Below are 55,171 nucleotides of genomic sequence, written 5' to 3'. Positions count from 1 at the left end.
CCAAATGGAATGACGAAAAATAAAATGTTATTTTATCTACATACCTAAAGCAATGTGGCTCAGTTTGGACGGGTATTGAACGGAAGAAATTGAGAATATCAACTTATAAATTCGCGTATCCAACAAAGTGTTAAGCAAAACCGGCACTCTTAAGGCTCTGCTGCCATCTCTAGCATGAATGTATGTATTTCAATTAACTGCACCCCCCAAAAGAAGTCTTGGCGTCATAGTTATTTGGTGCTTATGTAACACCAAGAAGGACGTCATCAAGGTAGTTAATGCCCACTTTCTTGCATCGCCGTCGCATCTTAATCGCATCCACCAGGTCGCGACCTTCAATTACGATGTCCTGGTCTCACCTGAATGTGTTTATGTCTTAATGATCACTGACGTTTTCTGATTGTGCATACGAAGACCCATGAGGCCTGCATCCATACTTGGATAGTATCTTAGCGACTTGCATGTTCAATCGTCGGGTGTGTTCGAGATTAAGCACAGAGCCAACAAATATCGAAACTACTTCTGCGATTATAGCTAATGACCTTTTACCAGAATTCCCCACTACTGCAACAATGTTTTCGTGTTGTCAATCTCGCAAGTCGCGACACGGCGAAACCCAACCACTTCTCCCCCAACATGATGCCAACACCAATTTGCAGCGAGAGCTGCAGGATAAATTGCACCACTACGAAATGGTTCGGGCGATGTATTCGGGCTTCATGCCATCATCTACTCAGATCGTTTCACATCTCCGTGCCTTACTGGTTTCAGATTTGCTGAACCCAAACAATCTGACTCTGAGCTCGGCGGGCCGGCAGCTAGCCAGGGATTGCAGGGCCTGGATTAGGGTTTTCATCGAATTCCTGCGCCAGAAAAATGGAGAAGATCAGCTGCAAGAAGCCATCTGGAATTTTTCAAGGTCAACTGCATCCGTTGATACTTCTGATCTTGCTCAGAGGGTCTCGTTTGCAAAGGCGCGGGCAGACAGTACAGCTGGTACTTGATATCACTCTAACCGCAAAGTCCCTTATAGGGCATAATGCGTTGTTAGAAATAGACTGATTATTCAAGTAGCATACGAAAGCCTGCGCACTATAACGGGTCTTTTAATGACAAACGCTGATTTCCGTTTATTAGTGGGTGACCTGACGACAGTCTCTCGCCAGATATTTGCGGACACGGCTGCCTCTGTATCTGCAGCTGCAGCAGAAGTTTCACAACAGGTGGAACCCTCCGAAGCCCAGAAAGATGCTATTGGCGGAGATTCTTCTAACGAAGAGCCACCTACGACTGAAGACGTTGCTGAGGAAGCAGAGAGAGTTGCAGACATAACCATACAAGGAGTTAGCCAGGCAAGCCGGGACGCTGTGGATAGCACGATGAGCAATTTTTCTGGGAAACAGAGGAAGGCTATCCTGCACCGTATCAAACAAACAGTGGACAACCTGCGAAAAAGGGAAGATTATTCAAACTCTGCCAACACAATTTCACAAATTATTCAGCATTACTTAATGATATATTATCGGCTTATGGGCTCAACCGTTACTGACCTCGGAGAAGATATCGAGGTGAACAAAGAGCTCAATCAAGCTATTCGGAGCTTGTGGGCCTTTCTATCGTCATTTGGCGAACGGGAAGACTGGGAAATCTTAGAGCAAAATTTTTCGAAGCTGCTCAAAAACTACCAAGATGATGAAGAGTATCAGGAGCTTTTTAACAATATTGGATCCACCCTCTTCAGTTTATTGACTGACCCTGACTTTTATAACTCAGCTGAAGAATCTATCGATTCATTAAAGGAAAAGTTAAAGGTAGCCAGTACTGATTCAAACCAAGAGCTAGCCAACTTTTTCGATCAATTAAAACAGACACTGCTATCTGTTTCTCAAGACAAAAGTGTTGTTAAAATTATCGCTGCCTCCAAAGTTCTTATGACGCATTTGGTGGCAGCGTTCCGTGACGATCGCAGTCGGTTACCAGCCGATATATTGCACATATTTTTGCCAATTCTGATTCGAGCCGTGCAGCATATCCCGATTCCAAGATTGGAGGTTTCTGTCCCCGAAATGGATCTTCTGCTTGAGAATGTGATTCTGGAGCCTGGCCATACCATCCACGCATCTTCATTCCTTCCATATCGCCTGCTCTTCACGGCCACAAATAACTTTGAGCTTCGAAAGACCCACTCTAAGGAAACCACCTCTGCAATGACAAATATAATAAATATTACATTGAATGGACTTAATATTAGCGCGCAGGAATTTGGGTATTGGGTTCGCGTGCACTCGCCCCCTTACCTTCCATACTTTGGTGATGAAGGAATAGCAAGTTTTGCGCTCGACAAGCGTGGAATTGACATATCTCTTGAGATTGCTATCGGCAAACAACGTTTAGAACAAGTGTTCTCTCTGCGAGCTGTTCGTGTTTGCATCCACAAACTCGATTACACCATCAAAAAGAGCAGCTGGTCCTATCTCTGGTGGATTGTCAAACCGTTCGTCAAGCATATGGTTCGCCGCACCCTGGAGAAGAAGATTGCAGAGCAAATCGTGGCTGCAGCGCATGTCATCAATCGCGAGCTTGTGTTTGTGCGAGAGCGTTTGAGAGCGGCGAGAATTGCCGACCCTGATAATTTCCTGACCTTTGTCAAAGCTGTGATAACAAGAATGACACCTACCCAGGAACCAGACGTGTACACCAGGGTGGGAGTCGATGCGCCACGCCAAGGCGTATTTGAAAATGTGTATACGCCTGCCAGCTTGATGAAAATCTGGCATGAAGAGGGAGAAAGAGCTGACGAACTTGTTGATGGTGGAGATGAAAGTGGTGTGAGGCTTACTTGGAGAAATCGGATTTTCGATTATTTGTCGTCCAGACGCCCTTCCCAACAGCCCCTTCGAACGGTTTGAAGTAGTATTAGGTATTGATTTCGGGTGTTCTCAAGGTGTTTTACGAGCCAGTTGAATTCAAAATATATCTTGGGGTTTTCCAAACCTACTTCATTAAATATGAAATCCCACAATAATATAATATCATTTGATCTGGGTGCCTGTATCTCAGTAAAGGTGTTCAGGGGCTTTACGCGGATTACTAACAGACGTTACGTAATCGTATCGCCGATCGGTGAAACAATAATCCGTGATAAGTGTCAGCTTATCGCAAAAGCTGCCACCTTAGCAATTCTGAGCCTGCGACTCAACAAACAGACTCGCGCAATTATAATTGCCCTCTCTCTTGTGCCTTATGCCCCCTAATCCATAGACTAAAACTTTTATAAATCAAACAACGGCATCCGCCACCCCTTGCCTTCCCTACGAAATGTTGCTTCCTTCTATAAGACTATACCTCCAGTGATTTCTCATCCGAGATCTCGCGGTTAAGACTTCCCACGCCTCGGGTTCTGGGGGATTCTCCTACAATATCTCGCCTTAATAGACGCTCTTTCCTTTTCCAAAGGTCACAATGCTACCACTTTCCTTGCTAGTGGGGATATCGATTCTCCTACTTGTCCCATTTACGTTATGCGCTGAAGACTATTATAAAATACTGGGGGTGGACAAGTCGGCTTCAGAACGTGATATAAAGAGGGCATATAGAACATTGAGTAAAAAGTTCCATCCAGATAAGAATCCGTAAGTTCCAGATTAGTTTCGCGATTACTTATTTTTTATCTTCTTTTAATCGTAAATACATGCTGGGCCCTATCATCTGTTAACTGACTGTTTATCTCTATGGTTAGTGGAAATGAATCAGCGCATCAAAAGTTTGTTGACATAGCCGAAGCATATGAGATTCTATCAACCGCTTCTACGAGGAAGATCTATGATAAATACGGCCATGAAGGTCTGAAACAAAATCAACAAGGCGGGGGGGCGACGCACGACCCGTTCGATTTATTTTCGCGTTTTTTTGGCGGTGGTGGGCAAAACGGCCAGCGACGCGGTCATGATATGGAAGTCCGACTACAAGGACCACTTCGGGATTTTTACAACGGCAGAGAAGCCGAATTTCAGATCGAAAAACAGCAGATCTGTGATACATGTGAAGGCTCGGGATCTGCTGATGGGAAAGTGGAGACCTGCTCACAATGTGGCGGCCATGGGATCGTTTTAAAGAAACATATGTTAGCACCTGGCATATTCCAACAAGTGCAAATGCATTGCGATAAATGCGGCGGGAAAGGGAAAACGATATTACACCCTTGCCCTACTTGCCAGGGCAATCGCGTTGTGCGAAAAGTAGTCTCGCTGACGGCCAACATAGAACGAGGAATGGGCAAGGGCTCAAGGATAGTGTTCGAAAACGAAGCCGATGAAAGCCCAGACTGGGTTGCGGGCGACCTAATAGTCGTTCTAGCAGAAGCAGAGCCGAAGCTTGGTGATAGCGATGAGGAGAGGACCGACGGCGTTTTCTTCCGTCGTAAAGGCAAGGACTTGTTCTGGAAAGAAGTTCTTAGCCTTCGGGAAGCTTGGATGGGGGATTGGACCCGGAACATCACCCATCTTGATGGACATATTGTTCAGCTTGGTCGAAAGCGAGGCGAGACTGTTCAACCACTGACAGTGGAAACAGTGAAGGGTGAAGGGATGCCGATTTGGCACGGAGGTCATATGCACGAACACGGCGGTGAAGAATTTGGAAATCTTTACGTTGAATATACTGTGGTACTACCTGATGAAATGGAAAAGGGGATGGAGAAGGATTTCTTCTCTTTGTTTGAGAAATGGAGAAAGAAGGGTGGGGTGGACTTGCAAAAGGATTCTGGCCGGCCTATTCCTTCGAAGGACGAATTGTAACATTGCATACCTATTCTTTCTCTAGCATAAGAGATACTATATATTACCCTCTGCTATATTTTAGGTTTTGGAAGTAATACCCTTCCAGGACCAAAGTTCACCGAATGCAAAACGCAACAATATATTATTACACAACCTCCACTAAGTTTGAACTCTCGCTGTACGGATCCAATCACCCTAGCAAAAACTCTTCCACACGGTTATCTATCACCTTCACTAGCAAGACAACTAACTACCAGAGGTGACCATAGCAGAATACTACCGTTGTGATCAGTCCCAGCCCCAAATATTGATGTTATTGGCTCCATAACTTTACATATCTCTGGAAAATCTTGGATATCTATTACCTGATTACTCCATATCAAGTGTCGTATGCCTTTATATGAAAAACACTGAAACTCCCCATGCCTGTAAAATAAAGAACAATTAAAAAAAAGAGCGGGAAATTAATATTTCTATAGCTTCATCCCTTCAGCATGGTCTTTACAGGTGGATGTTAGCAGACAAAGAATTAAGCAGAATCTCATAACATCGTATATTAATCATTATTCTACAGCAACATTCTACTCTATACAGCCGTCGACGTGATGTAGACATGAAATGCGATACTATCCAAAAACATTCAAAACATTCACAAATGGCAGGGCTCCGAAATTCATTACAGAGGAGACATCTAACTTGCATTGCCGCCCCAGTTCACCTTGCGAATAGAAGCATCAGTCAGGCGAATTCTTCTCTTTTGCTCATATCTGCGATACCCAAGAATAGCCATTACAAATAATGCTAGCCCACCGACAACCCCGAGAGTAATTCCAGCAATTGCTCCATCCGAAAGCCCGTTGGCTGCCTTGGAAGCAGGAGAAGGATTACTTGGCGAGGGAGTACCTGACGGTTTGGCCTTGGGGTGGCCACCGAATTCACCCTTTGTGGCATTGAAACAGGGCACTTGAGTCTTAAACTTGCTCGCAGAGACATATCTAATATCTGCACAAGCGTAGAAGGTCTCAGTTCTATTGGAGTCGAATTCAGAGAGATATTTTAGCTGTATGGTAGCATTTGAACCGTCTTCAATGTCCCTAGGGGGTGGAGGAAGCGGATAACACCCGTGGCCAGGGTCAAGCTTGTCAATTTGCTTAGGTTCAGGAAGAGCTACAAAGTCATCGCTTGACCGGGGCTCTAGATCGTAGTATATATGTGAGAAAGATTCTATTCTGAGAAATTGGGTGATCAACTAGATACCATCTTTGTATGATACGGAAATATGTATGTTTGAAGAATTATCTTGTATGACAAGAGCAATGGCGCCGTTGACTACGAAATATTTGTCAGTATACAGACAGTATGGCAAGAGGTACAGGCAGAAAAAACCAAGATTCAACAGGGACACCAACTTAATGGAAAGTCTGTCCTATTTGTTACACCTTGATGAGAGCCACATGGAGCAGTGTTGTCGTGTGCGGCCCCCCATTCGCGATCTGGTGGCCACATAAAAGCAACGGGCCCCATTTTCTTCGACGCCTCTTCACCATGGGCTTTTTGTGCAGTCGCAAATGGCACTTTTGCTGTCATAACAGCCAAAATGAACGTAAAAGTAAGCATATCTGAGTACACCGGAGATTTAAAAAGATATTGCTTAGCAGTTTAAAAGCAATCTGGCAAAAGTAGACGGATTGGCCTACAGAAGTGGGGAAAGAGCGATAGTTATGTGGTTTTCAAAGGATTCCCAACAAGCTAGAGGGTAGCATACTGAAGGTGCCATCAAACACCTGGGTATTGATCAAATGATCTGAGCTTGGCCGGGAAAAAAAAAACCGAGCGGCTGCAGGATTGGCAAAAACTCTCCGTTTCCAAAGCTCAGATGTCGCGGGTGCAAAGAAAGGGGTATCACAGGGATTCTAAAGTCACTACTCGCCTGATACGACACAAAGGCTTGAGATTTCTTGAGCGCGGAACAAAACCAAGATCTTTCACATGCCATTGTTCTTCCTCTAGGGTGACATTCTTTTGAGCTCAAGTGTGTTGCGACTTGCACTTCAGATCAAAATACTAGACTATCAACAGAGTTGTTGAGGAGACTGTAATCGTGTATATCAATGACCGAATTGAATGCAATAAGACGCTGTCTGCTGAGCCATAAGCATTTGCGGACGAGGTGTCAAGTTGATGTGAAGAGCAAAACTCTAACTGATCAGATAATTTTAAAGGCTGGGCATTTTTGGAGCTTCGCGCTTCTATTGGCTAGGACTCAGCCGGTGAAAACTCTAGATCCCAGTTATCTTATCAATCTCTGGAGCAAATGCCTCAGTTTTCATTTCTCTTCTCGCAACTTGTTCATCCAGCATACTGCTTAAAGCGCTGCTTTTGCTAAACAAGTGGCCAATATATGCGCTCTAAAAATCATTATTAGGGTGTGCCAGGGCTTTCTTATCTTTAACCTTGCTTCTAACATTGATCTACTTATGCATAGTGCACGTTAAGCATCAAGTTGGAAATCACTCCCTAATCAAGTGGCTCAGTGTGGAATAAACCTTCCGTTATCCCGCTGATATTCTACCATGATTTTCTCATAGTTAGGGCTTGAGTGGAGTTTTGCAGCTTTGGTTTCAAGCGCGTTCTTTCGGGTGGATGATGATAGTGACAGTCACAAACTTGAAAAGGAAATATCCTTTCATGTAGAAGAGGATACCAAAAAGCTGTCAGTTGAAATTCAGCATGCCTGATCACGCCTTATGTAATGCTACTAGGTGTAACTCGGGCGCTAGATGGTCAGCAAATTGAAGTCGCCGAGTGAATTCCAAAATATCTCCGAATATTCGTTCGTTTTGATTGGGGGTTCCCTTTCCCAAGTTTCAACCACTAGAGTGGACGAACTAGCGCCGAAGCTGGTTCCATACGTCATTTGCTTTTCCTTTTTTCCTTTTTTTCTTATTTTGGCGGCGCACATACTCCGGCTCCGTATCTCCAGATGCACTATTATGAACACTGTTGGACATTTCGCCACTGTGGACCAAACAAAATTTGAGATTGAAAATGAACAGTGCGGAAAACCCTTGGAAAGTCAGGTTTGGACAGATAATTGAAAAGATTGGCCTCGTCCGCCCCACAAGGAGGCAAAGAGTACAAAGATGTGTCAAAGGAGGTATAGAGATTCCTTTGCTAGGGCTCCATCTACACGGTTATACCAGAAGGATGAAGCAAGAAAATTTTTCGGGTCGCACATACACGTATCCCCTGGCAACTTTTTGAAGAGTCACGAGAGCCTTTTAACAGCTGGGAAAGATATGTGTAACCAATGAAATGCTCCTAACAATAATGTGCGAAAAAGTGGCACAAAGAATGGAGCGACAGCAGAAATTTTGGAAAGAGAGCAAAGAAAAGCTCGGGGTACTCTGGAGTCTCAATAAGTGCTTTTCAAAAAAGGCGCCAAACGCTCAGGAATCGCTAGAAGGAAAGTAAAGACACATATGCAGTGCGAAGCAAAGTGAGGATTAGAATCATAATGGTTGTAGTCAAACGCGACGGCCAATATCTCAACGCTGTGCCAATAGCTAAGCACCAAAACACCGAAAAGAAGAAAGAAAAAAAAAATTGAGCAGCGGTGGAATGAGCCGAACAAGCCCGCAATATCATCCAAATTCATCTGTCACACTGTAGGATTCGGCTTTTGCGTCGGGCCTTTAGGCGGTGTTCAGTGTCCATCAGCCGATTCTGTACCCATCGTCGCACCTCCTGGTCGGATTTGATATCGGAGCAGTTGAGTAGATCGGTGAGGGCAAGTTTGAGCTGATAGTCGCTGTCGATTGACTTATCCACGTCTTGCTGGAGGAGGGAGGATATTTTAGCATCGATGGAGCCGAAGCACAGAGCAGATGTAGGTGGTGTTGACGCGTATCGAGCAGAGGGGTGAGGTCGAGCGCTTATGGCAGATTGTGTGGGAGAGTTGCAGCGAGTGGAGGGCTGCGTGAGGGAGTGGTTCGAGCCAGGCAGCCCCCAGCGGGTCTGTGAAGAAAGCATCGAAGAGATTGCAAGTGTAAGGTCTGGAGTGCGGGTTACGGAGATGTCTCTGGTGTTGGATTGTAGATTTGCGGTGCTCTCAGGGGCGGCGGGCAAGAAGCCAAGGGGGTAGTTAAGCGATCGGTAGGATCTAGTAGGTAGGAGGCGGTGGATTCTGAGAGAGTGGCCTGCCGATGGAAATGGCACGGCATGGAGGAGCTTGACGAGAGTATCTCAGGAGCGAGAACGGTGGCCGGCCAGTCAACTAAATATGAAATACAAGCGGGAGCGAAGCGACGCCCAGGCGACCCCCGGAGAAGCCCCTAAACCGCGCGGGCTTAAGGTTGCTCAACTGTCAGAGTCCAGGCCCGTGCGTGACGTAACTGCGCGCCGCGAAATTTGCCGCCGCAGAGATTGTTTCGTCCATCCTTTCCTGACCCCAGAAAAGCCACGCCCGCCAACGCAGACGGGGTCATCGATGGCGCTCAAGGCTGGCTGGCACCATGCAGCACGTTTCCTGCCCACAGGCCTGCACCCCGGGCGGCGTTCCTGGGACGGTCGCGGCGGTACATGACGGCTATCATGATACGTGCTGCTCAACAAACCTGCAGCGGTGATGCAATTCAGCGCTTTTTTCTGGCCAAATCAGGTTGTGCGAGTTTTAGATTCTCCGGTGATGGCCATTCACAGCGGCGTGCTGGCTTGGAGCCAGGCCGTGCCGGGAAGGTCTTTGCCTCCAGCGAATTTTATTCTCTGTTAGTTCCGTTCCAGACCGATTCATCCCAGTCAGAACGCTTTTAATGTTGCATTGGATTCCTCCAGGCTGGAACATTTTTCGGGCATGATCGTGCATTGACAAGTTCGCCCTGCAGAGACGAGATCGATCGCTGTAACCGTTTCGACCCCGATTGCGGTGTTGCGCAAGCCCTCGCGTATGACCAGACGCAAAAGAATGCGAGCGAATTGACTTCAGGGGGGTACTCGCAGTGTATCAAGGGACATTTCCAGGACCCGAAGTCGCGTTACGAGCCTCCAACTTCCCCCGAGATCCAATTCGCCCGGAAACGTGTCATACGGCGGCATTATTGATAACAGCACTGCTGCGCTGGTAACGCTCTTTGTGCGAACTCTCCAACCAATCGTGGCTTGCTCGCCCCGCATCTTTTGCGTTCGTCCAAAAAGCTTGGGGGGCTAGAGGCGTCGTTTGGCTTCGGCGATCCGCGATGCAGGCCTTAGATATGACATACGCGAGTACGCGACGATAAGCTTACTCTAGTTTATGATGCGACTGAGGTTGCCCGGCAAGGCGGAGCCTTCTACTTCAGGCGTGCAGTTAGTTGGCTTCTGGAGCTTGGTACAGTCTAAGGGCTTTCGAGTGTTTGAAGCAGAGCAGGTCTGAGAACAGCCAGCGCAGGAGGCCCGCCGAGTGCACGCCAGGACGACCGGAATAGTCCGTAGGTAACTACACCAAGCGCCTCGTCGCGCCCAAAGTGATGAAGTAGGTTTGCTGCCCAACATGTTCTGAGCACAGAAGGCCGAGAAGCGGACTTTCGGTGTACCTCGAAGTAGCCAAGGATGGACTATATCACTTGCGCTGCCGATTACTTAGAGGAATTATGGGCCTGTGCTATTTTTGAATCCTAGAGCGATGGCCCCCCTGGCTCTTAGTCGCCGTCGCTTCAACCCTTCGTTCTTCATTGCAGCTTGCCTAGCCCTGCTGCAGTTGGAATATCAACCCAGCCGATAACGACCGGATATTCTGGACGCAGCGGAACATGCAAGGGCGAATATCTTACCTAATTCCCAGCTCCAGCTCCGGTCAAATCAGAGGAGATCTGAATGCTCCTGGCACAATTGCAAGTGGTGATACGGTCGCCACTGACCAATCAGCCTAGTGGATGCGAGTCGGCGATTCTAAGTACCCATGGTTTTCCAAAAGTCAGCCTTGAGTTGTGCTTCGATATCCAACCGGATCACAACGAAACTCTTCGGGTGCAGTTTTCTAGCCTAATAATTTTCTCGGACTGGTGACTTGGGCAAGCAACAATGCAATGCACGGAATCTGTGAACAGTCACACCAGGCAGGGTTGTGAGCTATATTCAATAATGAGTACTCGTAAGCCAACGAAGCCGGAGGTGGCAGGTCTAGTATGACTCATTGAAGAGGATATATTCTGTATTGCAATCGCGGAGCACATTTATTACTCGGGCCTTGAGACGGGATTACTAGACAAAAAGCGCGAGAAGGGTTAAGCCTATGTTCGAAATGATAACAGGATATCGCTTTTTTTTAAAAAAAATTTTTGCTCAACCTTCTTCTGTGTCTATACTATACGGAGTACAAGGGCATAGAAATTGATTTGGAACGAATCCACCAGGCACGTCAGCGTCGACTGACTCGCAAATCAAGGTTATGTACAGGGTTCAAAGGCGAACTCAGCTAAGGGTGAAGGGAACAAGGAGGGGTTGTATAAATTTCTGGCCCCGGCTAACACTGACAGATTGGGAGGGGAAAACACTCTCCCATCCTCCGTATTTAATATTAATATTCGGTAGAAAGATGGCCTGTTATTTTTTCCAGAGGCGATGAGCCTTGATCATCTGGGCAAGGCTCGGCATGCAGATTGCGAGCGGACCGTCCCGCCCAGAGTCGGGGGGGGGGAGGCGAGTCGGAACAATATCGGGCCGAAGGTCAATCTATGCCAAGGAATTCCCAGTCTCGCCGCCTTTCTGAACTGCCAAAAATAATTTTCGATCAACCAGATATCAGCAAAGTCGCGAATGTCCATTTCCCGCCACACGCAGGCGCTGATTCTTTCACCATGGTCCGTAAATTAAAGCATCATGAAAAGAAGTAAGACGATACCCGAATCTGCTCGATTTTCCTCGTACTTACCAGACCAACCTTGCTCAGACTCCTCCGAAAAGTCGACCTCTACACATACAAATCCGACAACAACCACCGCGAAACCACCATCCGCCAACGCTACCACCTCCAAGACCCACTAGACTACAGAAAATATAATGCCCTTTGTGGCTCCCTCCGCCAACTTGCCCACAAGCTCTCCGCCATGGACCCAGAGTCGCCTTTCCGCAAGGAGATCGAGAGCCAGATGCTCGAGAAACTATGGTCGGTGGGGATATTAAAACAGAGCCGCGAGCAAGGCGCGGGCTTGAGCAAAGTGGAAAACGACGTCACCGTGAGCGCATTCGCGAGACGGAGACTGGGGGTTGTCATGACGAGGAATGGAATGGTGCAGCATGTGTCGGCGGTATGTCTCAATTTTTTTTTCCTCCTATGGCAGCACAACTAATTTTTTTCCTCTAGGCCGTCAAGTTTATTGAACAAGGCCACGTACGAGTAGGTACAGACGTCGTAACCGACCCAGCATTCCTGGTCACAAGGAACATGGAGGATTTTATTACATGGGTCGATTCGAGCAAGATAAAACGGAATATTCTACAATATCGGGAGAAGATGGACGATTTCGACCTTTTATAATGATATTTCACATTATGATCCGACACAACGACACATTCTATTTTTTGCCAACTGGCCCAAACTTCGCAAACCGACTCATGAAACCTGTTTGACTTGAGAGCACGATGTTACGACGAGCGCTCATTAAAAAGTATGCTCAGCAAGGTTCAAGGAACAGGCGAATTAACATCTGATATATGTATATCATTACTGTATCAAATATTCCAACCAAAATTGTTCCTGCTAGGTGTGGGGGTAAATGAAGGAGAGGAACTGTGTTATGAACTCCAAATAGGCAATATTGTGATAAATAATGCACTGCACACTATTCGGGGAGGGGGTCTCCAAGGAACACTGCTGAGACAGTATAGAAAGCGGGGAGGAGGAAAATGGAGAAATAACTGTGATAAAACTATCTGACAGGTTTTCATCAGATTAAGAACACTGAAAATGAAGATCTATTTTGAATCACCATTAAAAAAGTTTGATAGCGCTAAATCTGGGTATCTCATGCTGGTGAAAACTAAAAAAAGTAAAGGGGAGTGTTTGGCGGAAATTAATACAGCGTCAGACGTTCTGAGGTCCGGCTGAATCGCCATTGGTAGTTGTTTTTATGTTAGTATCAACTCTGCCATTCTGTGATAGGGGATGGTGGCTTATTGCGCCTTTTCGGAATTATCTGTAGGAATATCCATTCGGAAACGTCTGACACTGCTTTCGTATAGCCTCTTGTCTTTTGTTGTGTCGTTAAAGAATGAGAGACGCTGGCTTTTGCTCTGACACCATTTTGGGGCCAGTCTTCGCCACATTCCGCGGATGCCTCGACTTGAACGATCGATTTTCTCATATTCACGCTTTCTAGTAGACGGGGAAGTCCAATCAATAACAGTTGGCGGAATTCTCTCATACGCTGGTATTCTCTCAGGAATTTGCTGGCCATCTGAGTCTTGAGATCTAGTGGCAGCGAGGGGGCTATCCGGGCCTTCCAAGTCTAAAGAAACCGTTTCTGAGTGTGCTGGTAGTATTGCGCCACGGTCAAGCTGAGAGTGCAAATGTGTGTAATTGGATGGTAAGTCAGCGGAACTTCTCCGAGTAATAATTTTCGATCTTGTGATATTACTGCTATGGGAGGGTTCAGTCGAGGCGCGAGTGGGGCGAATTCCTGGCTCTTGCATTGTATCGAGAGACAAAGCGGGGTTATGTTTAGTTGGGTGGCTGAATGATTGAAAGAGCCGGCAGCTTTCACGGTGAAGTGTAATAAGGTCTCGATCCTCACGGTACGACCTGGAAGGATATTCCGAAACGGCGTTTCGTTGTAACTGGAACTGGTGATATGGACTAGCGCGACTACTATTTCTCGTAGACTTAGAGCCCGATATGGAGGAAGACCTGGATGTAGTGGGGGTCTGGGATTTTCGTCGACGAGCTTTTGGGGATGGAGATTCTTGCTGAGCTGTATTGCTGTTCACTTGTTCCTCAAGTGAAGTTTGTAATGCTGGCAGCGAGGCATCATTGGTGGACTGGGATCTCTGGCCCGAACCCCCAGCCATACCTTGAATTTTGTTCCCATTCACCATCCTATCTTCGACAGAGCTCTGTTGTGGGGGTTTAGGATCTGGTGGGCTACGTGGTTGGGTCGCCTTAACGTCGATGTCGGTGACCGTAAGAGCAGTACAAAACGACTTGCTATCGGACACAAAGCTCAGGGAAGAAATTGAACGGGCTACGACTCGTAGAGAGGACACAGCGATATCGAACTTGGGGCTTGCGGGACCATCGTGCTGAGGAGTGGGAGAGACGCGGAGGAAGGGCGATGTAACAGATATGTCAGTGAGTGTCGAGCCAGAATCATGCCGGTGTTTGTCGTTGTCAGGACATGTGAGGGTTGCCATAGCCATTCACTGCTGGCACATAGTGAAGCCAGGTAGAAGACTGCCGTCCATACAGTCAGCAGACAGATCACATGTGACTTCCTTTTTCAAAGAAACGCCGGCAAACATACGCAGGTGAGGGCTTTGGACGGCTTTTTGCGCACTTACAGGCAAATGTGAATCATAGGAAGAGTCTAAGAGATCAACTGATTCCTGTTTCAGAAGTCCTTGGGGCCAGCGCAGAACTGCTTCACTTTTAATATCTGATGCAACACTGGCAGGTCCCAACCCAGCGGCAGACAATCAGACACAAAGGAAGCGCTTGTCCGGCCAGGGACAGCCCAACCATAGGTGGTTCTCAGGAAAGCGCAAATATAGGTGAAACAGAGGATTGCAAACGCTCTGGCGCTTCGCAGGCCGGCAAATCAGACATGCTGGGCGGGCGGTTTATAAAAATAGCGAAAGAGCGGTGACGCGGGCCCCATCCTCCTCGTCCTCCAGCTACTCTTAGTACTAGGGCAACCAGCCGGCTGTCAGAGCGAGGCGGCAGGCGGGGTATGGCGCCGCGGCGTGACTTGACGGAGATCCATAGCCTGGCGTGTTGTTTGGCAGCGGGTGGAGGGCGGTTGCAGGCCAGCAAGCCAGCAAGCCGATCCACGTTCCGCCGCCTGGCGGAGCATACACATGACCGGCCCGCCAATCCCAGCCGTGACAGCAGCCACACGGGCGGGTCTGCAGTGCGACCCGCCAATCAGCACCCGCGATGCAGCCGAGCGCCGCGCGTGATTGGCCAGTACCGAACGGGGCTGGATCGCCCGTTGCCGCCCGTGCCCGCTGACTCAGCGCACCACGCTCGATCGTCGCGCAAACGATCCCCGACGTCCATCCCCAGGCCATATCCCGGCGTCCAGCACCCTGCGCACGGTCAGGCCGGGCCACCGTCGGAGCATTCGAGCAACACAAGACGAGAACCCGCAGGAGTTCCTTTTTCGCGTTGTCCTGCGCAGAGTTTCGAGGCTCCCACGGCGGATTGGCAAAATTCAATCCCGGCGCTAGTGCAGAGCTTGCTCCTGGATTCTGCTGCAGGCTCGGAGTATACGGCACTGGCGGAGAAATGCAAAAAACCCGGCAGGGACAAGACTTTGCGGCGCCATCTAGCCAGCCAGCAAGGCAGATTTGCGGTTGACCACCTGACAACCCACCAGCCCTCAAGCCACTGACTGAAATAATAAATAATAATGGGCCGCCGCGAGCAAGAAGCTGCATCTGAGCGCTGGAATTTGCACTCTGGTCATTGGAGAGTTACCCCGGGCTCCGCAGCTGCCCACTGCACGATGCAACACGCCCCTTTTCTCAGCTTGCGTGCGTAGCCTGAGTTGAAAACGCAGATGCTGCGAGGGAAGCCTGTTTCGAGGTTGGATTTTTTGTACTCCCTACGGAGTACGAAAAAGTTAGCTAACTACCCCATCGCACTTCATTTAATGACCCGTCGATCGCGTTTCGAACAACTCCCCTTGATGAATGTGAATTGTTCAAATTTTTTTGAGTACCAGTTTTGCAAATAATACATACATAACTCTTCTCGATGCCGTCCGCATGCCATTATTATTTAGGTTATTGAACCCCCAACTGTGGAGACATCCCGCTCTTAACTCCTTCGGTTCGCTTCATGTTGGCGGTATGTAAGCCCATCCCCGATATCGGGTGGATTCGTGGGTCAACGGGTGCGAGTGGCTCGACTAACCTTGAGGAGTGGAAGCGGCCCCCCCACCGTTCTACGTACTCCGTACTTACTACCTTGAGGTCAACATAATGAGCCCACGGTATGGAAACACTTCGGGCATACGGTTGAGTAATTGCGTCCATTCTACACCGCTCAATGGCGTGTCGTGTAGTTATTAGCCACCTGTTTGCGGCAATGCTTCTCTGCACGAAAACTACGCAGAGGTTCGAGACTCGATCGGCAAAACCAGATTATTATTATTGTTGAGATCTACGGCGCACATGGTGGACTCCATACCTCGCATTCCATGCTTGGCATATATCTTCTTTTTAAATTGTTGTGTGAGGGAGAAAAAGTTAAACCTGATGGAAAATAAACCTCCCGGAGCAATCAAATCTCAAATGACTCACTTTTCAAAAGGTTCGTCCTCATAGGATACGTACCCTGGATGACAATTTTTGATATGCCCAACATGATGTCATGGGCAGTACTGCATGGGAGCCACATATACCGTACATGTGGCATTCCCCAATGATACTCCGTACTTCGAAGGAATGTCCTTACAGCGATCCCTATTCATCGGTTAGGAAATACATAGGTCCTTTTAGGGAAATATTTATAGGAGCAGCGGCTCCATTGAAAATAAGAGTTAACTTGAAAATTTATCATTTAGTAACTCTATCGGTAGAAGCCGTCAAGATAACCCTTCCCCAACCCTCTAGGCTTCCCGGCCGTTGCTACCATATTTCAGGGTTTCGGCTCGGCATTTGAAGGTGGGCAACTGCAAATGGTATCTAAAAATTTTTCTCATAACGGTCTATTTAAAGTAATAGCTTTCTAAGAAGTCTAGTTTTCGAATACATCATTTGCACGTGAGGTCCGAGAAGCAGGAACGTACCTCTATGTTGAGGGAATGCTTTCGAATGAATGCAGTTCATCTCACAGCTGCTGTTTAAGAGGTTGTGGTGCGGGTACCATTTTTAAGCGTGGAGGATTTGTGCGAACGGCGAGCTTTATGACTCACACTGCATCAGAAAGTAGGTACGTCGCATGACGACCCGAGATTCTCGAATACTCCTCGTGAATCCCACCATATCACAGTTGATTCGAGGTTGCTGTTGGTTTCGGGGCGCGGGTTTGAACCATAATACCTAGATATCTATAGGGAAAATGTTAGTGAGAAACCATATGAACCAGAGCTACTTATCATCTACGTGTTATATATTTTCACTGCTGAGTGCGACATCTTCTTTGAGTCGCTCTCACCAGCGGGTGGTGGGGAAGGATTACAAGAAGCCTGAGAGATAGATATGAAATGACACTTCATAGAGGATGGTGAACCGTGCATATTTCCTCTCAGAGACTGGGTCATTTCCTGCACAGAGATGTCTATTTTATATACCACATATAACCGTATCCTTAAATAGTGGACATGCACAACAATATACTAGTCACAGAAGAATGCCTAGCCATGATCTAAACCTCCCAACTCTGCCACATTGTGCTCTGCTTCTCAAAGAAAAAGCCATGTATGTAGCTATGTACTAGGATGCTAGTCAGTCATCAGTCAGAAATATGGCAGGTCCTTACGGTTTCTGGTAGGATACGGGAAACCGACTGCCAGGCCACTAAGACCAATTAGGATTAGCCGATTAGTTCCCGTGACTTTGCCAAGTTGGAAGGCTTAGTCATATCTCCGTCGTCGAGGAAACTGTATAAACAATGACGGATCGCCACAACGGCTTCAAAAGTTGCTCCAGATGAGAGATATGCGTAATTTTGGAGCCATCAATCGCATCTCTAAGCCATGGAAAAACGGACAACTGAGTCCCCTATGGACTTTGAATGGCAATCCAGCGCCCCTGGGGACTGCACATCACCGTTTTACCAGCTTGCGAAGGAAGGAAAGAAACGTGAGCACATGTGTCCGTTAAGATCACCTCTAGTACTGACGGTATTTATTTTAGGGCCATTTGGCGTATTCGATTCTCCGTCAAAACCATTAAACTCGCCCTCGAAACAATCTTTCTTTTCCCAGCCGCGCTCCACATTTCAGGGCTTCTCCCATGACCCGGCATTTGCAACTCCACGCAAGTTGGACTTTGATTTCTCGTCGGGCGTAGAAAACTCGCCTGATGCAAACGCCGACAGCGAGGATACACCTGATAAGCCGTCAAATAATACTGGGCGACGGAATAGCTTGTTTAATTTCTACGGCAGGTTTGCGCCCAGCCCTGGCCGAGGTGAAATTCCTCGCTCAAATAAATTGTCAAATGTGGTCATCAACAGGGTACACAAGCAAAGAAAAAAAGAGAGGGAAATGAGGAGGCATTTTCATAAAACTAGTGAGACAAGTTTAAGATCCGCAAGCCAGGAGCGGTATGCGAAAAGCGAAAGCGTACCCAACGTTCCTCAGAAATCGCAAGATATACCGTTTTTTTCCCGGTTTTTTACCTTCCTAGAAGCTCACCCTCATATTCCTCGAATTCTGTCTTATTATGCTCAATTTACTTTTAATCTCATCCTTGCCTTCTTGACCCTCTATGTTATTATAACGTTTTTACTTGCAATCCAACACGACGTAACTCGTGCGAGTGAGGAAGTGTCGGCGGATATATTGGCTGAGATGGCAACGTGTGCAAAGAACTATGTCGAAAATCGATGCAGTGGAACAGACGGGAAGAGGTTACCGGCCTTAGAAACCGTTTGTGACAACTGGGAACGTTGTATGAATCGGGATCCCGCAAAGGTTGGAAGAGCAAAGGTCTCTGCGCAGACCCTCGCGGAAATTTTCAATGGTTTCATTGAACCCATAAGCTTTAAAACCATGGTTTGTTCATTTCACATGCCCCCTAAATTGCATGACAAGGTGCTTACAAGTTTTTTATAGATCTTCTTCCTTGCTTCCGTTACTTCATGCGTTGCTGTCTCGAATTTAACATTTTCCTTCTTTCGCAATAAATCCAATAACCCCCCCGAGCCCGTCCCTCACTACAGACCATTCACACCTCCCGGACAACACTCTCGCTCCTCGCAGGTTGTTTTTGCCACGGGCCCAGGCTTTGGAATGAGTACTCCATGTCCTCGTTTCCCCGACCATAACTCGAATTCAAGCCAAGCCTTTTATAATCTTCGTGCGAGAGATGATATGAGTAATGGCCAAGACCACAGATCGCTGCTCAAGATGGGAGACGTTAAAAACCCCATTCCGTTAAAACGATATAAATTTTCTGGGGAGATGGGTTCATAAAATTGGTTGGCGTTCTGAGAGTTTGAATTTGGTATGGCGTTTTGAATCTCGTTTAGGCATCTCTATAACAGTGGCAATGTCATGTAATTGTTTCGTCTTGTACATTGTTTTTATATAGGTTACTTTAAGCGGTAGCATGCCATGTTGGCTGTGTAGGCATCACGCAGATAACATTGAGAAGACTCACGGTTACAGAATACCGATGGACTTGATTTATCTCAAATTTCTACCCCTGACTTGAGAATTTTGAATTGCCCATCAATGTTTCTGCATTTGTATTTATTGGGTCAACAGAAAGAAAGCAAAATCACATAGGTCACCATATAAAAAACAACTTAACACCTGGATTGCATAATTAGTATACAAGTAGTAGGCTGTGTGGAATGGAGGGCCATTCTAATTGCTAGTAACTCTATTTAGGACTTTATAAGAATTTTTATACTAAAAACGATAAAGCTTTTTTAGTCGAGATATTGGCAGTGATAAGGAACTGGGAGGCTAATGAAAGGGGTTCATCACTGCATTAAAAGAGTCACAATACGGACCCTCGATCATAGCTCAAGATTTCCGGTAGACCCTATTAAGATATGCATTCCATCCAGCTTTCTGATACTGCTGAACAGCCCTAAGCGGATCTGCAGCACCATATATACCACGGCCAGCAATTATAAAATCAGCACCACCTGCGATAGCCGATTCAGGAACTTGGTATTGCTGGCCTAAAGGGTCACCTTTCGAAACAAGATTCACCCCTGTGGTGAAAAGGATAAAATCTTCATCGTCTGCTCTTCCGGCTGTTTCGATGAAACCCAGAGATTTGGTAGCCACGAAACCCAAAACAAAACCTTTATGTTTCCGGGCCAATTCAACGGACAGTTCTGTGTATTTTCCACTTGCCAGAGATCCTTTTGACGTCATCTCAGCTAGAATCAAGAGCCCTCTGTCTTTTGGATCGGGAAAATCTGGAGCTGTAGCAGTCTGTGCCAGCGCGTCAATGATCCCCGGCCCAGGTAGGACAGTTGCATTCACGATATGGGCCCATTTGGAAATCTGCAAGGCACCACCATGGTATTGCTTCTGCACTGTGTTGCCAATGTCGACAAACTTACGGTCCTCAAAAATGAGGAAATTGTGCTTTTGGGCGAGAGATTGGAGGCCGATGATAGTGTCCGGGGAGAAATCGCAAAGAATATCGATATGTGTTTTTAATACAGCCATATAAGGGCCCAGTTCTATTCGTCATTTCTCCCCCGCTATCAGCATGACTGCGCATTTTCCGTTGAAGGGACGGTAGTTGGCGGAGACAAGGATCGCGTAGATTAGATCTAATTGGAGCACGTACGGTCAGCCAAGTTTAGAAGTTCCTTCGTCGATGTGAGGTCTGCTGAAACTACAATGTTCGATTGTTTCTCTGTTGCAATTTGGAAAAGACGTCGAGCTAAGGGATTGGGGTGGTTCTGTGCGCGTTGTTCATAGGACATCTGAGATTTGGATGCCATGACCGCTGTGTAACAAGGGTAAACCAATATAAAGAAAAATATCAAAGGCTCCAATCAATAGATATGTATGTTTCTTCTCTTAGGCGGAATGGGGAACAGTAGAACATATGTATTGCTGATACGCACGGAGTAGCCTTTTTTCATCTCTATGGTGGGGCTCTTTCATCATCTTGACCAGGGATCATCTTTTATCCACCACAGGCTTTTGAGCAGCTATAGCTGCCATCACAACTCTTCTGATACTCAGTATTATCCTCAAGTGCTTTTACTAACTGGTCCATGTACTTAAGCCTACGAATAAGAATTTCAAGCTAACTAATGCACTGTATATGGTTCAATTATACTACTCCATATTGTTCTCCAATCCGTGGGAGATGTATAACCATATCAATGCAATGTCCAGTATCCTAATATATAGGAAGTTCGTGAAACTTCAAATTCATTTCTAATTGTAAAAATCGTATCCTGGAAAACCCATGCCAAAGACACTGAGACCCCAGAGTGCACCCTGCACAAGCCAGAATGGAGCACCCAAAAGTCGCCCGTTACCCTTCTTTTGTCCAGAGTAGACATAGCCGGCAAGATATAGTGCTCGCAGAGCTACCCATGTGGAACCTAGAACCGTAGCCAGGCGTGGGTGGGTAAGACCGGCAACGAGAATGGATATCATGGTCTGGGGCATGTTTTCGAGATAGTTTGCATGAGCGCGTTGGGCGCAGTTAAACTTGTGAGCATCAGGCTATGGAAGATATACGTGAGCTTTCCTCATCTTTAAGTATGCGTGGGGAAGATATGGTTGTTACATTTTTAGCGCACTGCTCCGGGGTGGCGTAGGCATGAGGGTACTGTACTCCGGCACGCTTACGGCAGCCCGTCGTGATAACGCCGTGAGCAAAAGCAAGGAAGGGAATTGCACCTAGGGCGACGGCAGCGACGTTACTAGGGAGATATGTTAGCAGGGCAGTCGGTGTATTTGATGTAAGAGGCGAGTATGGGAGAGAGATACACACCCGTAGTCATTGGGAACTGTGAATGTCAACGCCATTATGCTGGTATTGATGTTAGATTATTAAGAAGTGAAGAAGGATAGTGGATATCAGCTCTCGTCCAGATTTAAATAAAGAATAGTGGCCAATTTGGCTGACTTTATATGTAATCGCTCCCGATGGCCGGCAAAGATGTTTAGGCTGGGAGTTCTAGCACGTTCGAATGAAAGTTGGGTGCACGACTTAGTTGTGATGATGGTATTAGCTACATATTTAAGTTAGTCTTGCCAGCATGCTTTGCTGGCCTCTCTTATGGTGCTCGTGTCAGCTCCTCAGCTTGCGGAGTACTGCCTCGGGTGACAAGAGCATGTTTCGGAGTTTTGCTGGGAACGGGCGAATGGGTTCCTCCGATCGGCATAACCCCATGCCATTTATGCCGGTCGAGCACGTTTGAAACCACTACATGGAAGAATTGCTCATGTTTGAAATGTTCCTATGCATGTGTTTATGTACGTATTACAATTCTTTTTGCTCTACACGGCGGTTCTAGAGCATATCTCACTATGGGTTGTTCCAAAGCTGTGACAATCTACCCCAGGTCTATTCCGCTATAGACACTCGATAGTAATTACCTGGGAGCCATCTTGCTGATGCTACCATACTTGCCTTGCCAGGCAAAAAAGTACAGCAAAGCTCCCAACGGCTGACCGACCAAACAGAAACTCAACCAGAAGAGTGCATTGCCCAAGATCTTACCACTTGGGCTGTTCATTTTCTCCAGCGGCACAGTTACGGCTATCAGAGGTAGCTGCAGCAACATACCGCCGAATGCGACACCTAGTCAGGTATTAGGTCAGATATTAGAAGGACTCTAACATACAGAAAGAAGAAAATGTCTCACCGATAATATTGTGTGTAGGAATACCAACGGCCATTTCATGCAATACCCCTGAGAAGGTGAAGACCATCGCACTGGCCGCAAACGGTGACCAGCCTCGCCCAACAAGGGGAGAGAAGATGTGGCGCTTCATAAAATGATACACAGGAATGTTCCACGTTCGCCAATATCTACCCACACTGGGGCTGTTCCACCAATCCGTATAAAACTGACGATCGCCGAACTGCAGCACCTCTGCCAACGCATTCAGGAACGACTGGAACATGGCATAGAAACCAGCAAGCCAGATTATCAGAGATATTGTGGATAGTTTCATAACTCGTTCGGCGATTGACGTCCAATCCCGGGCTGCGATTTTTTGAAGAGCATTGATGAGCGTCGGAGAAGCGTATTGGGCTGAGATAATCCACATGAACACAGCCAACCCGCAGAATTCTGCAACCCGTTTTGCGACAAAGTGCCAGCGAATATGACTTGTTCTGGGATATACTGGCTGGTAAACTAAAGTGGGTGCTAGCCAAAAGTATGTTAAGTTTTCGATGCTGATGTTTTGCGGATATGGAAGAGCGTTATAGATTTTCGGAAGATGATTGTCCGGCGATGTATGCAATAGCGCATGACGAAGATCTCGGTTTGTAAAGGCGTATGAGCAGTTTTTTAGCCATACGACAATGGCATGCATTTGACACACGGTCCCGATGCCTGGGTGATTGATATAGAAATAAACAGCATATGATGTGACAAAAAGGCACAGGCTCGAATTGAGCGTGTGCGCAATAGCAATGCAGTACCAAGCAAGCCGAAAAGATAGCTGTGCCTGTGCATTTGTATCTTTTGTATTCTCGGCTTTCTTCTCACGGCCAATTGCACCCTTTACACGCTGGGCGGCAACGAGCTCGATCAGGTAGGCAATATATAAATGGCAAGGAACAAGTAAAAACAGTATTCCTCCAAGAACAAGGTCTTGTTTTCGATAATCGTGGCAGCGGAGGCAGATCAGGACTCCGTACTATCCACTGATCAGCAATCAAGTACCATCTAGGTAGCGCAGCGGGAACTGACTTTCATAAAATTCTCAATAATTAACCGCAGGTTCATGACGACTGTAGCGGAGAAACACAATTAGTATGGTCTGAAGTAGGGGTGAACGGAGATCTCCGACGCACTGAGCACAATCACCATGAGGTTGCGAAAGCCGAAGAAGCTGGGGGGAGTATTCGACTCGCGACTTAGACATGATGGCCTCACGATGGAATGGTACGCGGCGACATGAAGGTATTTGCTCCTCTGCTTCGCCTCGGGGGGAGGTTTTTCAGAGTCATCGGCGGACGGGTCGCGCGAGAATGTCTCTCCTTCCGAGGATGTCTGAGGCGTGAGAGAATCCTCGCTGCCGCTCGAGGCTGCCGGAGCAGCAGGGTTCACAAGAGCCATTTGCTACAATAGCAATTGGGCGATGAACAGGTGAAAATGAAAACTTTTCAGGTTGATAGGAATTCACTCCACTTGGTATTCAGACACTTGGGGATCCACGGCCATTGCAGATAGCGGCGCTGATAAGGACGGCAAGAGATGGGCGCGAGGGCTGGAGCGCCGGCTGGACCGTGTTGTAGAGTAGGCAAACTGAACGATGCGTGAAAAGTGCGCTTCCAGCCGATCATCAAGTCATGATTGACGGCGGCTTGCCGGGCTGGATCTGGAAGCTTGGAAGGTCGAGCGGGCGGGCGCCGGGCGGGCGCCAACTAGGTTCACAAGTCGAAAACTCAAGGAGATCGCGGCAGATTCGTGATGCTTCAAGCTCGGCATTATCAGCGGACAATTTATAAGGCTGGAGGGTCTTAACCTAGTTGGTTGTCACGCGCCAAAACCGCGTTTAAGGTGCCTGACTTTGAGAAATGAATTCTGTCTGTTGTCCATGCGTTTGTCGCTAATGTGGCCGTGAATCCCGCGGAGGATAACAAGTTGTGCGAGATTCTATTCTTCGAACAACCGAGCAAGCCACCGCCACCGCCGTGCTTATCCCAAAAAGCGAATATATTCTTCCGGCTTGAATAGCAAATATGGCATTTTACGATGAAGGCACAACAGACGCCCAATTTCTACCTCGAGCGCTGGGGCCGCGCCGACCAAGTCCGTAGCCTTTGCGCGTCTGCGTTTTTGTGCCGGATACTGATGAATAACAGGACCTGTCACGGATTACAGCTCGTCCCTAGTCCAATGGATGCGTGTGCGGCAACCGAAATATAAGGGAGGTAATAGGTTAGAATGGGAGCGACCCAGTGGGAGTTATGCGGTGGATGTAAGACACAAACAAGAATCCTTTCTCGCCGATAGAACTTGAGATTAACTGGATACATCCATAGATGCTTCCCCCTTTCGCCGCAATACATTCTGCTGCAGCTACTATTCCTGTTCGTCATTTGCACCAATCAATCGGAAAGTCCAAAAAACCTATTACAGTGGTGAGATGGACGCCGGAGGGCCGACGTTTACTGACGGGGGGGCACACTGGAGAGTTTATGCTATGGAACGGCACTGCGTTCAATTTTGAAACTGTTATGGATGTAAGGCACTATAAAACTGATATAACCCGGAGTGTGATGTATCTGACAGCACCCTTGCCCTGCAGGCTCACTACGACCAATATCAGGCGGGCGTCACATCGGCGGAATGGTCGTATAGCCACGACTGGTTGATATCTGGAGGACAGAAAGGCGATATTAAATACTGGAGACCAAACTTCAACAACGTGGAGACTGTGGATGATGCGCATCACGATGCTGTGCGAGATCTGGCGTGGTCCCCAAACGACACTAAGTTTTTGTCCGCGTCAGACGATACCATGCTTAAGATTTTTGATTTCAATGCTAGAACGTGCGAAATGGTTTTGACAGGACACGGTTGGGACGCGAAGTCGTGCGATTGGCACCCAACAAAAGGCCTGCTGGTATCAGGCTCGAAGGATCATCAAGTCAAATTCTGGGATCCGAGAACGGGAAGATGCCTGACTACCCTCCATAGCCACAAAAACACTGTCACAACAACGAAATTTTCGCGAGTCAATAATAATCTACTTGCTACTTCTTCGCGTGACCAAACTGGGCGAATTTTTGATTTGCGGATGATGCGAGATATCTGTATCCTCCGAGGACATGAGAAGCCAATCTCTTCGCTGACCTGGCACCCTATTCACAGTAAACTTGTGTCAACGGGAAGTGAAGATGGGTCGTTATACCACTATTTATTGGATGAACCGAATGTGCCAGCAGGACAGGCTCCCACCCTTGCTCCCTATGATACAACAGACCCAGCCAACACCCCCGCACAAACAATATTTCCTGCGCATCGCATACAATTTGCGCACAGTTCGACCATATGGTCACTTGATTGGCATCCGCTTGGGCACATCCTTGCCTCCGGGTCTAAAGATAATTTTACTCGGTTTTGGTCCAGGGCCCGACCTGGCGAGACCACTCATTTGAAAGATAGGTTCCACATAGGCGAAGAAGCTGCAGAGGCCCAAGGGACATGGAATCGCGGATTTGGCCGTCGACAGATGCGGGAAGAAGAGGAGCAAGAGATTCAAGACGAGGCCGAAGGTCTTGTGGACCAAATACGGCCAATGGAATCCTTATTGCCTGGAATTCAAGCCATGCCGCCTGCTGACGGCCTGCCAGGCTTGATTCCTGGAATAGGTGGCTCATATCCACCACCGCCGCCGCCACCGCCCCCAATAGATCTCGCGTCATCGATGCCACATATAGACCCTGGCCGCCTGGCCGCTATGCTATCCTCTGGAGCAATACCCCCGCCTCCCCCACAAAATCCGGGTCAGATGCCCTTCTCACTGCCAGGCATAATGGGCGCCTTCCCGCCTAACCCCGCATTTCCTCCGTTTTCTAACCAAATGTTCCCTCCACAATTCGCTCCTCAGCAGCCAAAATAGAGTATCGATGCCCACGGCATATGCTAAATTGACGCGGCCTTCCTATTATGGGGTCTCGGTTGTGCGTGAAAGGTGGGGATTTAAAACGGGTATACGAAAGCGTTGCAGGTTGTGCAACTCTCGGAACGTAAACTATTCAGAATCGGTGTAGAAGGCACGGTTTGGGCACTTGTACTTCAATATCAGGGTTGTGAGGCGTTAAGCTGGCGACCTGCACATAGGAATAAATTGTTATGATGTGATTCCTGTACCTGTCCGTGTGCTACAGTCCTCCTTGGAAAGAGAATCCGGACAGAATTAAAACGAAAGTGTTGATACAACCCCAAATGAAGGGTAGCCAAGTAGACATTTTGAAGTTTCCAGCTTCGTAGAGAGCTCCAATCCTACGCACAACTGTCAGCGGTGTTTAGTTGCATGGGGTAGCGGAAAATTAACATACAGCAACCCGACCACGCTCCCCGCCAACAGACCTTCCAAACCAGCAACAACGAGGTACACAGCTAGGAAAATCCAGGTAAGCCTCCAGCTGCGCCATTGGGTGACTACCGCACAAAGCGCTGCGGTGAGGTGCGCGCCGCCATAGAGTATCAGTGTCCAATAGAGCGTGAACCGCCAGATATCGGTTGTCAGCACAAGATACTTCGCATCGCTACGAAGAGGACGTATTGAGGTGTCAAGAGAGGGAAAGGGGGGGACTTGATAGTCCCCCGACGCCATCAGAAGACTGTAACGCGCGCTCCCTTCATTGATTGCGCGTTTCGATAGCTGAAACGATTGTGATGATGCTTGGTCTGTGCATGGAAGCTAACTAACTAACAGGTACCCGTGACCTTGCCAAGCCTCATGTTGGCCCACACGTGCTATGCACGTGATTCAGTGCCTCGGCACCAGCAGCACACCCATCCATCCTGAGAAGCTGTCTTCGCACTTCAATGCGCTACATAGCATGCAATTTTCATGATGGGTAGTGAGAGATCTCTCACCACACTTCTACGGTCTCTGCAGCAGGCATCTGTGCCTGAAGATGCTTACAGGTATTCCGCCTCGTCGCAATCCTGTCGGCCCCCATGCTAACAGGCCAAGGTTATTACCATCAGCCACAGGCATTTTGTCCCTTCTTACAAATCCTCTAAACGTGTCTTTACTATCGTCACAACTGCTATGTTGCCCAGCCCTATGGGAAGGCGAAGTTTGCCTTCAGACTTGTCGCCGGTTAATCAGTGTATTCAATAGCGCCGCGCTTACAATAACAGAGCACGAGTCGTTCCAAGGTACGAAACCACCGTATCTCCAGCGACGTGGGCTGGACCGGGAGGAATGGTTAAAGGCTGTTGTTAACGGTGCCGACGACAAATCCCCGCGCTGGAGACATCTCATTCTTCTTGGCGGAGTTTTGCTGGGATTTGAGGGCCAGAACCGCCAAAGTCTGTCACTTCATTGGAGAAAAAGGTTGGAATCCGCACTTGTCAAAGCTTTGCAGCTTTCTTTGGCAGAGCTAGAGAAGTTTCCAGTAGCCGCGACACATGCCATTGTACTAGTTCTCAACTACACATTTCAGCTCATATCGGACTTTGAACGAAGCCAGATTGACTACGATCTCCTTGTTCCGATTCTAGTAAGCTCTACTTACTTTTCTGATGAAGGCCTTGGCTCTGGGTACTTCTTGGGCGCTATTGATAGGGATGTTCGGGAGACCGGCGGCAAGAAGTTTACGTGGCCGGAAAGCTCTTCTTCACTCCAGCAGATTAACTCCATTTTATCAAGCCCGCTTATATCTTCCTTCGGCCCTCTTTCTCGATTAATGGCACATTCTCTTGAGAATGCGCAGAACCCAATGCTGGTCGTGGAAACGACCGACCGTTTGTTTGATCTATCCCGAACCCTATTGATTCAATGGCGTCAGAATAAGCTATCAGAGGTGGATAAGTCGGAAGAGCCGGAGTTCCTTGATGATGCCACCCTGAAAATGACCCTTCCTACGTTATGGAGATTGTTGAAATCCTCCTTATTCTCTGTAATCATTGTTTTAAGAGCCGCCCTGGGTAGGGTCCTCAATGATCGAGCCCTAGCCAGTGATCATAGTAAGATCCCTTGACACCCACACTTGAATGCTGCCTAATACAAGTAGATGCGCCATTTCTTGCCTCCAAGGCCCTTCAAGTGCTCCGAAATCTTTCATTTATCACAGACCGAATAGGGCACAACTCCTCCTCCCAGCTAGTTTTCATCAACCTCACATCTATTGATATCCTGTCTCAATACCCAAAATTGTCACAGGACTTTCTCGAAGGCATAAGACCATCGGAAAACGGCCAGATACCAGCTCACCCGGTAGACAGATGTTTGGACCTATTTTTCTTGAACACTGCTGAAAACTTTACACTTATATTATCGCCCGATGTGAATGAACGGCTATTAATGTCGGCAGCATTACCTTATCTTGCAGCAGGTGGCAACAATAACCTACTAGAAATATTTGAGGCTGCTCACAGTGTGGTGTTGGCTGTTCTCGCAGCACCAAACAGCGCCGACATGGCAGCTAAACATTTACCGTATTACGTTGATACTCTTATGAATGTGGGTACCTGCACCATATTGAATTCTTGAAAGCTTTTCTTATCATTTTTGATCAGGTATTTCCTCAAAACCTATCTGCAAGACAGTTCCGGCTCGCGTTCAAAACAATTCTTCGAATTACCGCTCCACCATCACCGCTAGCGAATAGCCAGCCCTTACTTCCTTCCATCCTCTTGCAACTTCTTTATGATAGAGCTCTTGCTGCATCTACTAACCCACTACCCTCCCCAAATGATACCGCAGACCCATCCCCTTCTGAGGGGCCTCTTCTTTCTGAGCAAGCTGTTCTTGCTCTCACTATAGTTGACTGTCTTTGCTTTTTGCGTGTCGAAAGTCTGGAAGAATGGCTTAATCTCACAGCGCACTTGATCAGTCAGATTCAGGACCGTATCATGAGAAACACATGTCAAGAGCGCCTTTGGGACGCACTAAGCAGTGGCGAAATGGATGTCGAGCGAGCTTATTTCTGTGTCACATGGTGGAGTACAAGAGGCGGAAGAGAAAAGGTTCTTTTTGGTGCAGAAGAAGACGTCCAAGTTCCATACATGAGCGGAGCGTTGGGAATTTCGAGTAAACTATGACATGAAATCGCCAAATGTGGGTTGTAAAATGGCCCATATACCACTTTCCTAGTCGAAGTTGAAATTTCGGCATACCATTTGCTCTCAGGTCTATCTTCTCTCTGTGTTTGGCCTAGGAAGCCTTATATCGTCAAAAGCACGGTCGTTGATTTTGTTTTCAGTGAAGTGGTTGTACTCACGGGATGCTTTAGGTGCAAGTATCCTGTGAACCTGTTTTATTGCTGGAGGCGAGGCTATACCCATGCCTGGGGATGCGCAATTTCCTAGAGGGTTTCCATATGCCTTTTATGCCACTATTACGGGACCAACTATTACCTATGGAGAGCTTTCTCACAAGATTCGTTATGTTTTCAAAAATGCCGACAAAAACCTCCTGGAGTCGAGTGTTATTTCTATTTTGCAATATTGCCTTTTTTCGTTATAGAATACCCCAAAGTTTCCATGCTGGCGAGCGAGCCCTCCCCTTAATGTCTTGCTGCCCTTCACTTGCCTGGCTTTCTGGTAACTTCTCAAAGGCTCCCCAGCTGGTTAAAGTTTGTTCGTCTTTGGTCTTCGAAGTGCGGCTATCCTCTATCGGGGCGGTGCTTCTCTTAACTGAATCTGATTTTCCATCAGTGCTTGAGCTTTGTATCGGCGGTGAACCGATAATAAGCCTTGGATCCTCCAGAATGAGGTTCCAATGCTCAGAACAAGGGTATGGGTCCGCAATATTAGGGTACATGTTCAGCTGGGGACAGCTGGCGAATAATGCCGGAATTAACGAGATATTGCGGACTCGAACGAAGCGGGACTTGGAAATAGGGTATGATGGGCACGAAGGTATGTGAAACGTACTGCAAATGCGGATGTGGTATGTTTTGCATTTGCAGATAGTGTGGATGTGTGTACGGATTTGGCACATGGAGGGCTAGTTCTTTGCTTGCAAACATCAATTTCATCAATGGAGGAAGATGGATTTCTAAAAAGCAACTAATAGGGGGTGTCGGAAATAAAGGTTTCGAATAGTTGCTGAAAACAATGGCATCACATGTAAAAGACTTAAAAAGCCACTATGACAGTGACGTTTGAATGGTTATATCTTCACTGTTCTGTAAAAGACCCGTCAAAAAAGAGAAATATGTTCCGGCCATACGCACTCCAAGTATGTATCTAAGAACAAAAAAAGTTCAAATAATACAATAAAGAAGTAATTTTTCAACACAAAATAATAAGGGGTAGGGGGTCCAAGATCTGTGCTATTCAGGAGATACCTGGGATTCCAACCCAAGTTTTGCTCCTATAATCATCGTATTCTTTGCCAAAAAAGCCAATTAATAATTGTTCCTCCTCTGGTTGGATTAGGTTAGTGGTTGTAATAAATGCCCCAAAAACTATCGGATCAGGGCCAAAATCAGATATATGTACTCCGTACTTACTCTGAATCCTCGTTGAAAAAAATTCCCAGAGCACAACGGCGTAACCCACAAAGCATACCGCATTTCCTAACACAAGCTGCGTACCTAAGCCCCACCAAAAAAACCCAAAGTAGCTTGGGTGCCGAAAAATGCTGTAAATGCCGTTTTTGATCAGTTGGTGCTCGTCGCGTCGCTGATGCTGAATCGTATGAGTGAAACTAACGCCGGCTTGCGCCATCGCCAATGATCGAACCACTTGTCCGACCACCATCAAGCCAAGCCCCAACATAACCTGATACTTTCTTCCCCCAAACATAGCAGCCGTCCATTCAAAGTACCAAGTCGGCAGGAATAGGTGCGAAAGTAGGGACTCGACAATAGCGGAACTATGCGCGATATTATATGCAGCGCCATTTTGTGATAACAGAAAGGCAGTGATCGTTGCGAATGTCGTGTTGTAGCGAGCTGTAATATAATATTCAAGAAAGTGAAATACGGCTAGCGATGCGATGAAGAAAGGAATGCGCCATAGGGTCGAAGAGGCGTGAAGCAGAAATGTCAGGATAGTACAGATGCCCGTGGCCTGGCCAAGAAGAAATGAGCGGATGGATATACCCGAAAGGGATTTCTCGCCGCCTGGAAGATACGACGGGTCGACAGCTCCATAAAAGGGTCGGTCGCTAGCATCATTAGTGCTGGGGCGATAGGGTTGATAGTTTGTATGGGAAGATGCTGAAGGCCGAGAGCTGTCTAAAGCAAAGGATCTGCGATTGGCATCTGAAGGAGAGGTCGTTGGTAGTTCCATCATATGCATAGTATTTGTGCAGAGTTACAGTCTAGATCAAGGTTTATATTGATAGGAAGCTACAAAGAGGGAGTGGTGCTCTCGAGAAGGTATCCTGGGGCTTTTAACATAGATGGAGACAAAGAAACACAAGAACAATATCATATTGTTCTGCGTCTAGAACTCCTGAAGGTACCTCATCTTTAGAGGGACATGCTGTTAAGGTTCATTAGCTAACTAGCTCATCAAAGTGCGAAGCAGCGCTGTTTGTCAGCAGTCAGGTGACCGGTTGTCAGGCTACTGATGGAGTACGGAGTACTCCGTACCCACCACTCATGTCCCATATTGACATTGTCAAATTCTACTCCGTACTCGTACACTTCATTTGCAGCTCCACTCTGTAGTAACCAGTAATAGCATTTTGATCTGTAGATGTGGTCTTAAATATTAAAGTCATCAATCATTAATTTTTACTTAAATGCATAAAATTATTCATTTTTAAAATATCTTCTAATCTTATCAAATAGTTATATAGCTCTTGTTGACGGACTTTTGCAAGCATCTGTAAGAAGTCGCATACCTAAGTACTTAGGCACTTCCTCAGCTCACGGTGCCGCGAGCCTTTCTGGGTCCTGAAGTCGCGCTAGTTCAAGCAACAGACGATAGGTGTAGATAGCCAGATCAATCTCTCGGAACGCCCGGGAGAACCAATCACGGCCAGATTCTGCTATTTCTTTCGCCCTTCGCTGTCCAATTGTAGTTGATGTAAGGAAAGAAACCAGTTCTGGGACTTCCTCCATGCTCTGGCTGACAGGTATGTAGTGAAGCCATGGTTCCAAACGATCATCATGCCACTCTCGCAGCAGGGTATGCTTCATGGGGGTGGATTTTGATGCCAATAGCTTGTAATAGCGGCCACTAATACCATTTCCATCAATATCAAACACAAGCCGTGATCGGAGTGCTTGGTCTTTATCTGCCCATGGCTTGACATCAAAATATGCAAGTTGATCTCTGCAAGCCGATCTTTTACATTGGAATATTTTGGTGAATCCAACATTATATAATCTGCTGTCGAGGAATGGTGATTTCACACTCGTGATTTTCCCACCTTTCTTTCGCAGGTAAGAGTGTTGCCGCTTTTCCAGATTCTGTGCCAACTTGACAAATCTTTGTCGGTGGAAATACTTCCACTCGCTATCCGATGCAAACCCGCCAGTTGTTGAGCCAGCCCAATATAGGTTGTTCTTCTTCTTTCCCCAGTCAACATCATGCTCCTCTGCATATCGAAACTCGGATTCAATATACGCCGGACTAGGGAATAGGATGTGTCCCATCGTTGACAGCGACCCGGTTGAAAGTATTGGTACAAGGCCTTCGATTAGGTGGAAAGAAGTAGGACTGATGGCAATGCCATGCATATTACGGTATTCAGGATGCAGACAAAGGTTCTTGGATGTTCTGGCATTAGTTACAAATGGCACGCCATCGGTTTCCGTGTCAAGCTTCTGATCATGATGGGAGGATAGGCAATATTTAGTTAGGGAGTCCCAAACTTTCTGTCTTGACATGTCGGTCAGGTTAAACCATTGGTTGTCCAGTGATCGTGGGGGAATCAAGATGCTTGGTTCATCAAAGTGATTGACAAGAAATGTGACTCTGGGAAGAACAACATCCATATTTTCCAACAACTTGTTGAATAAGAGCTCAATATGCCTGTCAAAACTACGGTAGGGATGGTGGCAGGCAATCTTAGAAGTATGATGACTGGACAAAGTACAGCGCCATAGCTCACAATTTGAAAAATGCTGGGAGTCATTGATCATTCCCAGCACTTCTTTCCCACTCAGTTTCCAAAATGGTGAAATCCCATCATAAATTAAATCAAAATCATCAATAATAGGTGATTTGTGTGATTTTGCAAATTCATACCAGGCCTGGAAGCCTGGTGGTGGCTCTACACTGTATCGACGTCGGTATTCATCACAAGCAGCCGTGTAATTTTTCGATTGTTTTTGGAGATAGCCATCAAAATTCAATTTTGCTTTTTGAATCAAGACATCAATTGGATGATTTTGTGAGACCTGGGATGAAGAGTGCGCGATGATTGTAAAGATATTCGCTAAAAAGGTGCCAAGGGGAAGAATGGCAAATATCCAGAGAATCATCTTGGTTTTTGCTTGTTTTGGGAGCGCTGAGACGATCTGACCAAGAACAAGTAACGTTGCCACGACATGTAAAAATGATCTCATACTTGAAGACTGTTTGAAAGGCTCGCGAGTAGACATGGCACTAAATGTTCCAATTGCAGCTGCAGCATGCCATGAGTGGTTGGTCTGAATGGCTCATTAATCAATATGATTTATGCTTTTGGTATATAATGGTGTTTGACGTACTATTTGAAATATAAAACACCATAGTAGGGACAGGCGGAAGCCTGCTATCAATATATTCAGGGCTCCATTGGAATGGAACCCACAAATATATGCTTCCACGCCCAGTACCAGAGCCAAAATAGTCACAATGCGTATTGAAAGAGGGAGAATGCAAGTTTTACCTTCAGAGTTATGAAGTCGTTGAGATTCATTATGAGGCCCGGATGTGAGAATAATATATGCCACTAGCAGTGCCATGACTGGAATAGTGGATAGGGCATGCCGTTGCACATCCCAGTCTGATAGCGTCATGATGGCAAAGAAAGCAGTCAACGCTGCTCCCAGTATTGTTTTTGAGAAAAGTGATTTGAAGGTGCAAGGTGGAATTGCGCGCCATTTTTCTACTGTTAGGAGTAAGGGACACAAAGCCGGCTACTCTATTAGCCTATGGCTCTTCTAATTCTAGAACGGGTAACATACAAAAAATCCAAGTATACCATGTTCTGCTCTAAAAAAGCAGAATGTGGCAATGCTAATTGCAGCAACCCACAAAGCTGGAGTAGAGGCTGCGTGCAATGCAAGTCCAATGGTATTTGTTCTCTGAGACCACTCACTGCGCATTTGCCCAGCGACCGCGAAGATAGCCGGGAGGAGTATCCATGCTAGAGTTTCTGAGGCGAGTTCAGATTGTTGGGACGACTGGCGTTGATTCAACAAGCCGAGAGCGAGAGCGAGCCCAGCTGGCCTGGTGACCGGGTCAACACTGTGAAAGACTCGATTCCACATTATGGGCATGCGGAGGACGAGAGTAGAGAATCCGCATCAAAAAATATTCCAGTTCTCGGATCATCTAATCCCTACCACCCAGCTTGCATAAACTAATTCGTATTTATGTACGGAGTAATTATGCATGTTCTTGCAAGCCAGCTAACGCATTTCTACCGGCTGTGCTCCATATTAAAGTATGTCCTAGAATCGAGCCGCAATCCGGATCAGGGTAAGCCATGCTGTCACAATATTATTATACCAACAAAGGGCCACAATGTTTATTTAGTCGCGTTTTGTAGAATCATCTTTTCTTCTCTGCGAGTGAGAGATGGACCTTCGAGCATCACGTCTGAGCCAACTGGCCTGGTGAGAGAGGTATTGACCGGGGCAAGGAGGAGATCTGCATAGCTCGTCTTTATCCTGCTACCAATCATAATGGAACCAACAGTTATAGAGCATTTGTTTTGCCCTGCCCTCCTTTATGTTTGCGGAAGACATAATCCTGAAGCCTGTTGACTGCTTATTGGCTCATGGATTCCACTTGATGTCCAGGTCCATGTAATTCTCAAAATTGGGTTCGAGGCTTGCTATAGAAGTATCCAATCAGTTTCAATACGTATAACTAAATAGTGGTTATCTAGGCCGGTACTGTCGAGGTCTCAGGCACTCGAAACCTGCTGATGCTCTTTCAGTGGAAGTTGGACCAAATAGTCAATATGCACAAAGTAGTTAATCATTCGATGTTCGCAAATATGTGAATCAAGACGTTGGTTTGCTCACTTGATTGATTGTGGACCAACATCCGGGGTAGTTATAGAGGACATTACTACTTGTGTTTTTCCTCGCACACTGACAAGGATTCATATGTACGGAGTATGGAGTACGGAGTAGTTAGTTTCACGGCCCAAAGCTTAGTTATGTACGGAGTAACTATAGCCTAGTTAGCTGAAGCCCTGTTAGTATGACCCTTGCCGCCGTATCCATAAAATACAAGAATGATTAAATTACCATTATGCGACTAGAAAGTACAATGCTTAAAAGCAGGCTACCGTATATGGAGTACACTGCACACTGAATTCAATCATCAAGACAAAAAGTCTTAGTAATTTTCAAGTCTGTGAGTCAAGTACGGAGTACGGAGTACGGAGTACATTGGAAAAGTCTCGTTATTTAAACTTTTAAAGTTTGGACAAAGCCCACATTAGGAACGTACGGAGTACATACGGAGTAGTGCCTAGGAATTTAAGGTGAATTACACTAGTGTATCACAGGTACGAAAGACGGAGTAATATAGTTTTGATCCTTAGGGGTTCTCGTTCTAGGGGCGTAATATTACCAAGTGAATACAGATTACTAAGAAACACTCGTGTACTAGAATTGAAATGACACCTGAGTCTGTCTTCACTATCAGTATTAAATTACAGACTTGTATGGAAGCTCAAACAAGTCATCAAATGGCAAAATATAAGCTAGACTTAATTAAAGCAGTAAAAACTGAGACATACTAGACTCTCTGCTACATGATGGATTTAAACTACTTGTATACCGCGTGCGACCCGCACTTGGAGAGATTTCATGGTTGCGGCACCTTGTAATTTGTTACATGGGTCGTAATTTAGTGTAATTACCTTACATTGCTGGGGATCAAAACTTTCGGCGTGATCTCCGTACTCCGTACCTAGGTATTATTACACCCTTAAAAATTTCCAGACTAAAACCTAGAACAGCAACCTCCAATCAGGCCAACTAGTCAATAAGAAGCCGTTGGCTTATTGACCTAACTAGCTAACTCTCCGCACAGTGAGTTGGCAACGTAAAGCAGCCAGTACATACACACTCATCGTGTTTTGGGCCTAGTTACTCTATGGAGTACAGCCTGTCAATCACTGTACTGCGGCCCCATATAACATGAATCCTAGCTTGTGCAAGCGGGCCAATACACCATGGTTGGAGGAAACATTCAGGCGACCTTGCAGGGTTCAGCAAGTATTGCTCTCAAGAGTTTGCAATGGAACTTGTCTATGCCACACTGTGGTCTACAAGCTGTCGGCTTGTAGATTAGACTAGGCACGGAGGTTGGAGAGCCCGACTCTATACTCCGTACTGCGTGCTCTGAATTATTTGCGGACCGTTCGTCATGTTTGCATGGATTTGATATCAATCTTGACCATCTCAGTATGACTCAAGTTTCGTTACTTTCCCTCCAGCCCGCTGTTTATTTCCACCTTGGAATATATCAGCAAATGGTCGAATGCGAAATACCCAGCTTAAGCCCCCAGTGCAAGGAAGGAGTAGAAGGCGACTACAGTCATCGTTACCTTCGCTTCCGTATTGCTGCACGTTGCAGCAAATGCGGGCATTCTTCCCCCTGTATATTGCTTGGATGAGTAGATTATTCACTCCATCTAATGTTGGGTGACCCTTGAATTTACTTGTACAGACGAACTATTGGTAGTTCCTCCATGCTTTGTGCATTGGAGAATTTGAAAAGAAACCGACTACATATTCAATATTTCTCTGGAAAAGTCGCCTCCCTTCTTCTGCATTTCCGATGTTTTCCCTGAAAATCCACTCTTTGGGCCTTTGCTATCCGCTCAACATGCTCGAAACTTCAGGTATAAGAGAGCAAGACTTCCTTTTATTTCTGTATATGTTTCTACAACCCATCTCCATCTGAGATAGTTTCAGAATCTCCTTTGAACCAGCTTGAAAATAATTTAACACCTTAAACTATACTTGATTTCCATCTACAAAAATGATGTTTTACCGCATTTCCCTGATTGCCGTTGCCGCTATGCTGGCTACTCCCGCTCTAGCCTGCAAATGCTATGTCAATGGTAACAGAGACGACGGCCGAACTGAATCGTGCTGCCGACAGCTCGGCGGTGTTTTCCGCTTCGGCAATGACTGCCTTGCCGGCTCCATCTCCGAACACCTGTCGAACTTCCGCCGCTGCTGCGGTGGCCAGTCCGACTGCGATTATCCAGGCCTTGACGAAGACAAGGAAAACCCCGGCATCACAACCATCGTCGTTGTCTAAGTCACCCTAGAATGATCTTCACATAAACCTTCACTTTCGATTCGATTAATCCTGATTACGATCCGATCCCGTTAAGACGAATGCGAATATTCAATACTCTACTCCGATATCGTCTGTCTGATGCCTCTATTAGGATTACGAGAGATGCAGGGATAAACATGAAGACTATCAAGGCATGCCGTTTATATACAAGGAGAACACATGAGTTTACGTAGTCACTTATCTGAATCAATTTATCACATTTATTGTATGCGAAACTTTTCCAGAGTAGTATTTACTAGTCTTCTAGCTGAGGCGATTTTTTTTCTTAAAAAAAAAAAACCAGAGGTGATAGGTAGTTAACTAAGTGTTTGGCTTCGCCCGACTTCCCCTATGAAGTTGGTTGAAAGCCAACTCGAACCTCCACGAAGCCCATACTGCCTAGTTTAGTTAGTCTAGCCTCTTGGCAGTAGGGCCTCCGCCTGAATGGGCCCGAGTCTGAGAAACTGAGGCAATATGTACCTTGTGGATTATCTATTGGCTTTAAGCGCGAGTAATAAACGAATTACTATGGAAGAGGGGCGTGTTTTAAGCGAGAAAGATAAGATGCTCCGCGGAGGTCTTTATCATGCATTTACTGCAGATCTTATAGCCGATAGGGCTCGTTGCAAACATGCGTGTAATGCTTTTAATAATGCAGGAGAGGTAACCAGGCGACAGCAAGTGGGACTGTGGAGAAAGTGAGTGAAATCCGGCAGTATGTTTGATACTAAAGGGCCCAGCATCGCGACCGCAATTGTCTATTCCAACATGCGGGGCATTAGTATGCCACTTCTTGCCTGGGAAACCCTCGCGGGCAATATAGCTAACAGTATCAGCATTATAAAAGATGAACGGCCTATGCCGCTTCTGCATGATGATCCTGTAATGGATAGCCGGCTCTTCGAGGATGACCCTTGGGTTGAATCGCCTATTCGAATGGACTACGGGTACAACCTGAAAATCGGTCAAGGAGTTTTTATTAATTTTGGCTGTGTAATTCTGGATACTTGCGAGGTGACAATCGGTGATAGAACCTTGCTAGGCCCCAATGTCAACCTCTACAGCGGAACCCATCCGCTGGACCCACGCCTAAGAAATGGTACTAAAGGCCCTGAACTTGGGAAGGAAATACATATTGGCGAGGATTGTTGGATCGGCGGAAATGTTGTCATATTACCAGGAGTAACGATCGGAAAAGGAGCCACAATTGGGGCTGGCAGTGTTGTCACGAAGGTAATGGATAATGCAAACCTCTGCCCTGGTTGAATATTGATTTGACGAGTGACAATAGGACATACCGCCGTTTCATGTTGCTGCTGGAAATCCTGCAAAGGTCATACGCCGCATAGATACTGCAGCTGCAGAGGAATAAAGAAATCGAGCTTGGTAGCCACATTAGCTCCTTTGTCAGGAAGTTGTAGGCTCAATTCGAGGTGCAGTGTTTTTATGTATGTATGCACGCATAGTTCTGCTTGTCCGGTGGTCAGGGTCAACTTCGCCAGTAGTTATATCATATGACAATAACGTCGTTCAATGGCGGCACAATCACACGAATATAGTCAATTAGCACTGTAGCTGAGGCACAGGTAGCGACGCCAATTACGCCTGCTCGAGGAACACCCAAAGCCTTCGATATTCGTATCTCGGCGTTTTCCCCCAGGTACACCAATCTGATTTTTTCTCCGTCTGGGAGCTTTCGAGACGCAGACTTTACAAGAAGAGGAAGGGGAGCATCAAGCGCTGCTGGCAGGGTTGAGCGGCACACAAATATCGCCGCCAGCGGCGTGGCATTCTTCTTCTGAATTGAAGTCATAGTATCGTGACTTTGAAGCCTTTTGCCCATGTCCTGGAGGGGGTACATACATAATTGCTCGAGAGCCCTAACTGTCGAGTTGAAGCCAATCGTAAGATGCTGTGTTACATCAGGAAGTGAAGCTGATGATATGGCACGAACGTTATGGATCAATAGTCGTCGACGTCTGCGCGCCGTCGAGCGTTTCCCATGCGATGGGGCCTTCGCATTCCGCCGTTCTGCAATAGACACATTGGTACCTTGATTAGTTAAATTGACACGTTCATGTTGTCCGAACTGATTAGGACTGCCTGTACTCAAAAGGTCTAGCACGATGGCCTCTTGCATGGGTACTTCGTAAGTACTCCGTACTGGCGCGCTTAAGAAAAAAAAGGATTGTCGATGTCATCAATGATCAGACATCTGGTCTGGGCCTCTTGGTCCCCAAAAACCCGTTCGTTAGTTAACTTTTATTAACTGGGATTTTCTAAACTTAAATTAGGACAAGTTGCAAAGTTACAATAAAGAGAACAGATTTGTCTCTAAAGGTTGTTATATAGGCCTATGCGGTATGGAATCCAGATTTCTTGTTTGTGGTGGAAGGTGCTAGCAGGATTTCACAAATTCTACCAGCCTGCCTCAAATGAGAAGCAAAATTCTGTCAACTAGCTTCAACCGCAGGTTAGCAGTGCAAGTTTTATGGTTGGATGCATAACTACATGTAGGCGTGTATGTATGTATGTAGATAGAGAAGGCCTGATGCTACTTCATGTTTTGAAGTCCGTCCTGCATTAGATTGAGATGATGGTGGGTGAAGCAAAACTCCGTATATATATTTACCTAAGTTAGCTAGCTGTCGTTAACTACCAGGTAGTTTATGTCACCGGCGAGTGCTGTGCTGACTAATCCGCGCTGTCAACGGGAAGGACTCAGGCAGAGCCAATCACAGTGCGGCACACTGGGTAGCTTGCAAGGTTTGGCCAATGAGGAGCCTGCGCCAGATAAAACAGATAGCAGCCTGCTTGCCGGGCAGCAAACCTCCACACTATCCATCACATCATCACTTGCCCTCCATCTTGCGTCCCGCAACCAGCACTCTCCCCTCTACCTGCTAATTTTGCCATTTTTTTTGCTTGCCCTTGGCGGATTCCTTGTTGAGTCGTCGTCCCCAAGCTCCATAACGGATTTCACCCTTGCTGCACATTTGGCGATGCCCAGAAACCCAGTGATTTCCCAACGGCGTTACTATTACTCTCAAATCCCTTCCGCCCACACTCCCACTGCTCTTGGTTTTGGAAAGGAACAATTAAATTTCTGAAACTATGCCTAGATGACACAATAGCTTCCGCAATCGCCCTTTCCTGATTTTCTGGTCCAACGGTTCCGCCAACGGGCGCAACCGTCGCAGCCCCAGGCCAGAGCCTCCTTACCCTCGGCATCTTTCATTTTTTAAATGCTCTAATCAGAAAATGCCATGGCAGGTTCACCTCTAGATACACTTAGCTCTGCTGCTGTCAGAGAAGCCGGAGAAGTTGAGTCGCCGCTGCTCCCGAACGATTCTATGGAAGATACAGGACCTCGCTCTACGCGAAAACGACCGCGCCTTGATAGTGGGACCGGAATTGTTGACCCCATCACGATGCTCCCTCGTGATGCTGCCAATGAGGACGATGATCAGACTCATTCTATAGGCTCGAATACAATTGCCGGCTCGTGTACCGCGTCGCCCGAACCTCAAGCCCCCCAACGACCCTCTAGTAGGGTAACCATTAATGTGAAGTCACCCACTATGCCCAATACTCACACACTAGCTTCCGGTAATCACCAGGGCATCAAACCTCAAGCTACCGATGGTTCATATGCTAGATCGAATACTTCCCCACGAGCTCAGAGCCGTTCCTCTCCTAGGTTGATCGCCGGAAACACCACAGATGCACTTGCTGTCTCGTCTCCCTCGCCCACACAAAGTGTTCAGATTGAAGTTGCAGAGGTGGAAGATATGGATCAAGATCCAAGCAAGTCGAATTGGAAAACACTGGAAGAAGCGTTGCAAGCGCCCTCTATTCCCGGCCAGGTCATCCAGCCTGGGCAACAGTTTATTCCAATCGAACCCTTCCCTCGTATTCAAGGACAACTATACATGCGTGAAACAATAAATGATATTCGTAGTATGCTTGAACGAGGTGAGTTCTTCCAGCTCATATCCTCACCCATGTAAACGACTTCCCACTAACAGTGTTTTCTAACTGATAGGACATTTACATGATGCCCCCATATTTAGTGTGCTTAAACAGTGGCTCGACCAGTGTGTGATTAACTCCGAGAAAATGACATATGAGATGTTTCTTGAGGACCGCGACTTTTGGGAAGAGATCCCCATGGTCATCGAAGCTCTCATTCGACGCGAGTAAGGCCCGACTACTCTCAACAGTTATCTTTTATACTGATCCAATAATAGGGTAGAGTTACTTCCAGACAATGGGGACAACCCATGGCAGTGCATGCAAAGTTTCTGTGTCTCTTTTGCAAAAATCGCACTGCACTTCATACAATTGGATATCACCATATTACGAAGCTACAAGAATGATTCCAATTGTACATTAGACCTTGTTTCGAAGACGTATTGGAATACTTTGAGTTGGATTCTTCAACTCGAACGCACCCCCTTTTTCAAGTCCATGGAGAAGGAATACGGCCCGGATATCACCTGTCTCCTGGCTCGCATCCTAGATTCTATTTGCCAAACGAATATTTTCGAATATGTTTCGGAGTTCGCAACATTGATACTGGAAGCATTATCCCAGTGGCCGACTTTAGCACTCCATTTCGCGCACGCTCTATTAGTTATTCATAATCTAGTTGAATCTGGTTATGAAATGAGAAAAACTCGGCCGAACAGTGAAATTCAGATTGGACCGATGGCATTTGTCAACACAATAGATCAAATCTATAACTTTATCCGCACCATTGACCTCAAATACCAGTCTCTTATTGCCAAGAAGGCTGCATGGATATCAGGCGACATCAGTGACATGGTACTTTGCTCAATTAGCTCTATCTATGCAAATATCTGTGCCTTTGATCCTCAGCTGGGGATTCAGATTGCTCAAGATTTGCAAATTGAATATCCAAACGCCACACCTCCTCAAGATTACTCACAAATTATTCGGTTTGGCTGGAAGTTCAAAATTTTAAAGCGATATATCACTGATGGCCGAATGGAATTACGTGTAGTTGGAGTGGACACAATGCAACAAGAGCTTGTAACTTTATGGAAAACTAGCATGAGTGGCAATCCTTCAAGCATTGACTACCCAATTACAAAGTTCCTGCTCAGATTCCTCAGGAGCAATAAAATTGTTGAATATCTGGTTGGTGTTGACTCACATCCTCAATTAATTGCTCGGAGTGGGAATATAGTTGGGTTCCTTGTTGTTACCAATACATACACAAATCAGGATACCGACATCATCTGGAAAACAGTGACAGAGAGTCATGACCCTCATACCATTTCAGAAGTATTGTCAATGTTAACCCATACATTCACTATGCATACTCAGAAATCAGCATACCTTTACATTTTCGAAAAACTTATCAAATTACCTTTGACTCAGTTTGATACTCAGATGATGGAATTTTGTGAACAGCTGCTGAGTAGCTTTAGGGCAAGATATGGGAATAGAGGTCAGAATGAAACGTCTATGAGTATTGTACCTCTAAGACTCTGTGTTCATTTGATTCAAGAAATCACTTCTGTTCAAGCGTCATCAGAACTGAAGTCACAACTTCAAAGATTTGCTAGCCGCCATCTCCACCTGCTAATAGACCATGGAATTAGCAATTCTGATAAGATGGAACTGTTTTCCCTTTGCATGAATGATATTTCAGAGATGAATGAGCTTGCTGTTGGGAGCATAAATGCACTCGTTGCCTTGATACCCTCTTTTGATACCAAGGACATTCACCAGCTGGCTTTAGAATTCAACTTCACCCATTCAGTTGTGGCCGAACTTGCACATACACTTCATTCCAAAACACCAGCTTCTCCCCACAATCTAACTCCACGAATCCAGCTCCTCCTACAAATAATAGAGCGGATCCCAGAAACAATTACAGCAGAGTTAGCTGATAAGTTGTGGGAGAGTCTTCTGTCCTCCAAAGCTATCGGTGATCAAAATCAGAGTTTTGTGTGGGATAATATGTCTAGCTGTGTATCGAAATGTGAAAAACCAAATCCTTTTCTTGAGCAATGCATGAATGAGTATCTCCCTCTTATATTGCCAGAAAATTTCACTGCAGATATTCTTTCATTTGCAGAACAAACTGTCAGCTATGACATCCGCTTTACTGACCCAAAGCTCATCAAGGAAGGTGAGATTATAAGAGTTCCTGGGATGGATAGGATTTGGCATATAATCCTCACTGTTCCATCTGCACAGATTGGAATACAAGCTATTAATTTTGCAATAGAGGTATATCTTGACCATCCACTCATACAGAGAGCACCAAAGTCAGCAGCAGAGGCTACTCATGTCTCCTTAGTTGATTGCTGTATTGATCAACTTAAGGCAGCTGCCAACAGAGATCAGGTTCCTACTTCTCAGAGGGTGGACGAGACAACCAGCAAAGCACTGGCAGACGAGCTAAAGTTCAGTCGTTCGCTACTATTTTTAAGGCAACTCCTACATGGGCTGCGAACAAGGCCACAATACACTCCACCCCATGGTAGCCCACCTATTCTTCCCTTGAGAAGTGAGGAAATCAAGGGAAATATGATTGATATCCCTTACCAAGCCTTTAGCGGAAGCTCTCAAACCCAAATTCGCACAGTACAGACCGGCGACCTTACAACTCTGGTCGAGCTTTCGCAAAAGCTTTCTCGCCTAACTGGCTTCTCCAAGTTTACCATAATTACTGGCGGAAGGTTTCTTGATCTGGCTAGCAATGGCAACCGAACTCTACGGGAATTAAGAGTGCCAGCCTCAGGATTACTTATTATTCGGAAGAGTGCCGATTCTTTGGACATATCCTTTGGTGGTAGGAGACAGTCCTTAACGCTTGTTGATTCCGAAGTGTTAAAACATTTCAACGACCTTTATGATCTTCTCAGCTTGGACGAAAGGCTATCAAAAGACGTATGTCAATATACTTCCAATGTATACTAGGAGGCAACTGACTGTAGCACTAGATTTTCGACTTTTTAATTATTTTCCCCCCGCAGCAGCGAGCTCGAGAAACTGTCCGATCCTCGGACGTTTCCGAAGCTGATATGTTCCCTCTCAAAACGCCCTACAAACTCCTATATCTAATCAACTCTCTCCTTGTATGCATTAGAGAAGAAGCGCTGGAGGTAAGTTAGCTCCCCACTACTCTTTATTTTGAAAGGTGAATTAATAAATATTCTTTGAGTAAGGCCAATCCCGATCAAGATTTTATAAATCGTAGTATCTGCAATCTGGTTACCTTTCTTCTTCGTTCTGAAATGCGCGACGCTTTGGACAACGGTCACTTAAAACTGACATTGGCTTGTAATTTTGTCGAATGTTTATTAGCAGCACTAGCAGGTACTTTTTACCAGTTCCCTCTGATCCTGACAAGGTGCTGAATCATATTTCTTTAGTCAAATCAACTGCAGATAGCTCAATACCTTTCTTCAGTGACCCGTCTGGTCTAGTTGATTGTATTACAAAGTTTGCACTACCTGGGGATCTTACTTCACCCTGTGCTAATTCCACTGTCCCACAATTAATATCGAATTCTGTTGCGGTGCTCCTAGAAGCATCCATGCATGATCGAAGAGTTTGGGATGCGTTTAGGGACAGTGCGAGAATGGAGGACATTATTCTATCCCTCCTATTACAAGACCCAAGGTTGACTCTTCGGCAAAGCATTGCTGGAATAATTTTCACCCTATGTGGAATGTCAACATCACAAAAGCAAGCGCTGAAAGTATATCCAAAGGATTCCAGAATCTCACATAAACTAGAAACAACCACTGGAACCGAGGTGATCAGGACATTATGGAACTGCTTGAATTCACTGATTCCTCGTATCACTGAATTTCCCCAGAGCTCTCAGCAGTTTTTCGAAGTCTCACTAGTTGTTTTCCAAACCATTGGAACCTTACCACCGGGAACTCTACCTTTTGAAGACTATTTAAGACAATGGGGTGAAGTTCTCCTCTGTCATCAAAGTCATGAAGTGAGTTGTCTGTTTTCCGAACGAGACACAAGCCCTATTGACAGTGATTAGTTTGTGGGTCGTGAAGTTGTCGATTGTATTGTTTTGGGAATTGCTCGCCTCCTTAAAAAGTGCTTGGAATTTTCACCGTCCAAGACTGTTGGCAACACAAGGTAATACCGCCCGCCATAAGAATTCTGAAAATATCATCCAGCTAATGGTACCAAAAAGCCTTATGGAGCAGCTCTTTAACACATATCTGTTTCCAAATTTGTCTGAAAACGTTGATGGAACACCCATTAACCCAGTTATACCTGTTATGCATACCGGAACTCGCCAAGAAATATACAGCGTTCTCCTTCTACTGTGCGATGATGTAGATAGCTGTGGGCAAATGCTCAAGATGGTGGAGGATGTCATCCCGCCAGGTTAGTCTTATTTCCACTTCAGCAATTTTATGATGCTTATCTCGACATAGATTATACCCACGAACCCAACTGGATCTTTGATCGCTATAAAACTATTCGATCTCCTGAAGGATATGCCGGCCTCAAGAATTTGTCTAACACTTGTTACTTCAACTCTCTGTTTACTCAACTTTTTATGAATGTTGATTTTCGCAAGTTTATGCTACAAGTCCCAGTCACCGGCCCCACCTCAAGCCAAAGACTCCTCGTTGAAACTAAGAGACTATTTTCCTATATGCAAAACACGTGGCAAAAAAGTGTGGATCCGTATGCTACAGTAGCCGCTATCCGAACCTTCGAAAATGAGGCGATCGACATAAATGTTCAGATGGATGTCGATGAGTTCTATAATCTTATCTTTGACCGATGGGAAAGCCAGATACAATCACCAGAAGACAAGCAAACGTTCCGCTCGTTCTATGGTGGTCAACTTGTTCAACAAATCAAATCTAAAGAATGTGAACATATTTCAGAGCGACTAGAGCCTTTTTCGGCAATCCAGTGTGATATCAAGGGTAAGAGTGGGCTAGAAGATAGCTTGAGAGCTTATGTGGAGGGGGAAATGATGCAAGGAGGTAAGTTTATCTGCAAAAACCTCATAACTGCTCTGTTATTTTACTTACTTTGCAACCAGACAATAAGTATTCATGTACTTCTTGTAACAGGCATGTTGATGCAGTTAAACGGTTTGTTTTTCTCGTCCCAATTCCTTGGTAAAGCTAACATGAATCAGAGCTTGTTTGAAAGATATCCCTGATAACCTGATTTTTCACCTTAAAAGGTTTGATTTTGACGTTATCTCTATGATGAGAAGCAAGATCAACGATGAGTTTCATTTTCCAGAGCGTATCGATATGGCCCCATTCAAAGTCGAGTCTCTCAGTGACAACAGCACTCCTGTGAAAGCAGATGTATTTGAATTAGTGGGCGTCTTAGTTCACAGTGGCACTGCAGAGTCAGGCCATTACTACTCCTACATAAAAGAACGTCCTTCTCCCAACAAATTTTCTTCCTGGGTGGAATTCAATGACGCGGATGTTAGCAGATTCGACCCGTCAAAGATCCCAGATCAGTGCTTTGGAGGCATGAATGATACATATCACGGCCCTAATGTCGGCCAAGTTCGTTTTGGCAAAGTGTGGAATGCTTATATGCTTTTCTATCAACGTGTAACCAGGATCGAGACCGGGCTACTTGAATACCAACCAGCCTTGGCCGATGCACCGGTTTCTATACCTCTTCCTTTGGAGATTGGAAATTTCATTGCCATGGAAAACGAACTGTTTCTTCGAATATACTGTCTTTTGGATCCGTTTTATTTTCGCTTTATCCTGGGACTCGTTCAAATATCGAGAAAATTAACTTTGTCTACGCGACCCCTGAAAACTATCCAAAAAGCTATGGTATACACTGCTCTAGATACTATTGACCAACTTGTGTCGAGAACCAAGGATGCTCCTATGCTAGAACCCCTTTTTTGCGAATTAGATCTGGCACACGAAGAAAACCCTCATGTGGCGTTCTTAGTTCTCGAATGGACGGCTAATCGGCGCCCTGCCTTGCGAAATCTCCTTTTGAAGTGTCCGAATCCAATTGTACGCTCTGGGTTCTCTACCTTGATTATAACTTCCCTTGCGCGTCTGAAGGATCGGTTAGCCGATGCAAGTCTTGAGCCTATTAGAGCAGCACGCTATACGCAACAATATACAGTTGTGCTTGAGAATGTTTTGACAAACCTTCACCAACTTTGGGGTACGATCCACCTCTACTCTCGAGCCTGGGATGAATACTTTCAGCTCGTTATCAGTATTGCCAAATTTGGTGAGCTGGAGGTTGAATCGGTTCTGGAACATGGATTCTTATTGAAGTGCTTGGAGATAATTTGGCTGGACAAAGAAGATTCCAAAGATCTCAAGTGCTTGTACGTCAACTACCATCGGCTGGTGGAAAAAGGCCGAAAGTTTTCACAGGTCAAACTTTTGGAATTGCTTTATTTATTGGTTAGCTGCCTCAATTGGAGGCTATCGCCCACGTCTGAGCAGCAATCACGGATTTGTCGAGAAGGGAAATTTTCAATGACAATCGACGAAGCGGATTTGATCCTTCCCATCGGACGGCATAAGGAATTAGTTGTCCTTCAAAAAATCATTGAACAACAATCTAATCCTCCTGTGATTCGACAGCTCATCAAGCTACTAGTCGAACTGCCGCCTTCGCAGAGGTTATTGGAAAATATTTGCCGGGCAATTGAGGAAGGGCTAAACGCTGAACCCTCAAGCTTTACAGTGCCTTTTCTTGAAGCCGCTATGATATTTTGTGAATATGCACCCGACGCAGATAGCATCCTAGGGCTTATTGACTTTGCAATCAAAGGTATTGAGACTCTTGACGATGCGGGCCGAGAATACCTTGCGTTTTTGCAAGCACTCTTATCTTTGCAAAACGAGAAGATCGGCCATGAAGAAGGCTGGTTCTGCGGTGTTGTTCTTGATCGAACTTCAGAATGGGCCCCTGCGTTGCTCATGTACGAAGATCGGTGCACACGTAATAACACCTTTGAACTTCTGCAGCGGCTTTTATTCTCAAAAGAGGTTGAGGAACTCCCAGATTCACATCGTCAATACTACCGAAATATTGGGAGAGATCTTGCCCAGGCCTGCGCAGAAAAATTACGCATCTTATGTGTTGAAAGGCCCTCACCGCAGCAAAATATTGATTCTCGACTTGTCGAAGCTATCAATCATGTCCTCAACCATTGTATGGATACATACTTTAATGAGAACGACAGTAATGAAGATTTGGAATTTTTGCAACAGGGCACAGGTAAGAGCTCTTTAACTACACCTTTGCATTGTCAGCATATACTAACGGAAGGGTTTACATCAGCTATATTGAGCGTGGTTGAGCAGATGAGCGTTGAAATCCCAGAAGATTTTGTATCCGGTATGTCTCAGGTTTTTTTTTAGGAATCACTTTATTTAGTGATAAATACAAACTTCATTTTCGTCAGTCAGAATCTAACTTTCCTCCAGATGCATGGGAGGATAACTCAATGATGGGCAGCGATTCCGATATTGGGTTAGCTGGATCACCTTGAAACGGGCCCGCCCTTGATTTACTCTTCGACTCTGAAGTCTCCTAGAAGCATCAAGGACACTGGCGTTATATTGGAAATCGACCTATAGACACTTTCATCGGAATGTGATAAGAAAGGATTGGTAAATCCAGGTTTTAAACGGGGCAATTGCGCGTTGATTTCGATTCCTTCCAAAAAAAGAAAAAAGAAATACTCGAAAAGGCATATTTCTGATTCCAGGGCTTCGTTTCATAGTTTTTTCAGCGTACAATGAGAAGACGAAGAATGCATGAACATGGCGTTTCTTTCCTTGGGTTATGTTTCTTCGCACTGCCATCCTCCTTCTCCTCAGAATAGGACATTTTGCATTACAATATGGTTTGGTGGAAACTGTCCGCCGACATCCACTGTTTTACCCCCTTTTTTTGTTTTTTGAAATAAGGCATCTTTGTTTTTCTCTGGGTCATATGGTATCTTCATGTCTAAGCGAGCGGCTGTCGGTTTATAAGTTATTGATAAATTCTTGTATTCCATGTTGGTGGTGTTTGGTTGCCAATAGAACATGTCTTATGGTTGGAACTTGGAACCAGACCATTAAAGTACATTATAATCTTCTTCTCACTGAGCCGTGAGCCAAATAATAGTACACAAAGCAAGTCTGTATGAAGTCAAGCAAGCAACACCTCCAATCTGAAATACTGCTAGATTGAGTGAAAAATATATAAGCCGAGAATAGATATCATTCATGTGTGTATATGTAATAGATGAAGTATTATGAACCGAAGGCACTTCAACATTAGGGCGGGCAAAGAACTTATATGGCGATTCTGGTCTCTAGTGGCTAATCGATTGTGAAAATAAGCAGCACTCCATGCACATAGTAACAACAGCGCTTCTTCAACTCCAAAAACGCCCAAGTAAATAGCAGCTATTACCATTATAGAACGCTCAAGAGATCTAAAATTTCAGTGACTTTTGTGTGAATCAAAATATAACTCACTTAAAGAAAGAATATTAAGTGACGTTAAAATGCAGAGAGTGGCAGTAAGTGTGATGAGGATGTATCACGGAATGCGAATTTTATTGAGTATGACGCCGGCTAAGCCCGTGGCCAATCTCAAGCCTAGCATCCTCTTCACGTAGACGTTTCTCGCCGGGTAAAATGATCTAGAATATGTCAGCATGAAAGGGACCGAAAACAGAGAATTCGAAAAACGTACGGCGCGATCAACTTCGTATGGTAAACCACGATGTTTGCCTCGAATCATCATAGCACAAATCACTAATTTGCCCAGGATGCCGAATTTACCGGTCAATGCGGTGTTTATGGTCGGGTGGCTGATGCTGAGGCCAACATTACCGCTATTTGCTATCCATCAGTTTATTGCAAGGCGCTTGTATAGAAGAAAGGATCACGTACTAAGCGGAGATGACTTCAAAGAAGACCGAAAACATGTTGAAGTCCTAGGTGCAATGTTAGTGTGGATGCGGCAAACCATCAAAAACGATTCAAATGAGTCGTTAGGATTCTCTTACCGGATCACTGCGGTCGGCAATACGACTACCTTCGGTAATAGCAAGCACAAATACGCCCAAGAAAACATACCACAAATCAAAGGCCAGCTGCATTTTAATGTGAACTCCAAGATACGATGTACGTTTGACTTCTAGAAGTTCTTCCGACTCATCAAAGACGCCTAAGGATGATTCCTCGTATGTATTGGTTCTAAATAATTTGTAGTCAGTGGGAGTTTGCGGATAATTTCCGAGATTCGTGGTTCAAAACTCACCCTCTTACACTGAGAGCAATTGGAAATACGGAAATATACATCATCACTAGGCTAGTTAGAGCTCATTCATTATCCTGGCAAAGGATACTTTTCGCGACTTACCCATCAAACTAAATTGAGCAGCAGGATGGATTTTTGAAATAGCAAAGGTGGATGTCCCAGTGGTACGCGCAGATGCAGTCTGGAACAGTGCAGCGCAGAACCGATGCCAACCAGAACTGATAGCCGTCACTTCGGGATAATTAAGATCCAGGATGAGAAAAAGGATGACATCAAAGCCATTTATCACCACCAAACTAGCAAAAAGAACCCAAGTTACCTTGCTTGGGAAGAGCATAGTGTAACACCGTCTAGGGTGATCTAGTAGAAAGTTCAACGGTTCTTTAATGGCGGAACCTTCGGGGGCCAGCTTGAAAGCTATCCAGATAGTTAGGCGCAGCATGCATGGATAGGCAGTGTTTCCAATATATATTAGAAACGTCATCCACAGCATTGGGAAAGTTGAGTCCCGAAAGCGGACCATAGAATCTGGCGTGAGAGTATAACCAAGATTATTAAACGTTGTCATAGACGAATAGAAGCCCCTTGAGATATTGATCAGACGTGTGTTACTCCCTGCAGATAAGTGGACTTTCTTACCACCAAGTGAGATTGGTTGCACAATCACCACGAACATAATCTCGGTATTTTTGTGGAGAGTTCCATATCCATGCAACTAGGCCTATGGCTCCAATAATGTGCCAGATCACATAGTAGCCTATGATAATCAGCAAAGCAGTCCAGATAAGAGAGAGAAAGCGTAACTCACCGCCGGCGATCTTAAGGAGTAGCCTTAAGCTTCGATATTCAATGCCACCAAGCTCCTCCTTTTGCTCTTCGGTTAATCCCAAAAACTTGGAGTTTCTTCCAATCGTTGGAGCATACGAGAGATAAGGTAGTTGTTGTGCGTTCGTCGCTTTGGAAGAGGTTCTGCTAAGGGCGCCTCTAGATCTCGATCGCGACCGAGATTTAGACGTGCCTCCAATGATGAAGGCGGATGATGCAGCATGCTCAATAGATGCCGCGCGGGAGAGGAAGCTCTCCATCGTTGGAAGTTTGCGGAATGTATCGGATGGGCCGGCAGCGCCTGCGTCGTCGACACTTTTCGACATATCCGCTATCAATCAATATTAGAGTGAAGTTGCACTCAAGATGAATTTCCAGATTTCTGGTCTTACCTTCATCCTCATCCTCATCCACTTCTTGAACCCGTTGGCCTGCTCCACAGTCAGTCCGAAATGTTTACCTGTGGATGTGTGGCAATACCGACCTCTCTCAAACTCCCTTGGGCCGGGAATTCTAAGTGCCTTTCCACGATTCGGCTTATCGAATGTGTCTGAAGAAAATGTGATGTGCTGAGGAGCACCTCTCTCTGCCGTATTGTCGACTGACGTTGTCTGCTCTAGGGCGGGGGCTGGGGGGTCTGGTACGGAGGCGCTTGTTCTCTCAGCAGCAGACCTTTGACGTAGAGCACTCCAATTGACATCCTCATCGATCGGGTCAGGGCGCAAGACTCTGATATTGTGCGAAGTTGTCGTGTCGTCGCTTTTGACGGCTTTGGAGCTTTCCACGGAGAGCAAATGGGCGCGTGAGCGCTCAGACGAGGGCAGCCTCGAGAAACGAACTGTAAGGTAGAAGAATTAGATATTTAATATGAAAAGCCGTTGTTGTTGATTTTCTCTGCTTTCTGTGTTGGGGGGAGGGGGGGAATGGAGGGGCAGGGTGAGAGAAAGAAGTACCTATATCCTTGAACTTCTTTTCAAACCAATACAGCCGCACATAGACCACAACAACATTGACAAAGCACATATTCCCAAGCATGGGGATAAACCAGACGGCAATTTGCTGGTAGAGCTTCATCTCTTTGAGATCAACACTGCGGATGTCAGACCTGAGCCACACAGAAGACCTATCAGCTACGCGGTGAATGTTTAACATACGTGTTGAGGCCAGTGACAGTGGAACCGCTGACAGCCTGGAAGAAAGCATCGATCCCACTCATGTTCTTCACTGGATACAAGATAATGGTGCCCACGACACTGAGCAGGAGTATGTAGGCATCTGGCTTTTGCAATACCAATCAGGCCTTGTTCCTAGTGCGATAGACGCGCTGATACAGGGACCATGAAACAACTCACAATGTATGCGAATGAAGTTCAGATGGGGCATATGAAACGATGGAGACCACATCTTTGCGACGTCTTTTTTTCGCGCAAGCAACACGCGATCACAGCGCTCGGGGCCAACACAGACACAGATGCTGAGACAACAGGGCCTCGGAGTCCGGCGTTGCAGGGCGGACAGCAGCAGATGTTAAAGATACGATAGAGAAGTCATGGCGGTCAACAAGCAAAAGCAGAAAGCAGAGGCGGAGGTACTGCAGAGTACTTGGGGAGGGAAATGAATCGAGGGGGAGATGAAGCGGACAACGAAGATAAAAAGAAGGCAAAAATGCGCAAAGAGGGGCGAGCTAAGCGGGAGCTAACTAGGCGCAGGCGCTGGGAGGATGTCTGAGTCCCTTTGGCTTAACTTTGCAGGCGAAATTCCTGGTGTCATGTCGAGGGCATCCAAGTTTGGCACGAGGATGACCGGGCCAAGCGGCGGTGGGAGCCAGTGCGCTGAAAAATTCTAAATCGCTGCTACATACTCCGTACATACGAGTTCCCGGCGCATGCTTTTGCCTTTTGCCTGCGACGGGCGCCGGGCGGCCAAAACTCCGACAGCTGGACGACGCAGAGACAAGCCCGGCGGGCGTCGTGGATGGTGCTGCCAAGCGCGCAAGGAGCCGGTTCCTCCCTGCGAGCCAGCGCTGAGATTGGGGCGGCGGTCCGTTTCGAAAGAAGGTTGGCTGCAAAGGCAAATATCAGCCACCATCCATGCGACGATGGCGCCCGGTGCCTGACTTTGCATGCTCCCGCAGCACCCCCAGGCCTACCGCCTCGCCAATGGCAGCACCCTGCCTGCACCACATGATGGCGTTCGTCCCTCACAGCTTCAGCTGGCAGAGCTGATCCCAGCCTGCCGAGCTTACTGGTTAACTAGTTAGTTACATAACTACTCGACAAGCCCGTCTTTCGCCGCTCTTCGACGCAGGAAAAGCTTGACTGGCCGCGGCGCCCATGCATTGGTGCATCCGCAATTAACCTCTGTCAGCTCGCGCTTGTTTCAGTGGGCCGGGGATGGATCTGAGAAAAAGAAAATAACCCAGTATTCCATCTCTCGGAAACGTTGTCTGGCCAGGATGTCCACTGTACACGTCCATGGGATCTAGTTAGACACAACGCCGGGCCACTCATCCTTCGTTTCACAGCCGACCCTCGAAGTGGTTGCATAGTTAACTGCCAGTTGGGTAACTTAGGTATGCATCGGCCCATCCGTGCACCATAGCGGCCGTACATATTGCAGACCTGCTCATTATTTCCGAGCACCTTTGCTTTTTTCTTTCCCTTCTGCCTTCTTTTTAAGCTGCCAGATCTTCCAATATTGCGTCTCCGATGTAACCACGATCACCAACGTTTTCTCATGGCTGCCTCATCTCATCCCACAATCGAGGTCCAAATTCCATGGCACCGAATGTATGCAAGCACTCCGTACTTCTGGTTGAGGCTGGAGTGTGGGGTCGTATGGGCACAAAGTACAGACAAGACGTGAGCCTCTTCCGTCGCCGTCAACACCTGAGATGTTACACCCGAGAACCTCCATGCAACAGCCTCACTTAACCCGGCGAGCCCGGAGCCACTTGATGCAAAACCTATCATTACGCTTTCAAGAAGGCCCTTCCGACATCTTTTCTTCAAGCGCAAACCGCCAGGTACCAGAGAGAAAACCCCTACCAACACGAGGCCGT

At 46.3% G+C, this 55,171-nt stretch overlaps 17 protein-coding genes across 17 annotated transcripts; 9 read left to right on the top strand and 8 right to left on the bottom strand.

Annotated features, from left to right (window-relative positions):
• Positions 1-572: 572 nt before the first annotated feature.
• LOZ57_001826 (uncharacterized protein) lies at positions 573-2,909 on the top strand (the record flags this gene model as incomplete). Its single annotated transcript, XM_049250908.1, has 2 exons — positions 573-996; positions 1,075-2,909. 2 exons carry the CDS (start codon positions 573-575, stop codon positions 2,907-2,909), a joined length of 2,259 nt encoding a protein of 752 aa, XP_049110492.1.
• An 822-nt stretch (positions 2,910-3,731) lies between these two features.
• SCJ1 (DnaJ- protein scj1) lies at positions 3,732-4,796 on the top strand (the record flags this gene model as incomplete). Its single annotated transcript, XM_049250907.1, has 1 exon — positions 3,732-4,796. One exon carries the CDS (start codon positions 3,732-3,734, stop codon positions 4,794-4,796), a length of 1,065 nt encoding a protein of 354 aa, XP_049110491.1.
• Positions 4,797-5,469: 673 nt separating this feature from the next.
• LOZ57_001824 (uncharacterized protein) lies at positions 5,470-6,395 on the bottom strand (the record flags this gene model as incomplete). Its single annotated transcript, XM_049250906.1, has 3 exons — positions 5,470-5,972; positions 6,036-6,107; positions 6,188-6,395. 3 exons carry the CDS (start codon positions 6,393-6,395, stop codon positions 5,470-5,472), a joined length of 783 nt encoding a protein of 260 aa, XP_049110490.1.
• Positions 6,396-8,432: 2,037 nt separating this feature from the next.
• Positions 8,433-8,810, bottom strand: LOZ57_001823 (uncharacterized protein; the record flags this gene model as incomplete). Its single annotated transcript, XM_049250905.1, has 1 exon — positions 8,433-8,810. One exon carries the CDS (start codon positions 8,808-8,810, stop codon positions 8,433-8,435), a length of 378 nt encoding a protein of 125 aa, XP_049110489.1.
• A 2,801-nt stretch (positions 8,811-11,611) lies between these two features.
• On the top strand, positions 11,612-12,291 carry imp3 (U3 small nucleolar ribonucleoprotein imp3; the record flags this gene model as incomplete). Its single annotated transcript, XM_049250904.1, has 3 exons — positions 11,612-11,643; positions 11,704-12,061; positions 12,118-12,291. 3 exons carry the CDS (start codon positions 11,612-11,614, stop codon positions 12,289-12,291), a joined length of 564 nt encoding a protein of 187 aa, XP_049110488.1.
• Positions 12,292-12,926: 635 nt separating this feature from the next.
• Positions 12,927-14,162, bottom strand: LOZ57_001821 (uncharacterized protein; the record flags this gene model as incomplete). The annotated part of the gene is made up of 1 exon (XM_049250903.1): positions 12,927-14,162. The coding sequence occupies one exon, from the start codon at positions 14,160-14,162 to the stop codon at positions 12,927-12,929; it is 1,236 nt and encodes a 411-aa protein (XP_049110487.1).
• A 3,509-nt stretch (positions 14,163-17,671) lies between these two features.
• On the top strand, positions 17,672-19,114 carry LOZ57_001820 (uncharacterized protein; the record flags this gene model as incomplete). The annotated part of the gene is made up of 3 exons (XM_049250902.1): positions 17,672-17,777; positions 17,832-18,694; positions 18,755-19,114. 3 exons carry the CDS (start codon positions 17,672-17,674, stop codon positions 19,112-19,114), a joined length of 1,329 nt encoding a protein of 442 aa, XP_049110486.1.
• Positions 19,115-19,672: 558 nt separating this feature from the next.
• Positions 19,673-20,613, bottom strand: URA3 (orotidine 5'-phosphate decarboxylase; the record flags this gene model as incomplete). The annotated part of the gene is made up of 2 exons (XM_049250901.1): positions 19,673-20,346; positions 20,457-20,613. The coding sequence occupies 2 exons, from the start codon at positions 20,611-20,613 to the stop codon at positions 19,673-19,675; spliced, it is 831 nt and encodes a 276-aa protein (XP_049110485.1).
• Positions 20,614-21,058: 445 nt separating this feature from the next.
• On the bottom strand, positions 21,059-21,658 carry LOZ57_001818 (uncharacterized protein; the record flags this gene model as incomplete). The annotated part of the gene is made up of 3 exons (XM_049250900.1): positions 21,059-21,352; positions 21,417-21,552; positions 21,624-21,658. The coding sequence occupies 3 exons, from the start codon at positions 21,656-21,658 to the stop codon at positions 21,059-21,061; spliced, it is 465 nt and encodes a 154-aa protein (XP_049110484.1).
• A 569-nt stretch (positions 21,659-22,227) lies between these two features.
• LOZ57_001817 (uncharacterized protein) lies at positions 22,228-23,928 on the bottom strand (the record flags this gene model as incomplete). The annotated part of the gene is made up of 4 exons (XM_049250899.1): positions 22,228-22,436; positions 22,501-23,506; positions 23,560-23,600; positions 23,664-23,928. 4 exons carry the CDS (start codon positions 23,926-23,928, stop codon positions 22,228-22,230), a joined length of 1,521 nt encoding a protein of 506 aa, XP_049110483.1.
• Positions 23,929-24,554: 626 nt separating this feature from the next.
• Positions 24,555-26,440, top strand: PFS2 (pre-mRNA cleavage and polyadenylation factor (CPF) complex subunit; the record flags this gene model as incomplete). Its single annotated transcript, XM_049250898.1, has 4 exons — positions 24,555-24,624; positions 24,678-24,793; positions 24,858-25,058; positions 25,124-26,440. The coding sequence occupies 4 exons, from the start codon at positions 24,555-24,557 to the stop codon at positions 26,438-26,440; spliced, it is 1,704 nt and encodes a 567-aa protein (XP_049110482.1).
• Positions 26,441-27,400: 960 nt separating this feature from the next.
• On the top strand, positions 27,401-29,598 carry LOZ57_001815 (uncharacterized protein; the record flags this gene model as incomplete). Its single annotated transcript, XM_049250897.1, has 4 exons — positions 27,401-27,474; positions 27,524-28,521; positions 28,569-29,017; positions 29,074-29,598. 4 exons carry the CDS (start codon positions 27,401-27,403, stop codon positions 29,596-29,598), a joined length of 2,046 nt encoding a protein of 681 aa, XP_049110481.1.
• A 2,783-nt stretch (positions 29,599-32,381) lies between these two features.
• LOZ57_001814 (uncharacterized protein) lies at positions 32,382-34,463 on the bottom strand (the record flags this gene model as incomplete). The annotated part of the gene is made up of 2 exons (XM_049250896.1): positions 32,382-34,112; positions 34,173-34,463. The coding sequence occupies 2 exons, from the start codon at positions 34,461-34,463 to the stop codon at positions 32,382-32,384; spliced, it is 2,022 nt and encodes a 673-aa protein (XP_049110480.1).
• A 3,272-nt stretch (positions 34,464-37,735) lies between these two features.
• On the top strand, positions 37,736-37,959 carry LOZ57_001813 (uncharacterized protein; the record flags this gene model as incomplete). Its single annotated transcript, XM_049250895.1, has 1 exon — positions 37,736-37,959. A coding segment is annotated over one exon (224 nt), but the record flags the coding sequence as incomplete, so codon positions are not given.
• Positions 37,960-38,748: 789 nt separating this feature from the next.
• Positions 38,749-39,352, top strand: LOZ57_001812 (uncharacterized protein; the record flags this gene model as incomplete). Its single annotated transcript, XM_049250894.1, has 2 exons — positions 38,749-39,213; positions 39,272-39,352. The coding sequence occupies 2 exons, from the start codon at positions 38,749-38,751 to the stop codon at positions 39,350-39,352; spliced, it is 546 nt and encodes a 181-aa protein (XP_049110478.1).
• Positions 39,353-41,246: 1,894 nt separating this feature from the next.
• On the top strand, positions 41,247-49,604 carry LOZ57_001811 (uncharacterized protein; the record flags this gene model as incomplete). Its single annotated transcript, XM_049250893.1, has 14 exons — positions 41,247-41,955; positions 42,026-42,179; positions 42,231-44,907; positions 44,961-45,122; positions 45,186-45,336; positions 45,393-45,973; positions 46,025-46,125; positions 46,184-46,380; positions 46,431-46,994; positions 47,054-47,105; positions 47,153-49,242; positions 49,306-49,362; positions 49,452-49,497; positions 49,562-49,604. 14 exons carry the CDS (start codon positions 41,247-41,249, stop codon positions 49,602-49,604), a joined length of 7,584 nt encoding a protein of 2,527 aa, XP_049110477.1.
• A 971-nt stretch (positions 49,605-50,575) lies between these two features.
• On the bottom strand, positions 50,576-53,326 carry LOZ57_001810 (uncharacterized protein; the record flags this gene model as incomplete). The annotated part of the gene is made up of 12 exons (XM_049250892.1): positions 50,576-50,662; positions 50,716-50,857; positions 50,916-50,959; positions 51,032-51,221; positions 51,286-51,331; positions 51,388-51,869; positions 51,925-52,042; positions 52,094-52,441; positions 52,503-52,541; positions 52,595-52,948; positions 53,064-53,200; positions 53,265-53,326. The coding sequence occupies 12 exons, from the start codon at positions 53,324-53,326 to the stop codon at positions 50,576-50,578; spliced, it is 2,049 nt and encodes a 682-aa protein (XP_049110476.1).
• Between the last annotated feature and the right edge of the window lie 1,845 nt (positions 53,327-55,171).

This window comes from Ophidiomyces ophidiicola (genome assembly GCF_022830035.1).
Source record: "Ophidiomyces ophidiicola strain CBS 122913 chromosome Unknown scaffold_4, whole genome shotgun sequence".
Classification (NCBI taxonomy): domain Eukaryota; kingdom Fungi; phylum Ascomycota; class Eurotiomycetes; order Onygenales; family Onygenaceae; genus Ophidiomyces; species Ophidiomyces ophidiicola.
Note: the sequence above shows the minus strand (reverse complement) of the source record. Positions and strands in the feature narration are given on the sequence as shown.